This window comes from Malania oleifera, chromosome 1, assembly GCF_029873635.1.
Source record: "Malania oleifera isolate guangnan ecotype guangnan chromosome 1, ASM2987363v1, whole genome shotgun sequence".
Classification (NCBI taxonomy): Eukaryota; Viridiplantae; Streptophyta; class Magnoliopsida; order Santalales; family Ximeniaceae; genus Malania; species Malania oleifera.
In genome coordinates this window covers 146,173,394-146,245,482 of record NC_080417.1, presented here as the reverse complement: position 1 = coordinate 146,245,482, position 72,089 = coordinate 146,173,394, and the positions used below count along the sequence as shown (strand labels likewise).

Genomic DNA, 72,089 nt, shown 5'->3' with positions numbered 1-72,089 from the left:
GCTTCTGATGAATCATTCAGTACAACCATTGGACCGGTAAGAATGCATGCATGTGCAGTGTGCACCCTGGGTACCCACCGGAGTCATTGCCTTTGTTTTATAAGGAACCTTTTATATATGCTACATATATTTAGGGTTCATATAGCCCTGCTTCAGTACATGCATCTTGAATGCACATGTAATCAGGCCGATAGACATTGGTACAGTTATCTGCCCCGTTGCTAGTTACCTACGTTATATCTACTGTAGTAATTGCCTTTCCACAAACTGACAAACATGCTTGTTGGTTTTGTAACACGTTGTTTGGGTTGGGATTTCTCTTTGAGGTTTGTTGCACAGAAAGGGACCAATCTTAACCTGCACTTTAGGCATATATATGTATGTGGCGCTTGCTTTTGATAATTAGTTTTCAAAAGCCTGTACTTGTTATTTTGTAAATTTTAATTGGGAAGGAGAAATGGCTTATGTTTTTCATTCAATCTATTAGGAGTGTATATATTAATATCATTAAGGCCATGGTCTGGTGGTAAGATCAGTTTGGAGTATTGGTTTAGGTCAAAACTTCCATGTATCAAAAAATAAAAAAAGACGTGTTCATTGGAACTAAAAAAATCTCTAATATTTTTCCCAGTAAGGGATATTATTAGACACTTAAATAGCCAAATTGAGATATATTATGGGTATGGGATAGATGGGGTTACTCCCTATTGTACAGCCTACAAATATTTTGGACCCAATCTTGACTGTTCCCAGAGTAATTGATTTCCCAACTCCAATATTGTCACCTAATGTGTGGGGAGTCATCTGTCCGCATGTGCAACTTCACATGTGCATGCATGTGCGCAGCCATTGGTCCACCCAGCACACGTGCATGAAAGCCCATGTGCCTGTTCATTCATATGTTTCCAACTCCAGATAATGACCATAATCCCAATTGGATTGCCTTCTTTGAAGAGGAAAATACAGAGCATTTGACCTAAACTTAGGAACAGTGCCTTTCCAACTCCTGATAATGACCATAACCCTAATTGGATTGCCTTCTTTGAAGAGGAAAATACAAAGCATTTGACCTAAACTTAGGAACAGTACCTCGTGAGGTCATGTCATCTTAGAACACCCCCCCCCCCCCCACCAAGTGGTGCTTTCAATTCACTTGTCATTGAAAATTAGCCCCATCTCTCAAATTCCTTCAATTCAAGTCCATGGAGAAAACTTGGAAATTAAATTATTGTCACCCATAAGGCTTATATAGATCACCCATATGCAAGCTGCAATACATGGCTCCCACGCACGCACACAGCTCTCCTGAGTCCTCTATTCTCCCCTTTAAACAGTAAATAAAAAAAGTTAGGCACTTGAAAAAATGGTTTTTCATGCCAGCATTCCACCATGGGTAACTTCATCAAGCCCAATAAATAATGTGTGCAGGGCTGGGTGGCTAGGTTTATGAGAAAAAGAGATATGGGGATCAGGAGAGGCATCAGAGCCCATGCTTAGCAAATAAAAATTATTTATTGAAAAAGGGGAAAGCATACAGATTCTCCATCCGAGAGAGAATGTCATTGAGGAACTGCTGAGTCAATATTCACAGGTCATTGAATGAAAGATGGCATAGCGTGGCAACCATCCTGGAAAGGAGAATAGGTGGGGCGAGTTTTGGATTGTAATTTTAAAAAGGGTTCTGGAGATGGTGTCTGAGTTTGTGAAAGGTTAAATGAATACAGCTAAGAGACATTGAAGGCTAGATAGGAAATTGCAACAAGAAGGCAATAAAATGGGGTTGTGGAGGGACACTGGCTGGACATGACCTCTCACCAATTGTCCTACATATGCAAGGTACTCCCACAATGGAGACAACATGGGATTCCAAGCTGCTCTTATGGGAAAGTTCATCCTCTTGATATTTCTTCAGCTTAACCATCCTACATTAGGAAATTTTTTGATATTTTTTCCCTGGTTGACATGGTTCATAACTTAATAGTTTGGTTTGAGTGCTCTTTATTCACATGTGAAGAGATAAGGTTGCCCCTCCTTAGGTTTTGTTTTGTTCCAATGCCCTTGTGAGGAGATGCTTAGTATTAGGGTGGGTACTGTCTTGTTAATTGCCCTTTTATATGTCGTGTGGCCTTGGATTTGTGCATCTTAAAGTTTGTTCCCTTTAACAAGGAGCAAAATTAGAAAGTAGTGTCTGTGCAGGTGAATTAGGCTGCCTAACGTTATTGCTTCCTGTCAACTAAATTTGTCAGCACCCAAAAGCATAAGATATTTCAATATTTTTTCCTCTTGAACGGTTTCAAGAGAAGCTGAGTAGTGTGGGAGAGAGGTATGAAAAAATTCTCAAATGTGAATGGTACAATGATGTATATGCACTACTTCTTGTGAATGAAGTTATAGGTTCTATCATGCACAATAAGTAAAACGATACTACAGATACGTCATTTTACTAAGCACATTCAACTTCTAAGATTCTTTGGTAACTTTTCACAAGTTAGTGGGTCATTTAAATCTTTTAGCAGATTCAATTTGAGAAAGCTTTTACTATGCATGATAATGGATAAGTACTAGATTTTTTTTAAGGAAAAATGAAAAAAAAATCCTTACATATAGAAGGGATTTTTCGAGTTTGGTCTTCACTTTTTTTTTTTTTATCTCCTAAAATATCCTTATATAAATATTGTTTGAATTATAAATCTAATGATAATATAGGAAAAATTAGGTATTTCATAGCTGGAATGGATTTTTCGCCCTCACGTTTGTTTCCTTAAATATCTTTGTATAAATATTGTTTGAATTATAAAGCTAATGATAATATAGGGAAAATTAGGTATTTCATAACTAGCTCATTACTTATAAACTAATGCATGTATGTTCAAACACTAATTCAAAATTATCCCACAACTACCTATAATTGTTTCTTTAGTGTTTAGTTTTAATCATCTTAAAAAATCCTCGCTCAAATTATAAATTTGAAAAATAAAATTAGTGACTACTATTGTATGAATCCCTCCGTTTATTCTTGTTGTAGAAGCTTGCTATCTTGTGTTAAAACGTATAGTTGAAGGCGATTAGCCCATAACCTCATATAACTCTTTCTTCCATATATGTTTTAACATCTTAAAATATCCATATATAAGCATCCTTATCTATTTATTATTGTTAGAGAGGCCCTCACTCTATGTTGGAAAGGATACGCATGCATCCCTATCTATTTAATATTGTAGAGAGGCCCTCTCTCTACTCTCTATGTTGAAAAGGATACACCTGCATCCCTATATATTTATTATTAGTAGAGAGGCCTTCTCTATTGTGTTGACAAAGACAATTTGTCATAACTCTGTTTCTTTGCGTTTTGAAACTGCAGTTGTCCTCTGAGTGAATGTTTTAAAAAATAATAATAAAAAAAAATTGAAATCATACTCGTGGGAGGTGTGGGACATGTAAAATTGATAGCAGCTACTCATGGATGCAGCAGAGTAGGGTGGCTTCCAGTACAGTACTTGGGAATGCCACAAGTTGCAAACTTCAAATCTACAACAGGCTGGGATTGTTTCTTGAGAACTTAACAAAATGTGCTAGCTGTGTGGAACCGTGGAAGAAGCACTACTTGTCAAATGGTGGAAGGTTTCACTGTTGAAAAGCCCTGTGGCTAGCATCCCTATAATTTTTTTGAAATAAAATCGAAAGATTACTAAGAAAATCCTTGTGGGGCAGCAGTGAAGAGGGTAGAAAACTCCATCTACTTTAAAAATGGGATGGCTAAGATCAGGCACTTTAAAGGATTTCATCTCCTTGGCAAGTGGATATAGGTATTTGTTGAGAGGTCAATGGAAAAAAGTTAGTAGGTATAACCTAGAGTAATAGAGGGTGGGGAGCTAAGAAATTCCATGTACTTTATGAAAGGGGTCATTTACATCATGTTTGGCTTGTGGAATTAAATATGGTGAGATTAGAATACATGAAAATATGTCAAATTTAAGTGATAGATTTGGGTTCCTTTTATTCTTATATGTTAAATTTATAATAAATTCAATGATGTTTTGGTGTGTAATGAAAACTAGGCTTAGAGTCTAGCTTGGCTTGTGATCTTATACAAAATCACTACAACGAATAAATTAGCTTACAATAACTTGTGCTTCTTATTAGAGGGGGCAATTTTAAGAAATGATTTTTGAAAGGTAGATGCATAATTGTTTTATGTATCATTATTAATCTTTGTACTCCCTTTTGATTTTTATTTTTTTAACAAAACCCCAATTTTATTGATACATCTCGCTTATGGCAGAGGAATACTATGGTCACAAGTAGGATACATGAGATTACAAATAAACTATAAAAACCATCACAAGCATCAAAATCAATAATAAAAAAAACCAATACCATAATCCAACTAAACCAATATAAACATGTCTATATGGAATCAAAACCAAACATAAACAAATTACCTGCAAGATGATATCAATTACCTGCAAACATAAACTAGAGGAAAATCAAATTATATCAATTAAAAATGAAGGCTTGGAATACTCATTTTATCCATATGAATTGAGACATTTTATTTTACTTGGCAGCACATCACTTACAAAATATCTCCTCATGTTGCCTCCCTTACCTTGACGAGTCAAGAAATTTGTCATCTGATTACCTTTTTTAAATTGGTGTTTTATAGAGAAATAAAGACCTTGTAACTCCTTTAATAATTTCCAAAAGTCTCACAAGTATTAAAAGGAACAAATTCCATATATGAGCCATCCCACCACTAATTTTGAGACGCTTTCAATATAAATATTCTAATATCCCAACTCTTTACAGAACTGAACATCACTAGAAAAAGCTTGCACTCCACTTCATTGTTTGTACTTGACTCAAATTTTTCAGAAAAAGTGGCCTTAATATTATCCGATGAGTCGAGGATGATACCACCACCACCACCACAAGAACACGGATTTACTTTATAAGAGCCATCAATATTTAGTTTCAACCAACCTACTAGAGGCTTTTACCAGACTACTTTTTGAAGAGTTCTAAGTTTCGGTGTTTTCGTTTTCGTTTTCACCTGAAACTCTTCCAATAAATTCTAATCTATAGAGGGTAGAGAACCTTTCACGCTTTCTGCAATTTTTGCGAGTCAAAACCTCGCAAATAACCAAACTACATTCCCCAACTCATACTTAACTTTCATACGAGCTTTACAATGCTTGAGTCATAGTTTCCAAGAAATTATAGTAGGTAACAAACCAATAATCGTACCTTTTTGGGTTGATTTTTTGACACATTTGAACCATCTACTAATTTTCACTCTTCATGGTTCAACATCAAAATTTAGAAATTCCAAGACAGATGCTGCTCTCTTCCATACCATACTTGCGATGGATCTTGTACTCAGAACATGATTGAGAGACTCTATTTTTTTATTCACACAACAGTTGCAACATGAGACCATATCAACTCCTAGTTTCTGCACTCTCTCATCTACAAGAATACATTGGAACATGACTTTCCACATACACATGGATACTTTCTTAGGAAGTAGTTTATGTCAGATCCACTTCATCCACGGGCACAATTAGCCCTAGAGTCGAGTCTAGAGGGGGGTGAATAGATTCTTTTGCGTATTTTCGCTTTTCTCTTCAATATATGAAATCTTGGCAAAACACAAACGGTTATATCACAATATATACAAAGTAAATCATGCACAAGATATAAATTAAAAAGCATAGGGAAGAAAAACTTGACAAACGATTTTAACGTGATTCAACCCGTTCCCTACGTCCATGCCTTGAGACACACTCAAGGATTCTCAATCCACTATCACAATCTTCTTCACCGGCGAAGAAGCCTTTACACTACAAGGGAATCAATCCCTTTACGCTCACCTAGAGCCTTTCAGCAAGGTTTACTAAGAATCCTTGCAATTCAATTAACTAAGAACCTTCACACGAGAACAAATCCTTTTTGCTCACACAGAGCCCAAATAAGGGAACCAATCCTTTTAACACTTGGTTCACAAAGAACCCTTACAAAATGAATATGAATTACAATAACAATGCTCCTTGAATGAGCTGATATTGATACAATGCAAACCTCACACAACTCTCTCAAAGTAATGAATCACAATGAGATTAAAGAGTAAGAGAGATGTTGAGCACAAAGATGATAAACTAAAATATAGTGTGCTTGGAAATGATATGTAATTACTAAATCAATGTTTAAACAAGCTTTTGGACTTGTATTTATAGGCAAATTGAGCTACTAGCCGTTTTATGGTCGTTGGGCTTATAAAATAATTAATTACTTTGAAAACTAGTCATTCATAGTCGTTGGGTTTAGAATCCCGATGCAAACCGTTGACGGTTTCCCCTCAAACCGTCGACGATTTCTCCCAAACCGTGGACGGTTTCATTTAGGCCAAAATTCATTAAACTCTCTTTCGGAAATTGTCGATGCACCTGGGCCAAACTGTCGACGGTTTGCCCTGTTTCTTCATTAACTTGATTTTTAGGTGCTTGAATGAGGCTTTGACCTAACCGGGACCAAGTCTATAAAAGTTTATAATACTAAGATGATTTAAAACTTGTCCCATATTAAAATACATTTGACTAAAGGATATTTTTATAAAACTATTTGTTTTGTCTTTGATTACTCGTAAGTATTGAACTTTTGACTTGGTGATATCCTATGTCCTCTTACTAACTATTATGCACATGCAATTTGCTCAACTCTTTTTTTTTTTTTTTTATCAGTAAATGTAAATGTATTGATCAAATGAATATTTGCTCACAACTCTTGCTCAATAAACATGCGTAAAACAATACTGCAAGAGTTACAATATTTCCTACCTTAAACGCTCCCTCATTACATTATGACTTAACATTTGCTTTATTGGATGTACTTGAGTTCTTTCGAGTGATTGTCCACTTTGATCTTTCCTTCTTGAATGTTCACTCAATCTTTGCCTATGAGAATGTTCGCTTGATCTTTGCACTAAAAGCTGTATTTGTGTGATTTTGCCACTTATGTTTGTCACAGCTTAGTATGCAAAGATCAGTTTAACTTAGAACCACTAATGGGTTGTTATCATCAAAATACGACAATTAGGATCATGTAGCCACTCAAGCTAACAGGAACTACTCCCCTTTAATTTTTATCACCTCTTAAGCCGAAGCGGTTGAAAATTTTCCATTTATTGAAGACTTCCAAATAAACACATTAGGCTTCGCTTTGTGCTTTATAGATGACAACAAAATCTCATCCGTTTTAGAGACCCTTACCAATTCTTTCAAAATATTGGTATCCCAATTCTCATACTCTAGTAGTCTTGAATCTTTAACTCGGGATGTTGGACCGTGTAAGAACACTCAGCAAGGGGACCACTACTCGACCACTTATTAGATCAAAAAGAAGTTTTTCCTTCTCTAACCTTCACATAAACATTCTCATATACCTCTGGAAAAACTTTTAAGATTGTCTTCCAAAATCAAGAGCTCGCATGAGTGGAATTAGTTGAAGTCATGTGACTTGATTTACATATTTAGCCTTAAAGAAATGGGTCCAAAGATTATCTAACATAATAAGTCTTCAAGCAAATTTCATGTGAAAAGATCTTTGAATGCCATTAAGGTCCCTTACGCCAACACTTCCTTCATCTAAGGGTTTACAAGCCTTTGACCAAGCACACCATTTCATTTTCGCCCTACCATTACTCTTCCCCTAGAGAAAAGAAGAGAGAATGAAATTAATATTTCTGAACACCACCAAAGGAATTGAAAGAATTGCTAGCATATGTATCACCATGCATGATAAAACATATCGAATAAGGATAAAACGACCTCCCTAAGACAGCAACCTCATCTTCCAATTCACAACCTTATTTCAAAATTTTGAGACCAACAGTGCAAGCATTCTAGTAGTAAGGCATCCAGAAATCAAAGGTGCCCCAAGGTACATCGCTGGAAATTTTCCTTCCGCAAAACCCGTCAATCAAAATAGCCCCCTTCTTTTAAAAATGTTGATCTTGTTGGACAAAAAAAGAGCTGATTTTTCCTTGTTTATTATTTGGTCAGACCAACTTTCATACAAATGCAATGTCTTCAAAAGTATCTTCAAAGATCTCATTTCTCCTTTAACAAAAACAAGCAAGTCATCTGCATATAATAAATGAGAGATTAAAGGAGCTCCCCTCGGAAGATAAAAATTTTCAATCCTGCCTTCCTTAATATTTTTTATAAATAGTCTAGAAAGAATCTCGTCTATCAAAGTAAATAAATATGGAGATAGTGGATCACCTCACCGAAGGCCCTGTTGGTACTTGAAAAAACCCCTATATGTACTATTCATCATGATCAAAAACCATGGGGTCTCAACATATTCTGATATTAAGTTACAAACTTGACTAGAAAAGTCAAAACCTTCCTAGACCCAAATTAAAACTCCAACCCACCCTATCATAAGTCTTTGTCATATCCACTTTTAATACTACATTTTCCCATTTGCTCTTTCTGTTGATTGAGTGAACCATTTCTTGCGCTAGAGTAATATTTTCAAAGATACGTCTACTAGGGAAAAAAGTCCTTTGCTTCGGAAAGATAATTCTATTCAGGCATCGCGTCAATCGACCTAAAATAATTCTATTTTTTGTACTCGGTGTACAACCGTTGAATTAACAAAGAAATTATTCATAAATAAATTAATAACAAGAAGTAAATAAAAAGATAGATAAAACAATCTAGATTAGAATGCACTTGATTCCAACTTTAATTAAATCAATTTATAGTATTGAGAATAACAAGTCACATTTATTTTTTAACTTATCATCCCTATACAACTATATGCATTTTACAAATTATTACAAATTGAAGATATTTAACTTGTAAAAGTAGGATTAATAATTATTGAATAATTGATAAAAATTGATTTTTTTTCAAAAAAATACCAGTCTATCCTACAATTCTAATCCAAAAGGGGTTTTCTTTTTAGAACTCAATGGGAATGAATAAAAAGAAAATACCAAATCATCTTGTCGGTTCCAAAAAGTTGTAATGCTTGATGTATATAAGATTAAAACTAAGGTTGCATTCAAATTGCTTCATTTATTTTTTGATAAAAATAAGATACTAAGAAAGATAAAAACATCAATAGAAAAATCAGAAACAAAAATATTGACTTTTTTTTTAAAAGATTTCAAAAATCGCACAAATCCTTTTCTTTCAAGTTTAACAAAAAGACACGGATCTCATAAAAAGAGACGAACATCTTTTTATTAAAACTCAAAATCGGTTGGTATTGACAATTGAAATCAAGAATTATCATGCAAAGCAATGCCGTCATTAGCAAAACAATAGAAAACAAAATATTAAAAGGGGGGAGGGGAGGGAAAGGGAGGTATGTAGCATATACAAAGACAAAATGCCAAAGTCATTTGTTCTATAAAATGTGTTTTTAACTTCTATTAAATGGTTGTTTTTGGTAGAAGTCAAATATATTATTCCACCCAAATGATGGGTACATGCCCTGTGACCCTGTCTCTGTCTCTGTTTTCAACCCACTAATGTTAACAAAAGGCCACCACCTCATCATTTAATTATTTCTTTAACTAGACTCCCTAATATATATTCTATTTCTTCTCGCATGATATACAATGATATAACCATAGATTAATTTTTAATTAAGCTGTGTACCTAATGCATGTACATGCTTGCAATTTTGGTGTTAAAATTTTCAGCAAGCTAGCTTTGTAGCACCCATGCCTACTCCCCCCACCCGTGGCCTTTTATTCACATATTAGTGGAGCATCACGTTTGCCTATATCATAATTAGGGAATCACAATCAATTATTTATTTTTTTATTTTTATTTTTTTTAAAAAAAAACATATTAATGTACAAAAGAGATTTATCCTACACTAGGAAGCGTGCATAGTATTCAAATATTGCATTTGAATTTATGTAAATTTGGGCAAAAAATCGTGTAAAGTTGTATCGTGTTCTTGAAAAAAAAAAAAATCAGAAAAGTCCAAATCCACCTTTGAAATTCAAGTTCCCAAACACTACCTTAGGACCCATATACTTAAAAGAAAAATTTACAATTCATCGATCACAAGGTGTCATGTTAAGCTCTCTAAAGTGGTGTGAGACATACCATTGAGGCTCAGAGATGAAAGCATGTCTCTTACCTATACCATTTGAAACTAGACTAGAGCATACCTCTTACTTTCAAGTGCTAGTTTAAAATCTAATGAGGACAAATTTTCCCTATCAATGGTAACACATAATTGCATATTCATTAAACTCAATGGATGCATAATTGCATATTTATTTTTCATAAAATAACTTATTTTCTTTCTTTTTTCACCTTGACGGTAAACTCTCTTTTGAACAAGAATTTTATGTCGCTTTGTATCTACATTCACCTTGAACATATGCATTGAAAGTCTTTACTGTTATATAAATAGTGACAAAGGCGTTTTTTAAAAACGGAAGATGTATAGGGTAATAAGGGTATTTTTAAGAAACAAAGATATAGAATATTTAAGGACATTTTTGGGAGAAAAGAAAAAAGAAAAAAGCCATTTTTCATTTACCTAGCATGGGTTGCCTTGTAAAATTCACAAAAATATCTTTGCCCAAGTCTTCTCAAATATATTGAATGAGACAGCAATACTACGGAATTTTAAAAAGAAATTTGAGGTGAAGGGTGTTTTGAACATAAAATTCATGCCTATTATTTGGCCTTCATTTAATGATAATATATATAGATACATTTACCTTGTAACACCCCGAACCCGAAACTAGGGTCTAGAGTGCCACATAGGAATGAATATACTCTCTAATACCACAATTATAATGACCCGAACCCATTGGGATCCAGGATGAGACTTTCCATACATTAATTCAATTCAAGCAGCAGAAATAATATAAACCTCAAATACTATACCAGAATACTAAATCATCACAAACATATAGGTATCTCCAAATAACAATATTACAACCCCAAGAGATATAGAAACATACTTAATTCAGTATTTTACTCTAAACTATATTATATCACCCCCTTCCCAAAGCTCGCTAAGCTTGATTTTCTATAGGTCCTAAATAGTTGGAATATTTGTTGGGATGAGACACCTTTCAGTAAGAAGGAATAGATTATTACCAATGTATGGCTAACATGAGTTTTAGTGTGCACAAAATATCTCCATTAATTTAACTTTAAATAAAACCGCATTTATAAACTGTAACTCACACCTATATAATTAAAAATACACATTTTCCTTCAAAACATAATTTCGGCTCAATAATAGTCTCATTTACATAAATCTACAATTATGTATAAAAGAACCTCTCATTTGAACTAACGACATATGTAACCCTCATGACGGGTTGTGCGGTCCGAAAACTAGACTTAGCTTGGTTGATCAAACCACATCTAAGTCAAAGTAATTTATCTGTAAGTTCAATTTGCCTACCACATCCTGATCCAGACTCCAGGAGGATACACAACTCTTTTCTAGCCAAATCGACTTTTCATGTTTACACTTCCACAATAGTGTGGCTGCACTAATATTTCTCTTTAGCTACGGTACCGAGCTTTCATCATACTTGGTCTATCAGGATTCTTAAACCATATATTGCAATTTACACAATAAAACAAATAAAATGATCTCATTTTCTCAACACAAGATTCGCAATATTTTTTCCAAATTTTTCCAACAATCCCCATGATCGGTATAAAACCGTCAAATTCACAATATGTACGTTATTCTCAACCATTCAAGAAATCAGTATATTATCATATCGTTCACAGTATATTACCACAAAAAATCCCAATAGGCTTTAATTATATAATAAATGAAATATTCTCATACCACACGATTTGAGTGTTAAATCATAATTTAATAAACTAACGGATAAAGTATGTCATAATATACCTGGTATATGTTTTACTGAAAATACGGGTATGATCATCTCTACAACATTAACTTAACTCAAAATATTTATTTTAAATGAAAACGGAGATGATCAACCCTACTCACTTTATTTCTTCCCAGACACATGTTTAATATACCAAAATCACTAATTTCATATGTCTTATTCATTTCAAAAATCTGATATAATATACACATATTGGTATACTCAAATTTAATCAGTTAAAACTTCAAAATAAACTGAGATAACCTATTTTCCTTACCTATGCTCAACTTTAACCAGTTGGATTTTGAAATAACAACTAACATAATATCACTAGGATTATAAACTCCAGTTTAATCGGTTGAAATTTGAAAGCAAACTGACATAATTTATTCCCCTTACCTACTTTAACTGGTTGAATTTTGAAATAACAACTAACATAATATTTCTAAGATTATAAACTCGAGTTTAATCGGTTGAAATTTGAAAACAATTTGACATAATTTATTCCTCTTCCTTATGTCCTAGAGTGGTGTCTACAACGTCCAAACAACAAAACTCTCCAGTTAAAACATTGAGGAGCGGAGCTAAGACCTGAGAATGATGTTCGATTTTCAATTTGACTAAGATACGCAAGCAAAATTAAGAAAGAGAAAGAGAGAGTGGAGAGAGACAGAGCAAAATGTGAGGGGGGGGGGGGTTTGGAAAACTTTCTAAAGAAAGTTTGTTACTTCCTTTATATATAAAATATAGGATTATAATATTATATCTTTATATTAAAGGATATTATATTAATATACATCATTACATTATAATATTATATCTTTATATTAAAGGATATTATATTAATATATGTCATTACATTATATTCTATTACTTAATAATTTTTTTTTTCCCGGATTACTACATACCCTACATTTGGGAGTATGAAATTTAAATCTTATATCTAAATTTATGTAAATTTGAATAAAACATAATATAAAATTGTATTACGCTTTTTTTTCAAATTCATACAAATTCAAATCCAAATCTCAATATCCATATTTCCAAATACTACCTTAAAATTTAAAAATTTTATGATAGTTTGACATTTTAGATGGGATAATAAAGAGAAAATGATGGTGAATCCATATCATGGGAAACACATAAGATGATTTTTTATATTTTTACCTTCTATTTATATATATATATATATATATATATATATATATATATATATTGTTATCTAAAAATAGATGCTCAACTGCAATTACTCATTTATTATATATATATATATATACATCATTCTCGGTGGTTAAGTTCAACCATTGGAACTAGATGAAAGGTGAAAAATGCCTAAATTATTAACCTAGTCAGAAGAGTAGGACAAAAAAAAGTGGATTAAGAGAGAAACTTAAGTTAGGTGGGCTTCAGAAACCATTTGCATTCCAAAACAATACATAAAGTTGACAATGACAAAAGCCCTTCTATTCCTTTTTTGACATCCTTGCTTTAAACTTGCTTCCTCTGCTTATTATATATTGATCAGGATTCACCAACACCAAGCAAGACCTCCAACACCAACTGTATTGACAAAAAAAAAAACCTGCCTCAACCCAGTTACCCTCCATACCTTCACACAATCAATCATTGACCATACTTTCCCATACAGTACACAATCAATAACAGCATATAGACATAGCTGAGTAGCTCCAGAAAGTTTTTTTATTTTTTTATTTTGATTTTATGCAAATTGTTTGCTTTTTTTTTTATTTTATTTCATTTTCTCCTCGATCGTAATGTAAAAATCTAAAAGTAAAATTCTTTAAATTGAATGCTAAGGTGAGGATTGACAAACAAGACAATGATTAGCGTAGAGTCCTATCGTACAGGGGCTGACCCATAACCTAACTTGCCGTGGGGCACAAAAGGCATAGCCCTGACTTATCTTAATTGTGTGAATGAATAAATATATAGATACACGTGTGTGTGTGTGTGTGTGTGTGTGTGTGTGTGGGTTTTTTGTAATATGAGGAGAAGATGGTGCATACATAAAACAGATATTGCAAATTCTCTTGAGATGAGAGAATGGGCAGAGATGAACAGGCCCATTTTGTGACTGACTCATTCAACGTATTTATAGTGGAAAGGTAAGTACTGCACTCCAACAAAACTTGCCAAATCTCTGTTCCCAATAATTTAATCTAATCTAATCTAATCTACAACCCCCTCCCCCCAAATGTCAAACCTCTCTCTCTCTCTCTCTCTCTCTCTCTCTGCAGTTGCTGAATTTAACTTCCCCCAACTCCCTTGGCCCCCACCTGCAACACCCTGATTCCTAAGTCATGAGATCATGATCAGATGTTTTTCTTTTTCTTCTTCTTTTTCTTTTTCTTCTTCTTCTTCTCTCTCTCTGCTATATATATCTATTCACAAAGGTCTCACCAAGAACTGGCCAACTAACTTTATTCACCTGATCACTCCATCATTCATCATCTCAACCTTCTTCTTCCTCTTCTTCCTTAATTCAAATATCATTACTTTGATCACATAGATATGGAGCGCTCCTTGGATTCTATGAGCAGAGCTGATCTCTCTTCCGAAGCAAGAACAAGTGCAGCTCCCTCTGATGAGGAGAGTGGCTGGACCATCTACTTTGAAGATTTTCTAAACAACAACAACAAAAAAGGACAGATGACTAGTTCTGTCCATGCTGATGACGATCATCATCATTATCATCAATATGAGAGCTCTTCTCTGGTTTCAGATGCCACTTCTTATGCTGCAAAAACAAAGTATGCCCATAAAGATGTGAAGGTGCCAGCAGGACGTGGGTTATCTTTGGACAGTAAACTGAGCTTTAAGAAGAGAAAAACTAAAAGGCCTCTGGCAGATGATGATGCTTTGGAGGATACTGCTAGCTCTCCTGTTAATAGTCCCAAGGTCAGAAACAATCACAGCATCCTTCTACCTACTTATATGCTTCATCTGGGTTTTTTCTTCGTTTTTTTTTTTTCTTTTCAATTCAGACACAAAATTGTTTATTACTTTATACTAAATTTTTAAAATTGTTATTTTTGTTTCAATAGGTCTACAATTTGAAAAAGTTGGACATGGACTTGAAGGAGAAAGATAATATGGAAGACATTTCAATGGTAATTGAGCAAGCATGAGTTATTTGATCCTAATGAATTACCATGGAATTGAGCTTACTCAATTTTTTTTGTTTAATCATTTTGGTGCGAATTCTAAATGGCTTGTAACAAAAGGTGTTTTTGGATTCTGTGCTTTGTAGGAGAGAGGAAGTGCTTCTAGGCAGATGGATGAGAAAAGTGAAGAATTTGGTTTTGTAGGGAGGGATGGTGACTGCAGAGACCTGAAGAAAAGGGGGCTTTGCGTAGTCCCTTTGTCATTGTTAGCAAGCTACCTTGATTGAATATATTTATCCATCATTAGTTATCAAAATCTCTCTCTCTCTCTCTCTCTCTCTCTGAATTTGAGCAGGATGAATTATATAATGATAATTAAATTATATATGCTGCAGTTAGAGTAAGATCCATTTTTCTGCACCCCCATATATGCAACAATTGATTAAGAATATATACAAACAATGGAAAAGTAAATCGTCATGAGAAGAGAATGGCGTGTTCCATTATGATGTATCAGACCCATTATTTCATGTGGCGGCCTAGCAAGCTACGCGGTAATTACGATCATCATTTCCTCTCTGACAAGTCTTACTTCTTCTTGACTTTCTAAAGCAAATTGAGTACTGCATGGGTTTAGTAATTAAAGAGGAAATGAATTGAAGATCCGACTTTTGTCAAGCAAAGACTTTTGTGTAATGGAACGGAGAGGAAAAGAGAGCAAAAGCATATAACGTTGCAATAATAGAATCGCAATATTATTAATGCTGCAAGCAATGCTTTTGTCAACACATCACATAATTCAGTTGTGAAGTCTGACTATCAAGTGATGTAACAAAGCATTTTTCGGTTATAATAATGGAAAAGAGAACAAAATACTCACACACACACACACACACACACACACACAGCATTTGAAGACCAATGAACTGATGATTACCGCAAGCAACTCCAACTTGTGGAATTGAGTGGGCATAGTGTTGTGCTTAGAGTACCGGTTTAGTTTGAATTTATGTGAATTTTCTAAAATTTAATATATTTTGTATTTCATGTTCTTTTTATTCACGCAAATTCAAATAAATTATTCAAGCTTTGAACTAAACGACTTTCAAAGAAAAAAAAAAAAACTTTAAATCAGCTCTTAGTAAACAATGGCATAACACATATTTAAATCTTTTTTCAAACTAAAGACATTTTAAATTGTAGAAAATAGGTTATAAAACCTAATGTTTGGTGCACCCACATGGAATGGATTCAAAATGGAAATGGACGAGAAATCATAAGGGTGAAAATGTAAAATTATAAAGATTAATTTCATTTCATTCTTGCATATCAATAAGGCTCATAATCCGAACACTCCTAGTGTCCCAGGTAAACCTTTTTAAAGTTTGAGTCCTTCCCCTTAATTGTCATTATGGCCCTCTAAATTTCTATAATAACAGCTATTTTATAGTGCATGATCATTCATATTATGCACAAATTTGTCAACAAAAAAAGCTAAGTAATTAATTTAATAAATATATAAACAATTAAGTGTTATGAAAATTATAAAAATTAATGGTTTTCACCCCTTCATTTTCCACCACCATAAATTATGTGCTATCCTTATTGCCCTAGAAAAGGGCCCTCTCTCCCTCTCATTTGGATATACACACATAAGGCTTGGAGTAAGCATGCGAGTAGAAAGGATGAGAGATGAGGAGAGATAGAAAGAAGAGAGATATTTTGTAAAAGGCTGGTTTCAAATCATCTTGTAATTCCTCTCAAGATAGTAAAGTTTTTTATCTCATCCGCTCGTGGAGTAGGCATAGTCGAACCATGTAAAATTTTTGTCTCGTCTCTACTTATTTTTCTACATCTTTTACAACACATTATCAACACGAGACTCCAACTATTTGAGATATTTCTTTAAATCCTATTTAATTTATTTCTTATAAGTTTTACCCCACAAGAGTATAATATTCTCCAGAAGAGAATTTGTATTTTAAAGTTTAAAGAATACCAATCTCCATATCGAAGAGATGTTAAAATAGACCTCCTGAATATATATATCTAGTCTCTAGAAGAGATGGTAAATATTTACCTCATAAAAAAGGTATATTTTTAACCTCCCGAAGAGATGTAAAAATCGACCTCCTAAAGAGGTGAGACGTTTATCCTTCAGATGAGGTAGTACATTTAACCATCGAAAGATGTGATAAATTATTACCCATTTTCATATTATAATTGAAATCATACTCTTGAAGAGTATAAATTGAAAAAAATAATAATAATGTTCTTGAAGAAATATATTTAAGTATCCTCGGAATAGTGGAAATAATATTATATCTATTATTATCTCAATTTTATTTCAGTTTTTACATTTTATTTTCCTAAATTGCCTTATTATTGTTAATTTATTCACATGTTGAACTTAAACAAAGTTGAATTTGTTCTCCTTGATATCAAAGGTAACAATTATTTATCATAGATTCTTGATGTTGATATCCATCTAAATGCAATGAACTTGAGAAACACTATTTTAGATGAAAATACTGCATCCTTACAAGATCGCGTAAAAGTTATGATTTTCCTCCGTCATCATTTAGAAGAGCAATTAAAGAGTGAGTACCTCACTATCAAAAACTCACTTACCTTATGGAAAATTTTGAAGGATAGATTGTCCATCAAAAGACTATGATTTTACCAAATGTTTGACATAAATGGTTGCACTTGAGGTTACAAGATTTTAAAATAGTCAATGAATATAATTTAGTTCCGCATAAGATTAGCTCGAAGCTAAAATTATGTGGTGAAAATATTACTGATGAAGACATGTTTGAAAAGACATTTACTACTTTCCATCTCACTAATGTGATCCTGTAGCAACAATATAGGGAGAGGAAATTTACTAAATTTTCTGAACTTATATCATGTCTTCGTGTTATTGAGCAAAATAATGAGCTTTTGATGAAAAATCACCAAACTTGTCTAACTGGTCCAACCCTATTCCCTGAAGTGAATATGAATACATTTCGTGGTCGAGAACGAGGCCGCAAGCATAGTCGTGGCCGTGATCGAAATAATCACTGACATCGACGTGAGGCTACAATCCCCCAGAAGAAGGATGGCCCCCAGAAGAAAGATAATGATCGGGATCAACGACTCTGACATCATGAAAATAAATGTTACATATGCGGAGGAAAAAGTCATTGGTCACCTACCTGTCATATGCCCAGATATTTGGTAGATCTATACCAAGCCTCTATAAAAGAAAAGGAAAAGAGTAAAGAAGTTTAAACAAATTTTGCTAATAATATTGTTCCAATAGACCTTGATACTGGACCATCCAACTTTGTTTATCTTAATGTTGTTGATTTCCTTGTAAATCAAGACAAAAATAATGATCTCGAAGATGGCCTTTAGGACCAGGTGCGGGCATTACAAGTTTCTTGTTATGCCGTTTGCTTTGACGAATGCTCCTGTGGTATTTATGGACTTGATGAACAGAGTCTTTCACCGATACCTAGACCAGTTTGTTGTTTTTTTTATTGATGATGTACTGGTCTATTCGAGGAGCTATGAGGAGCATGAGACGCACCTGAGGCAGGTTTTACAGACACTTCAGGAAAATAAGTTGTACGCCAAGTTCAGTAAATGTGAATTTTGGCTTGAGAAGGTCGTGTTCTTGGGGCATGTTATATATGGAAACGGTACTTCTGTAGATCCTAGTAAGATTGAGGTGGTGGTGAACTGGGCTAGACCGAGGAATATCCAGGAGATTCAGAGTTTCTTGGGGCTAGTTGGATATTACCGTCATTTTGTTGAGGGGTTCTCAGCTTTGTTAGGACCTTTGACACGACTAACGAGAAAGAATGTCAGGTTTGAGTGGGACGACAGCTGTGAGCAGAGTTTTCAGGAGCTGAAACAGAAGTTAGTCACAGCACCGGTATTAGTCATCCCATCTGGGGGTGAGGGCTATACTATTTACAGTGATGCATCCTTGAACGGACTTGGCTGTGTGTTGGGCAGCATGGTAGGGTAGTGGGGTATGTGTCTAGGCAGCTAAAAGAATATGAGAAGAACTACCCTACCCACGATCTTGAATTAGCTGCAATGATACATGTATTGAAAATTTGGAGGCATTACCTGTATGGCGAGCAATGTGAGATTTTCTCTGACCACAAAAGCTTAAAGTATTTCTTTACGCAGAAGGAACTGAATATGAGGCAGAGAAGGTGGTTGGAGCTTATAAAGGATTTTGATTGTACCATCAGTTATCACCTAGGAAAAGCAAACGTGGTAGCTGATGCGTTGAGTAAGAAATCTAGGGAACCGATGTTAGCAACTATGGAGATCCAGCATTCGATTATGAAGGATCTGGAGAGACTCGGCATAGAGTTAGTAGAGAGTGATCTCCCAGTGTGTATTGCCAGTCTAGTGGTACAGCCTACTTTGCAGGAAAGAATTAAAGCTGCCCAGAAGAAGGATCCAGAATTGGTAGAGGTAATGGACAGAGTGCAGAGTGGTCAAGGGAAAGAGTTCAGTATTGCAGATGACGGAGCTTTGCGGTTCCATACCAGATTATGTGTTCTTGCCGATACTGAGATCAGGAAGACCATTCTAAAGGAGGCTCATAGATCTTTGTATACGGTTCATCCCGGTAGCACGAAAATGTTCAGAGATCCGCGAAAGTCATACTAGTGGAGTGGCATAAAGAGGGAGATTGCCGAGTATGTAGCCCAGTGTTTGATGTGCTAGCAGGTAAAGGCTGAGCACCAGAGGCCGGAAGGGCAGTTGCAGCCGTTATTTATTCCGGAGTGGAAGTGGGATCATATATCCATGGACTTCGTGTCAGGACTGCCGACGGCATTATATGGCCAGAATGCCATCTGGGTGATTGTTGACCGTTTGACAAAGACCACCCACTTTATTCCTATCAAGATCAACTATCCCCTCAACCGTTTAGCGAAAATTTACATTCAGGAGATAGTTCGTTCTCATGGGGTGCCTATATCTATTGTGTCAGATCGAGACCCGCAATTTACATCACAATTTTGGAGGAGCTTGCAGGAGGCTCTGGGGTCTCAGTTATCGTTTAGCACGGCATTCCATCCGCAATCAGATGGGCAGACTGAGAGAACGATACAGATACTAGAGGATATGCTCCGTGCATGCATACTAGACTTTGGGGGTAGTTGGACTCAGTTCATGCCACTAGTAGAATTTGCGTATAATAACAGTTATCAGTCCAGCATTGGCATGGCACCATTTGAGGCTCTATACGGTAGGAGATGTTGTTCTCCTTTGTTTTAGGATGAAGCGGGTGAGCGGTAAGTAGTGGGGCTAGAGCTTATGCAGCAAGCACGTGATAAGGTTTAGCTTATCAGGGATAGGATCAGTGCAGCTCAGAGCCAACAGAAGAGTTATGTCGACCATCACTGTAGGAATTTAGAGTTTGACGTGAGTGATCATGTGTTTCCGAAGATAGCTCCGATGAAAGGGGTTATGCGATTTGGGAGGAAGGGTAAACTTAGTCCTAAGTTTATCGGTCCATTTGAGATTCTAGATAAAGTGGGACCAGTAGCCTACAGGCTAGCTTTGCCACCTATGTTGTCCAGAATCCATGACGTATTTCATGTTGCTATGTTGAGAAAATACGTCCCAGACCCTTCTCATGACATCAGTTATGACGAGTTGGAGGTTAGTGATTCACTGGGATATAAGGAGGTACCAGTTTAGATTCCGGATAGGAAAGTGCAAGAGCTACGTAACAGGGCGATTCCTTAGGTAAAAGTTTTATGGAGGAATCATGTAGTGGAAGAGGCTTCTTGGGAGTCCGAGGAGCAGATAAAGCAGAGGTATCCGCATTTATTTCAAGAGGTCTGAGTGGATAAAATGTAAGTGATTAGGTAGTCTTCATTGCAGGTACATGTAAAGGTATAATGAGTGTAGTATTTTAGTTTTGGGAGAATGGTTTTCTTTTGTATATGTAATCTCCCAAGACTCGGAATGTAACCACGATATTCCTCCGCCATAAGTGAGGATAAGTAATAAAATGAGTAAACCCTTTTCCCTTATTAAGGGATGACGAGTTATGTGAACGGCAAATTTCAAGGACGAAATTTTTATAAGGAGGGGAGGATGTAACGACCCGGATTTTAAATGAAATTTAAATAATAAATAAAGAGGAATGGGAAAAAGAAACAGAAGGAAGCTTCCAAGCTTCGTCGACGAACACAGGGTTTCGTCGATGAGAAAATACCGAGAGGGGTTTTTAAGCCGACTGAATTTCGTCGACGAGGAGTGGATTTCGTCGACGAAATTTGTGAAGGACTCATCGACGAAGGTCGAGCTTGTCAACGAAATCCGTTGTTTTATAAATATGGGAAAATCCGGATTTAACTTCTTAATTAAGCTAACTTCTCTCTCTCTCACCTCTCTTCGATTTTCTTTCTCTCTCTCTCTTCAATTTTGGCCCCACCAGTCGCCGGATCGAAGATTTGAGGCTACTACGACGCTCCCGGCGAAGTTCTCTACAAGTTTGCTAGAGCGAATCATCTGGAAAACAAAGTTGGAAACCATCCCAAATCTAGGGTAAGACTTAATACTCAATTTTTGGATTTGTGACAGTTGAGAAAAGTGTTTTATGCGTTAAAATATTAAAGTTTAATATTGGGAGTTTTCGTTTCCAGATGTGTTGATTGGAAACGTTGGGAAACATCCCTAAGTTGAGGTGAGACTTTTAAGCCGAATTTGACTTAATGATAGTTAAAAGAAATGTTATATACGTTGAAATACTAAAGTTTAATTCTGTGAGTTTCCATTTTCAGAGTGTTGAATTAGGAACCCTGCGGGGGCGAGGAAGACTTTCTTAGGGGCTGTTCAGGAACCAGGTAAGGGGATAAACTAAGCTAGTTTCTATTTTTGAGAAAATGCTTATATATATACTTATCATTTGATTTATGGAAAATCTATATGTTTATATATATATGTTTTATATTTGCAAAATACTGTGAAAATGATCGTATATTGAATATGTGGAAAATTTGTTGTGTGACATGAGTAAAAATGTTGTGAGATACTGTTTTCTGGGAATGTGGATGATACGGATTTTTATGATGGAAAACCGGCGTACGAGCTGAGATTTTTTTGTGATTTTCCGGCGTACGGGCCGTGTTATGTGATGTGATTTGCCGGCGTACGAGCCGTGCTATGAGATGTGATTTGCCAGCATATGGGCCGTGCTATGTGATTACGGTTTGCCAGGGTACAGGCTGTGCTATGTGTAGCTGGCGTACGGGCCGAACTATGATAAAATGTGTAATACCGGCGTACGAGCCGATGATTTTCATGGTACACGTATATGTGTGAAATGATATAATTGATGTGAAAATAAATGATATGAGATATTTATGTATCACGGTTTCAGTATATGTATATGATATCAGAACCTGGTTGGCTTGGTCTAGGCTAGCACTTGCACGGTACCGTTGCTATGTGTCTATGGTCCTCGTGATCATGATATCTGTGTTAACGCCGCTGTACGGAGTAGTGTGAGATTGGATGGTCGATGTGGTTATTTTCAAGAAGTGTGTTGTTATCGCCCCTGGTGTACGGACCAGCCTGGGTAGACCCATCGGACCTACAGACTAAACTATTGATTTGACAGTGGTCGGGCAACCATTGTCAGGTCGCACCTTCGGGCCACACAACCCAGTCATGTGGGGGTAATACATGACAACAACCAGCTAACCTACCAAGAATGTTTTATGTTATTATTATTATGATATGAGATGAGATGTGTCATGAAAATACAATATGTCTAGCCATGTTGATTTATATATATGTTTTCCCAGATTTGATAAAACAGTACTGAATGTGTTATATATGATATATGTTGAACACGAAATACTCATGTTGCCACACACTAGTATTAGTTTATTTCCCTTACTGAGAGATTTCTCACCCCTAAATTTCATTAACTTTTCAGGAGCCCCAGATAGGAGAGCGGGAAAGGCCCCGCTGATATAGAGCAGTTATCTGCCCTTGTTGGAAGGGTGAGTCTTGGTAGGGACAGTTAGATTTTTATGGGAATTGTCCCTAGATTTATTTTTGGGATGTATATACTGAGAAATAGTGTTTGTAGTGCTCTGGTATGTGTTATGCACATTATGATGAGATGTATATGATTTTATACTTTCTGCTGCGTAGGCTTCTGCTGTATGTTCTTTTATATCCCTGGTACCCACGGGTCCAGGTGGATGATGACTTGCTGCGTTGGATTGTGGGATATGTAGTATTGATTTTATGATTTGATGTTATATAAAATAAATAAATTAATAAATAAATAAGTGAAAAAATGAGCAGGTCTTGACATACCTTGTGGAAGAAGGATTCATAAATGATTCAATTTGTCCATGTGTTTCTATTAAAAGATCATAATCCAGATTTGCTATAATTGTTATTTATGGTAATGATTTGAATTTAGTTGGGGCTCCTGAAGAGCTCACTAAATCTGCTAATTATTAATTTAGTGGTTGAATTTGAGATGAAAGATTTAGGAAAGACGAAATATTGTCTTGGTCGGCCTACAGATTGAACATGTAAATGGAGAAATTCTTGTTCATCAATTTAAATATACTGAAAAGATATTAAGAAAATTTTATATGGACAAAGTTCATCCTTTGGGATCTCCAATGATGGTGCGATCACTTGATGTTAAGAATGATCCATTTTCAATCTCATGATGAGGGGGAGAAATTAGTTGGTCCTGAAATACCATATTTAAGTGTTGTCAGCTCTTTGATGTATCTAGCCAATTGTACAAGATCCGACATTACATTTGTTGTAAATCTACTAGTAAGATATAGCTCCACTCCTACTTGGTGACACTGAAATGAAATTAAGCACATTCGATGTTATACAAGAGGTACATCTAATGTGGGTCTATTCTATTCATTTGATTCCATATTTCAACTAGTAGGATATGCAGATACTGGATATCTATCTGATCCTCACAATGCTAAATCTCAAAGTGAATATGTATTTCTTTACGGAAAAACCGTTATATCGTGGAAATCAATAAAGCAAACGCTTATAACAACATCCTCCAATCATTCTGAAATAGTAACTATCCACAAAACTAGTAAAGAATGTGTATGGCTTAGATCAATGATTTCTCATATCCAAGCAAATTGTAGTCTTCAATCAATCAAGTGTATTTCAACAGTTTTATTGAAGACAACGCTGCATGTATAATTCAACTAAGAGGAGGATACATAAAAGGTGACAGAACGAAGCATATCTCTCCAAAATTCTTCTATAAACATGAACTCCAGAATAATAGTGATATAGATGTTCAGCAGATCCGATCAAGTGATAATCTAACAGATTTGTTCACCGAAACTTTACCTACTATAACATTCAAGAAATTGGTTCATCTCGTCAGAATAAGATATCTTAAAGATCTTAACATAATGAGTTAATATATGAATGACATCGAAGGAGGAGTGTTATGAAAATTATAAAATTTAATGGTTGTCACCCCTTCATTTTCGACCACCATAAATTATTTGCTATCCTTATTGCCCTATAAAAGGGCTCTCTCTCCCTCTCATTTTGATTTACACACATAAGGTTTGAATGAGAGAAGAGGAGATAAAAAGAACAATGATATTTTTTATTTTATTTATATTTATTTTTCTACATCTTTTATAATAAACATGAGATGGGAATAGTGGAACTGATTGATCTAACTTTGATGGAAGCAAAAAGAGAAGCTTGAGTATCATCTTATGACTTTATGTTCCCCCAACATAATTAAAAGAAGGAAAAGAAAACATTTGCCAGCAAAAAAGAGGAGGAATAATGACACATGCTAATGACTAAAATGTAAAAAGAAAGAGAGACCCGATAACCAACGACTAACGGTAAACCTCTTCCACTTTTATTTTATAATATCAATATCCTCCATTCACGTAAATAAAGTTCATCTTTTCACATCAAAACTTGGGATTAATTTATTTTATTTTGTTCTTCCATTCACATTTAGGGAATGGCTTGTGCTTTTTAAGGGTGAAAGTAGAATATTTTGAGTATTTTTTGCTAGTTGTTGAACATGCTTATGTTAACACTTTATATTTAAAATAGGATAAAATCTAATGACAAACTAACCTTTACTTTTCAGAAAATGATACTTTACCTCCTAAGATTTTGAAAACTATCACAAAACCCTATCTGTATTAATTTTAATAACAAAATGAACCATGTGTTAGTTGGCCGTTAGTCAATTGTTACGTTTAGTGAAAAAAAAATTATATTTTGTTCTTAATAAAATGATAATTTTACCCTTCCCCTCAATTTTGATAAGATAAACTAAGAGAATGATATTAATTTAATAAATTAAATTGGAGAAGTTGATTAGTTAATTACAAGATGTTTTGAAAATTAAACTTATAAGTGAATTGAACACGTAACGGCTAAGTTGAATCAATAAGCTACATAAGTATTAAATTATTACTTTTAAAAAATTATAAATTATAAAAAAGATAAATAAAAAATACCCACAATGCGAAAAATAAAATTTAAAAAAAAATAAATGAACTAAGGCTCTTCCCCTTGGCCAATATTATCCTATGAAGGGTGCTTAATTGAACTTACCAACATAGTCAAGTTATTTAATTTCATACAATATATCACACTTTAAAATATACTCGTGCTAAAAAGCACATATTTTTAGGTGAGAAGTTTTATTTACCCTAATGAATTTTTTTTGGTTTACTTAAATATAAAGTATAATGACATATAAAATATAAATATTATATATTGTTATGTCATAAGGCCCATAACGGGTAAAATAATCAAGCGGATCAAACAACTATATAGACCAATTATCTAACTCACTAATCTAAGTTAAAAAATATTAAGACCTATAATGAGAAAAATTTATGAAACTATTAAGGGTGTGATAAAAGAAATTAAAGTGATCTTTTGCTTGGAACATGTATATAGAGTACGCTAACAATTGGGTTAAAAAAAAAAAAAAAAAAACCACACATTAGATCCAAACAAGAAATAATTTATTAAGAAAAAAAAAAAAAAAAGGAGTGTTGTTATGACCTAGATGTCATATAAATATATATATATATATATATATATATATATATATATATATATCCTGGTAATTCACATGCATGATAAAAATAAATAGATTAGTACATCAAGTCCTTTTCAGATATTTTCCTGTTTGATGAGATGATACAACCAAATGAGTTCTTACATATAAATATATGTTCTTGCTCGCACGTTCTACTTAATTAGGCTATGGTCATTTTCCCTTATAAATCAAAATTTGTATTTCAATATATATTTCTAATATAATCCATCAATGACCCATTTAGGCTAAATTTTACACTAATTTTTAACATGAAGAATAAGAAAGAATATAATGATGATGATCAGGGTGATTGTATTAATGTAAGCACCAAATATAAAAGAGAAAAAAAAAAGATAATGATAATAATGAAGGGTCAAATTTCTATCATTCTTTGATTTGATTTGCTTAAGTGCCCAGTCCCCCTTATGTAATGCCTCCACATTTGATTTCATACGTCAATAACTTTCCCACTGCTTTGAACCTACTCATACGTCAATAATTTTCCCACTGTTTTAGGTGTAAAGACACAAAATAATAAGCTAATATATTTGCATTGGAGGGTTATTAAAGGAAGTAAAAATAATCGTATGCATGCGCATCCGGGGAATCGAACCCCGGTCAGTACCGTGGGAGGGTACTATGATACCACTACACCAGATGCGCTTGTTGTTGAACCCTCTGTTTCATAATTTATTCATTAATTTTTAACCTTGAAAGAGGACAAAATTTGGATAAGAAATTCTGTGTTGTGCTTGAAGATGAAATTTTGTAGGAGAGCGTATGAGCTTGTTGTCTCATTGATTACCTTAGGCCTCAAACATTTGCTCTGAGATTAGCACCTCTTATTAAGCAGCTAAGCTAGACCTGACCTTGTTTGGTGACCTGCGGAGGCCGTGAGTTTTGAATGTTTTGAATTCACGCAGCCACTTCCAAAGTATTGTGTACTGGAAAAATATTTTTGTTCTTCCAAATGAGCCCTCGTGACTTTGAGGACTTCATATCATTTCCTAATTTCCCGAAAAAAGAGTGTCTTAAATTTAGCATAAATTGCCCTGTGTTTCTAACAGTGAAATATCAAAACTACTTTTTATGTTTTATAAATTAGATAAAATATCTTTTCATTATTTTTCTCATTTTCCATATACATGTAAAAATATTGAAAAAAATATATCCACATTTTCATAATTTAAAAAAAAAAAAAAAAAACTAAAAATTAAAAATTATTTTCTACAGCTAAACTTGCCCTGACCATTTCGAATATTTTAGGGAAAATCTATGTTGCTTGCTGCAGTCTTCACCATCTTCATACATTTTAGCAGATGACCTTATATGAAAATCAGGAGACCCACTACAGCAAAATGCAAGCACTCCATCTCAGCAGCAACGAATATAAAAATAAAGAGATGGGTTTGTGCCTACTGCTTGCAGGACACGAGCTTTCTACTTGCTGCTCGCATGCGCTCTGGAAGCAACACCATCTGCAGACACCATCTTCATACACCAAAGCAACATTATATTGGGCTTAGATAAAATACAATACAATTTTGTATTATACGATTTCTAAATCTACATAAATTTAAATTAAACTCCTGTTTCAAAAGTTGTGTTTGGATTTCCGAAGCAAGGATTGAAATTATGAATGAAAATATATTTTGCATTGAATGTCGTCAAATCCACAAATTCAAGGATGGGATCCGATGCGCCAAACATAGAGAAAGGATGTTTCATTTGGAATTGAAAGAATGCAATCGCATTATCAGAGCTGGGATTTGAACTCATTACAAAAGAAATTGGGATTGGAGATGAATACAACACCAAAAATAATTGGAAATAGAGACATCAACAAATGAAAAACCCCATTCTCAGCACAACTGTAAATCCTTGCGGAGGGCGGGGACAGATTTCAATGCACATACAAATGCCCCATTGGCTTTTTTCTTATTAATATGATTTTCTTTTAGTTTTGAAAGAAGACAGCTCCAGGTACATTTACACAGGCAAATTCAAAGGCGTTAGAAACTTGTTATTAACAATGAATTCGATGATGTTTTGGCACCTGGAGACTGGAAAGCAAGTCTATTTTTTATCAGGAAGCTTCTCGAACAATTCTGGTATCACCTCAAATAGATCGCCAACAAGCCCATAATCAGCTACCTGAAATAAAATCCATTTAAGGGTGAGAAGCAAACGAAGGAAATATCATTCAACAAATAATATGTCCACAATTGCTCATGTATAAGGATAGTAAAAGCAAGGCAAATGTTGCACAGTAGAAGCAAAATTCCAGAGGCCAAACTCTGCAACATGATGCTTCCCTCCATTCTATGGTGCATGCAGGAACTGCCCCCACCTCTTCCATGGGAACTATGAAGTCTGATACATGTGTTTGTGTAAACGTTCAATCAAAAAGTAATTTTAGTGGTTCATTTATCATCTTCAATTCTGCAGGAATGCATGCAGACGGGATGCAGGAAAGGGAGTGGAACATGAAATTGCGCTTTCAAAGAGGAATGTTGTAATTGGGCTACGCCCAGTTAGAACAATTGGTTAGCTTTGATTAGCTACTTCCAAGTGCAAGACAATCGCTCATCCCCTTTCCCCCTCTTCCAACTAACAAATAGAATTCACAAAATTTAAGTACTTATTTATTTTTGAAAGACAATTTTCAGTTTTCATTTTTAGTTTTCCAAAGAATTAAATAATGCCAAAGTAGAAAATAAAGGATTGGTTTAGTTGTAAAAAATAGCTCTGACTTTTCATTTCTAGAATTCCAAAAAATTACAGAAACAACACTTTTATCTTTCAATTTTCTAAAAATTATATAAAAAATCAGAAATCTAGAAAATTATGTTTTGCAGGTTTCCCATACAAATATAGAAAAGAAAAAATTGGATAAAAAAAGAGCAACATTTTTTTTTTTTTTCGTAACTATTTGAAGAAGACGAAATAGAAAATAAAAAATATTTTTCACAAGTAAATAGTGCTAAAATTTTTTACAATTTCCAGTTTTTGTAAAGAATGTTGCAAAACTAAAAAATAAGCTGACTTTTTGAAATTTTTTGGAAAACTAAGAGGGAAAAATGAGAACTGTTTCCACAGAAAAACAGACATCCTATGGGACTGGTAGGCTTGTACTATGTTCCTACATGACCCTGTCAATTCAATTAAACACTCCCATCTATTTTACTCTTTGACAAGAGTCTCAATTTTTTAAGCTGTGATATCTAGGCTAATTGTAAACTGTCTTAAGCTGTCAGATTGGATTAAGAAACAGCCTCAAGAGTTTTGTGGCTTAATTTATTATTCTTTTTATTTTTTCCCAGTCACACTACAAAACAGGCCCATGGGCTTCCTTCCTAACACCGGAGACAGTCAAGGTCATATGTGACAGTTCAAAGGAGTGCTCTCCATTTAACCCAACCCTTTCAATCCGTTGGCCAAGCTGATGTGTTTACCTCCCTGTAGATAGCATTCATATTAGCCCATACAGCCCCTTCAAAAATCACAGAACGTCATCCAGCAAAATATGCCATTGATACAGCGAAGATGTCAACTAGAGGTTTTAATGACTCAAGCCAACTCACAAGTTGCTCAGGCTCGGTTTCCTCTATAGCTCAATTCAATTCGACTCTATTCAAGTTTAGGCCACTTGAGAGTTTTGAGTTTCGCAGCACTACTCGCAAGCATGATCGAACGAATCAAGCATTTTCTATTTTATATTTATAAGTGGCATACTATATATTTTATACATGTATTGTATAGATCTTATATATTGCATAGATTATATATATTATACTTACACATATATTTAGTATTATTTTATAACGAAACCAAGCTTAATCAAGCCAAGCACTCAAGCTTAAGTTTTAAGGATGTGCAGTAGAGTCAAGTTCAAGTTCAAGTTCAAGTTCAACGATAAGAATCATAAGATTGATCAAATTTTTGAAAAACCCCTACTGGCAGCAGCTTCCCCTTCAAAGACGGAAAGACCCAGAGAAAAAATCTACCAAAAGCCCAACATTTGCCTTTTGTTTCAGACTACAGAAGCACCTTGAACACAAGATGAGCTCCAAGCCAGATAAAAAACAATATTATTGAACCCAAGTGTATGCACGTGATGAACACACATGCATGCGCACACATGCAAACAGAGACACAGATCAAATGGCTCAATTCTCACCTGGAATATGGGAGCATCTGCATCTTTGTTAACAGCAACAATGAACTTAGAATCTCTCATGCCTGCTAGGTGTTGAATGGCTCCTGAAACTCCAAAAGCTATATACAACTCTGGAGCAACAATCTTTCCAGTTTGACCAACCTGAAAGCAAACAACCATGTTCTAGAACTGGGATTAAACAAACTACAACATCTGAATTACCACAATAAATATATAGAAATGTCAAATCATCTTACTGTCTTTTCAACACAAAACAAAACTTGGAGTCTCACTCCAGCGTTAAGAACTTAAACTGCCCTTTCTAGACTACAACACCAGGTTATTTGTTCAAGCACAAAAAGATACACTGAAAAATATCCGTGTTGCACATGCAACTGTGGGAAGGGCTATTTGAATTGAAACATAAGTGTCACATGTGCGAGTAGTGAAAGCGGCAGAGATTTAAACACATACTCTCCCATTGCTGAAGCTTAATAACACACTCAAACTCATAGTCATATATTTAAATCAGTAAATGTCTCTCTGAACGGAAAGAATATTCAAGCATTTTTTTTTATTGAAGAGCAAGAAATGAGCAAGTTAAAGGACTCACTTGGTTGCACTGCAATCATGTTTTTAAACCGAAAAGAAAGGTCAATGTTACCTGGAGGTCATTAGGAACAAATCCGGCATCAACAGCAGCACGAGTTGCCCCAACTACATAGAAGAATTATGTTAAAAAAATGCTCCATAATTGTGATAAGAAAGTAGTAATAATTACAAAAACACATGTTGGCTACTTCAAAATGTAAGTTTAGAGCTCCTAAAACCTTTAATTTATACATAGATAAGCAAAGATAACTCCGCCAAGACTAGCACATATGCCCCAAAAGGCACAATTGTTGGAGGCATATGCAGATGCTTTTAAGGGCCCAAAATGGCTCAAACACACTTGGTGCGGATTGCCTCTGATAAGATAATCCCATTAAGATTTAGACATGTACACTCCAAAAGAAACAACTTCTTACCAAGGCCTACAAAAAGTCCAAAACCTTCGAGAGTGCCCTGTTTCTCTGATGAAGGTTTTGTAAAATTGGGCTAGCTAAATAGACTGGACTGGACTGAATACGATAACTATCCTATCCTGTGTTTGATCTGCCATCTATGAAGGATAGGATAGGACAGAGGTGGAATTTCTTTTTTATACTATTTGGTAGAGGTGTAATCAGTTTATATCAGTTTGCCTTGAACAAAACCAAACACCGAACTGAATAGCTCAGTTTTTTAAAATTATAGACCAAAACCGACAAGTTTATTACCAAATAAGTTAGCGGTTTAACACTTTGGTTCGGTTTCTGAACCAATTACCTGAACTATGTCTCTCACAGAGAACTTGCGTCCTCTTCATGATAGAGAGGAATTCAATAGTTGGCCTCGTCAACAACATACAGCCAGAAAGGGTGAGGCCTGGCGAGAGGGATGGTTATTTATAACATGCTGAGAGCCAGAAGTTCTTTTGCTTTATCAATGTGAGACTGAAATGGAGAGGTGGGCAGCCAATTCCAAGCCAGCGGCAATTGAACTTCTTGTAATACATCAAAACATTGCAAGTTGGGAGAACTCCCCACTCTAAAAAGCCCACTCTCTCCCTTTTATTCTTTCATTAGCCAACTGAGATTTGTTGTTTTATAAACCAGATTTTCAAAGAATAAGGCAGATTTTAATGAATAAGGATTAAAATTATATAATAATTCAATAAAAAGCAGATCTGCAAATAAATTATTATTAATGAAATATATTAATAAAAAATACAATCAGATTTTAAAATGAATATCATATATTAAAAAACATATTTATTTATATATTATTAATTAATTTGGTTTTCAGTTTTTCAGTTCAGTTTTGGGTAAAAAAAAAAAAACCAAAACCAAAACCAAAACCAAAAACCAAAAAAACCGAACCATGACTTGTTTCAGTGCGGTTTCAGGCTGGTTTTGGTTTTTAAATAATTTTTGTACGCGCCTACTATTTGGTGTTTACGCCTTTTAACTTCCTTAAGCAAAGATAATTCTGTCGGGACACACTGATACATTCCAAAAGGAACAACTTTTGGAGGCAGATGCAGATGCTTTAAGAACCCAAATAGCTCTCACACACTAGCTGTGGGATTTACCTCTTATCAAAGCTCAGCACCTTTTTAGATAAGTAAAGATAATCCCATCAAGACTAACACACTCCAAAAGACACAACTTTCGGAGGTATATGCAGATGCTTCAAAGGCCCAAAAGAAACTCACACACTCCATGTGGGACTTACCTCATACCAAAGCCCACCAAAACTTTAAGGGTGCTTAATTCACAGGCTAGGGTTTTCTAGGACTGGACCGGACAGAATGGGGTAATCATCTTATCCCGTGTTTGTCTTGTCATCTATAAAAGGTGGACAAGACATATGTGGAATTTCCCTTCTCATTTTTTCCCTATTTGGTGTTTATACCGTTTGATTCCCTTAGCCTTAACTGGCCAGTTTGGCCAAGAAGCCTCCTCCCAAGCTGTCCTATCCTACAGTTGTTCTGCACCAAACATAGGCTGACTGCTTGAAATAAATGCACCCAATGAGAAAAGGGAGGGAGCGAGCCAGAGGGAGGGGCTTTAAGTACATGATAATTACCACAGAATCAATACCTGCTGCACCAAGTTTCTCTGCAAGCTTCTCAATCATTTTGAAGTTCTCCGCACTTTTCAAACCTCGTCCCCCGGTGACTACTGTACGTGCATTGCCCAGATCTGGCCGCTCTGTATCCTGAGATGTACGCTTCAAGTATCTAGATTTACTCACAGTATCTGCCAATAAAATACAAAATCATTATGGTATGAGACAAGTGAAACAACATTTAGAATGAAGGGAGCCATAGCCCCCTCTTTTAAAAACTTTGAGAATCTTTTTACAATGCCCATGTTGATGTGGCTCCTCCCTTCTTTCTCCAAGTATAAATGATAAATTTTCCAAATACGTGCTTAAGTGACATGGGTGAATGTTTCCACATTGATTTAGTTACAGCATTTGGAATAGTAGGACTCACATGAAATGGTTCCTTGAGCACAAGAAATTCAAAAATAATCACCAGATAAAAGAACTTTCTGATCCTTTAATGGATGTCCATATGTATTTTCAATGATAAGTCGCATCATAGTTGAACCAGGATGGCCAAGACGATCATGCCAAAGTATTAAACTTCTAGGCTCAGAGCACTTTTGGTGCATAAAATTTGATTCAACCATCCTTATTTTTGTGAAATATAGGCATATGGCAAACCTTAATTGGTGAATAGAACAAAAAAGGTAAGAAGGCTTTGTCCAAGGCCTGCCCCATATAAGGACTGCAAACTTAATTTGGGTTACCTATTCAACAAACCAATCATTTTGTCATTAAGATGCTAATTATAATAACTTATTTATAGTCTCATTCACTTAACTCTGCTAAGAACATTGACATCTTAAAATTTCACACACTAAAAGTACCAATACATAAAGAAGTTCCAATTTACCCGGCTTTCTGTAAGGATGGTGGTCTACTAGATGCCACGTTTTCTACATTATCTCACTTTTATGGAATTTTTTATACATTTTATTCTTATCTAAATTTTATTTTGATGCCTCTGTGATTTAATTTTAAAGTACTAATGTTAGATAATTTTATTTTGATAAAATTGTACAATTTAGATGCATATTTTTTAATTTGATAGACATACCACTCATCATTAAATTTTTTTTATAATGAAATAATTGGTGATCTTTGGTTGTGTTTATTTTTGTTTATGTATTTAATTACCTGTGATAACATTGCACAATATGATTTTGATAGTAAAAGAAGGATTTCATTAATAGATTAAGAATATACAGCCAGAAGAATAGGACATCTCCTTAACCAAGTCTAAAAAAATCCAGAAAAAAAAAAAAGAAGAAAAAATCCGAAAAACTAATAAATAAATAAAACCAGCATGAACTAACAATCCAACACATAACACCAATATCAAAAAAGCTCACTTCCATTAAAATTCCCCTGCCCCACACCAAAGAGAAGCAAAATAATATATCTTTTCCCAAACCAGCAAATGCGGCGACTTCTTCCCTAGAAAAATGTGCATATTACACTCCATCCACAACCCCCGAAATACTGCAAAGAAAGCACATTTCCAGAGCGCCGCACTTTCCATTTTTCCTGCCAAAACCAACAAAAGAAACTGCCAATAAGTCCTCCACTGCCTCTGAACTCACTCAACATTTGCCTAAAATACCAAATAGCTTATTCCATGCCCTCCAAGCATAATCACAACGAGTAAACAAATGCGATGCGATTTCTGAATAGTTAAAAAATAGAACATAAATGTCTGGACATAGAGCGTTCAATGGTCTCCTAACCTGCTTCTAGTCTGAAAATCACAAAAAATATGTGCAAGAATAAACTCCGGAAGGATCCAAAAACCAAGACTGACTATCCTCCTCTAAAGAAAAATGACAATTATTCAACAAGACAAGCAAAGAAGATAGCTCTACCATCTCCCCATCGTTCAACAACTTAAGAAAATGAAAATCCCAAGAAGGCAAAGGACCACCTGGATCAACAATAAAAGAAGAAATGGAACCATCCTAACCAAAGCTCGAGCAAAAGAAGCATGGAAAAGAGATAGACAAATCTACAATCCCCAACCAAAGATCTTTCCAAAAATGGATATACTACCCCTTCCCACAAAGAATTTAATATGGGAAATGAAGAGGGCGTAACTCTAAGAGATAGCTCTCGATAGACTCTATGAAGAATATCTAAATCTTAGATAAGTATCCGACCCATTCTCATCTAATCCATACTTACTTTAACAACTATATGCCACAAGGAAGAATTCTCTAGTGGAAACCGCCATTCTAGACAGTAGTTTCCAATACCCAAACCAACCTCCCATTTAGACCTGCCCACCACTTCCTAGCTTACCAAATGATCCCTAAAACCCCCTACCCTTTACTACAAGAAGTCCCTCACTGTCTTCTCAATCTTGCTAGCAACCCTCACCGGAATTTTAAAAATTGAAAGAAAGTATAAAGGGATACTAGAAAGACAAGCCTGGATGGGCATAATTCTAAAGAAAAAAGAGCACCTTTCCACCCATCCAATCTCTTAGAAACCCTTTCCACAACAAGATCCCAAAAACTAACAGATCTAGGGTTACCTTCCAAAGGAATCTCTAGATAGGACAGCGGTCAATCCAAAACACTACAACCACCTCACAGACAACTCCCTAAGACTCTCGTCAAGCATATTGATAGTTGTGATACTGCTATTCCCGATATTAATCTTAAACCCAAAAACCTTCTCAAAAACATGGAGACCCAAAATATTCAAAAAGGAGGGTCCACGATCCTCTAAAAAGAAGATTGTATCAGCAAACTGAAGGTGCAAAACCCTGACCCCCCTCTAATAAACTAAAATGCTACTTTCTTAAAACTGAGATTCCAAAAATCCACTCAATAAAAATATTGATATAAAATATCAATAAAATAAATTAATAATAAAATAATTTACAAGAAGATCGTAAAGTTAAGTAATTGACACCAAATGACTTAATCTTGCTAATACATGATCGCGTGATGTTCCTGAGAAGATAGGTTGCCAATTTCAGATTGTAGCTAATTATAACAGACAACAAAATATTATTCAGAGTGTTGTTCGACCAAAAGCACCCTTGATATCCAGGAGAAATTATTAATCAGATAAAAAAGACCAGACAGTGCTTAACATTCTTTTGCTTTATCTCAAACATGGCAAAGTGTAAAAGAAAAAAGAACAGACCTTCACCAAAGCTTGAGAGATCAACCTGGGAAATGGGAGCTGCATTAGGATTTGAATCAGCTGATATGGGCACTTGAAAAGATGTAGACCTGATGGTCAACATACAAGGTTCTGCACCAGAATATCGAACAGTACAAAGAGCATTTCCAGCGTAAATTGGCCTGCCATATGGAAAGATCTCATTTCCAACCAACCAATACTCAAGAAATCACCATCTTAAATATGAAATTATCTTCTTTTCTTAACAAAAAAATGCAGTCATGAATGAGAATGGCTCATGCATCCGCACAAGCAGAAGATATCCTCATATCCCCGGCAGCTTTATCTAAACCCTAACAAGTAACAAGACGCTATGAGTGAAGTTCAAGTCTTGCTTTTTTTGCCACCAATGTTAATTATTACATAGGAAAATTCAATAATTTTAAACTTCAATGTAAAATAATAAATTGGTCAAATTCTACCTTTTTTTTGTGTAAAACTATCTCTTTCACTCATTTCTTACAAACCACATGCTTAAAATGCAGTCTAATCATGGAGCATAAAAAGGTACCATACAAGTAGTTAGAACAGTTTGAGATGAAGATGTATCAAGCCTAGTAATATAAGGTATCCCAAAAAACTCTTTGGAAGAAACACGGTAGGCAAGGCCAAGAAGCTCAAGATATTTGAACCAAAAGCAACTAGATGTTATTTCACATAGTGATATTGAAGAAGTTTAGGATGTAACCATAAGGCCCAAAACTGAATTAAGCCCACTATATATAACTGAATAAGAAGCATATCCAACTTTGACCAACTCATGAAATGGTGTTGATGTAGGACACTAAAGAAATTTAAATAGATATGGAATTGAGGAAGAGGAGGAGGAAAGAAAAAGAGAGAAAAGGGAGAAGAAAGAAGGCTACTGTGCAGGACAGAACAGAGACAGAGCAGTGAACAGTACAGAACAGAACAGAGAACAGAGACAGAGCAGTGAACAGTACAGAACAGAGAATATAAGCAAAACATAGAAAAAGAAAGAACAAGAAGGAAGGATGAAGAAGGAATAAGGAAAGAGGAGAGCGGGGGCCTGAACTGGAGTTCTGAATTCAAATATGATAAACTGTCTCAAACAACTTACAAGCCAAGTATTTATACCTACAACTAACTAAAACACATAGTTACATAGAAACCCCACCATAGGAGGAAATTACAAAACATAAAGAAAAGTTCAATACAAACACAATTTCCTAAATCAATGCCTAAAAAAGTATGCAGAATAGGTTTGCATGCGCTATCTCCAAATCAGATGAAAGTGTGGCAATTAGCGGTCTGCTTCCACTTCTCACCATCCATGGTAGTAGGCAAGATAATATTCACCACACTAGCATAGTTATCATCCTCCTCAAAATCACCTGCAAACCCGTCCTCATTTCCTGTGTACTCAACAACATCTACTGCCTGAATTGGGCATCATCAGTCTCATGCTCCAAAACCAAGGCTTGTTGGGGAAAACAAGCAGCTATGTGACCCCTAGCATGGCACTGACTACACAGATTAGCAACTAGCTTGAGGAATACTAGACCCACCAGAGCGAATAACATGATGGGCCTCTATTTGCTTTGCAGTACTCTCTTTAAGGATAGACTGAGGAATGATAGACCTAGATTGAGGGAAATATTTGGAATGATGACACTCACTTACCTAGGAATCTTAAGGTTCTTCTCCATGGCAATAGCTTTCTGATAAGCTTCCTCTAAGGACTTGTGCAAACCCTTCAACCTCTCCCCTAAATCCTCCTGACTATTCATGAACCTGGTCACTATGTGGTGAGTGACTTAAACAATACCACTCTAAGCAATAGATCCTCAAATCAATCAATATATCTTGCTATGGTGGTGGTTTGTTGATTGCTCAAGAGGTCACTAAAGAGTTGGTTCTTATGTGGAGGGAGGTACTCATCTTTCCATTGTCTCATCACTTCCCATTGTATAATAGGAGGCTCGTCTAACCACTAGAGCTTTTTTGAACTGTTTGCCAATACTTCTTTACTAGTCCTACAAGTTTCATCTTGGGAAACAGAACATTGTCCTCACCTCATATATGGTACCACTTTCCGCCATCTCTTCTGACCAATCTAAGAAGGATTTTGGATCTAATTTCCCATCATATGTACGCACATCTACCTTGACCCTCTTAGCAACACATCTCCATAGTCCTCTAGATCATGCCTAGGTGAATGTAGAGCATGCCTAAAGTTAGGTTGGTCCCTACACAGACAAACTCATCAAACTTACCCTCCTCAAACCTAGACTCTACGTTAACTTGAGACTAAAGGGGTTGCACTGGTCTGCTCGGTTGTCTTGGGGCTTGACTGATCTTGTTAGGTGCTATAGGAACTCCTAGAGTGGGAAGAATGCCCTAGGCTGACCCTACTGAATATGTAGACTCATTAGGGTCCATAACTGATTGTCCTAGGCCATCTACTATGTAGTGTTTACCCAACAACTTCATGACTTGTGCAAAATGTAAGGTGAAATGCTCAATTTTTGGTTCACAAAGTCTTGAAGAGTGTCTAACTGGACAGACTAAGATTGGGTACCAATAGGTGCAAGTTCATTGGGGATGGTTTCAATGTTTTTGTTGGTGACCATGGTAATGCAATAGGGTAGAGATGTTGATGAAGCCTAAATTTAACTACAAACAATATGAATCCTATAATTACTACAATGTACACACAACAAGCTATTGAACATAATCCACATGATTTGACATGTTCCTACATGTGACAACAAGAGAGTATGGGTATGAACAAGAATCTAAGCAATGAATGAACTAGAGGATGGTAAAGGACAGATTTTTTTTTTTTAAACAAGAAACTTGGAATCATTAATTTTTTTCCTAATCATGTAAACATTAATCAAGATAAAAAGGAGAATTTCGGTTACCCCACCAAAGACTAAGCACTAACTGCAATCAGTCTCCAGGTTGCAGCAAAATCATGCAATTTCCTCAAACTCCCAGTTTATCAAATCCTCCGAAAACAACCCACAAAATGCAGCAAATAGGTCTGAATCTAGTGCTGGTGCCGAATTTATCCTCCAACAATCAAGGCTGCAAACAAACCAAGCCGCTCGTGAGCGACTCCAGATCTCAGCTCGGTAAGAGCTCATTCGGGCTAATTCATTATATAAATGAGTGATTCTCAAACTCAATTTGAAGCCCACGATTGGTAGCCCATGAGAATGGGGCTGGGAAATTCATGGACAGAATGGCAGTATCAGATTTCGATGTGTTGTGCTCCAAGATCAAAAGCTAAAAGCAAGGGAAGTGCAAAGATTGGATCAAGAAGAGAAAGATGATGGCTGATGGGGGAGAGGATTAGGTGGAGGTGCTGAGGATATGGGAAGGTGAAATGAGCAGAGCCTGAGCTCGTAGTTTTATTCCCAAACCGAGCTTGAGCATAGACAGCTCGGCTAGGCTCATTTGTAGCCATATCCAAGACACGCAAAATGCACTAACACTTGAATTTCCTCAACTCAGCCCCAGAATCTAGGAAGAAACCAAAATATCATGGCTGGAAGCAATTCCTTGTGAATCTAGAGGCTGCAGAAGATTGTGGTTTAGTCTCACATGCACGCCACCAGCACATAGGGCACTGGTGAGGCTCCTCCGGCAATGGTCTTCCGGTTGGTGTAGATCAAGTGATAGCGAGTCGATTGGTGGTGGTGATGTGTCACAAAAACATGGCAAATGAGGGATTTCAAGGGGGCGGTCAAGCAGGAAATGTTTGGCTAGTGTGCGGGGCCTCTCTGATGACCAGACAGTGATGCAATTTCTGGGATGGTGTTTCAGGGGGCTCAGTTTTTAACGGTGAGGGAAATGCGATGAAATAATGCTAGAAATTTGGGTTTGACTTCGAGGGCATGACTGTACTTTTGAAAAAATTGCAGGTGATGAACAGACTCTGGTGTGTGGTCATTGGGTCTTGCTCTGAAACCAAATTGATGTAGGACATTAAAGAAATAGAAATATAGAGAGAATTAAGGGAGATAAAAAGTGAGCAGGGAAGATGAAGAAAGAAAAGGGATAAGGAAAGAGACTGCTGTGCAGGACAGAACAAAGAACAGAGACAGAGCAGTAAACGGAACAGAACAGAGAATAAAAGAAGAACACAGAGAAAGGGGGAGGAAGAAGGAAGGAGAGAGGAGGGCTGCATGAGAGAGAGAGAGAGAGAGAGAGAGAGAGAGAGGGAAGCTGAACTGAGGCTCTGCATTCAAATTTGATAGTGTCTCAAACAACTTACAAGCCAATTGCTTGAACCCCCAACAAACCAAACCACATATTTACATAAAAACCCTAACAGGAAATTACACCACATAAATAAAAGTTATATGCAAACATAACTTCCTAAATCTGCAACTAAAAAAAAGTATGCCGAATGGGCAGCCTAAATGATGTATGGCCCTCCGTCAGGTGTCAAACGATCAGGGACTTTAGGTATATTTGATTGGAACTAGAATCAGAAATGAAACTTTACCGAATATCACAAGCAGATGCTAAAGCTAAATATGAGAAATCATAATTGTACAATTAAAGGACCAGAAATTACCTGACAAATTGATTAGGTCCAGAAATTTCAATGACATCACTAATCGGAGAAACATCTAAAAGGGCAGCCGCACGTGGTAATATGTTTTTTCCAAATGAATCTGAGGCAGCAATTATATGTGAAAAGCCGCTATTTTGATGAACCAATTGAACGAGTCTGGCCCAAGGTTCTGCCAGAGGATGCGCAAATTTGTCCGAATCAGCAACAAGCACCTACTAAAGAACAAACATATAACAAATGTCTCACTTTGTGATTTCATAGTTCAAGTTTTAAAACAATGCTTTTTTTTTTCTTTACATAATCTGGTAAGAAAACAAATAATTGCAAATAATCCACACTAGATCTGTTTTAACAGAAACAAAACTCATTCTCCAAATGACTGCTTTTTTCAAATGAATGAAAATTTTAATAAACAAAAAAAATGTATTAGAGAGAGAGTATACAACAAAAATATGAACATAAAAACAGGGAGAATAAGATATCCACCCAGTACACAAGAAAAACATGAAGATAACAACAACAAAACCAAGCCTTAGGTCCCACTAGGTAGGGTCGGCTATATGAATCATTTTCCGCCAATTTATGCGATCTGGACCATTTCTTTTGATAGATTCATGGATATTAAATCCTTACTCACTATCTCCTCCCAAGTTATTTTAGGTCTACCCCTACCCCTTCTACTGCCCCCCCACAATAACTGACTCACTCTTCTTCACTAGCTCACTATGTGGTCTACGTTTCAAGTATCCATACCATCTAAGTCGTCCCTCCCTTAACTTATCTTCTATAGAAGCTACACCTAACTTACCGCGAATATGTTCATTCCTTAATTTATCTTTCAATGTTATACCACTCATCCATCTAAGCATTCTCATCTCGGCAACTTTTACTTTTTGGATATTTTGTTTCTTCGTCACCCAACATTCTGATCTGGCTGGTTTGAGAATCGTTCAAGGACACCCTTCCTCTTGGTTAGGTAGTGCAGCATCCTTGGTAGGAAGCTGTGTATTTTCATGGTCATTTGCTGATGTGAAGTCAGTTATACTCTGTTCTAGTATGCTGCTGTTGTCGTTCCTCTGTTCAGGGGCTGTTATCAGTTGTACTCTGTTTCAGTTTTCTGATGATGCTGGCTTGATGCCCATGTATTCATGATTGATTGCTTGCAATCTTGCACAGATAGCTAGTTAGATTCAATTGGTGGTTGAAGATTTATTTTCCAGGTCTTACCAGCATTTATTTCCAGTTGCTGCCAGCCATAATGCCTGTAGCTGCTGCCTGGTTGTTTGGTAAATGCCTGCAGCATCTTGCTGTGGCCTGCCCTGTTCTTTGTGGTTAAGTAATTCCTCCCAGGATATTTTAATTTCTGTAGTCATAGCTTCCTTTTGAAGTTCTGGATTCTGGAAGGTCTGAAGTGTTGTAAGTTCTGGTTTCTTGAGGTCCTGTAATTGCTGTTTTGTGCTAGTGTATGTTGTCTGATTTCTTCCTAAAGCTCCTTCCACAATAATTCAGCAAGGGATACAGTCTAACCATTGTAGGGAAGTTTGGAAGGAAAGGAAGATGTTTGGATTGTAGTTGTGGCAGCGGTTGTGCGTCAAAACAAGGAGTTCATCATGGCAATTCTCGCATTTGCACACATTTTGGAAAGGAAAATCATACCATTAATTATTGTTGGGATCTCCTTGGGAAACCAACTTGCACCAATAAGTCTCTTGGAAAGACAATTCTACTATCGACACTTCAAATGCGCCTAGCCCCACTCCACTGGGGAGTTGAGTATATCATCTACCGTGTACCGGAGAGGAGTTGAACAATCCTTTTGCATGGTTCAACAACTCCAAACTCAGTCTGTTGGCTTTTTGAGTCCGATCTCTGTTTTGATACTGACAAACCACAAGTATCTTATGTGTGCATTTAGTGTGTGAACAAGTTATCATTTCAGCACGAACATAAGATACCGCAAAATGGAAGCCAGCAGGGACATAAAGCTCAGACACTCCTGGAAAATTCCATAGAAAATGAAGAGCAAAAGAAGAAGACATTTTGATTTTAATTTGTATTGCATTTATTTTTATTATTTGGCCTACAATAATACATGCAACTGCATGATATGAATTGAATGCTCAGACAAGACCATAGATTGACCGTAGGGAAGACAAATGACCATACACAAACTTCGGTCAACTGACGCCAGGTTTTTTAGCTTAATTGAAAAGCCTTGGCCGTAGACTGACCATAGGTCCCCATGCATCACACTTATAATTATAGGAAAAAATCTTATGAGGCAAATTTGAACTTATCTTGAATTTTGAAAGGGATTCGGGCAACCGAATGGTTGACTAGTCAACAAGTTTGACTTGGTTCGGGCGACCGAACCTTAGAGCGGTCACTTTTCACCTTCCCCGGGCGCCCGAACTCCACATTCAAAATACCCTCAGGCGACCGAACTGAGAAGTTCGATAGACCGAACTTGAGACCAGGCGACCAAATCTCAAACATTTTAATAATCGCCTAGTTCAGTCAACCGACCCTGTCCACAGGCACCCAAACTTCAAAAAACGCATTTTCTCTTTGTGAGTGTTTGAGCGACCGAACCTATGGCTCAGGTGACAGAAACTCTCGGGTTGCCAATTTTTTACCAGGGTAATTAAGGTTAAAACTTAATTAAAATATTTCCAAAATTTTCAATAGGGCCCCAACGGTCATATTTTCTTGAAAATCTATAAATACCCCCTTCATAACTCAGATTAGCAACTTTGATTAATTCAAATTTTCTCTCTACTCCATTGTTAATTAAAGTTCCCCCAAAATGTTTTTTATTGTTTAAATCATTCTTTTGGGGCAAAATGTTTTAATCAAAACTCTCCAACTCTCATTCCAATCACTTATTTCAAAATCATTGTGGAAGAGAGTATATTCATTTTGGACATTTATTTTTATATATACATGCTTACACTCTCACATATTATTCATCTTTGAAAGTCATTTTCTTGAGAGTATAGCTTTGGTTTCTCCCGGTTATTTCTTTTGAGAAACATTTTTTTTTTGGGAGAAATTATTTATTGCACGAATCCTTCTGAACTTAAACTCCAGATTCTCCAAATACTTTTATTTGCAAATATCTTTGTTGGAGAACATATTAATCATCTTATATATTCATATGTTTTATTTGTGCATTAATTATTTAGATAAGCACCCTTTACTCTACTGAGCTCAAATCATATCAAAAGAGAGTGCATACATCTTAGAGCTTTAATGCGTACATTTCTGCTTGTATTTAGAAGCATTGTATTATGTACAAAAATTGTTTTTCATGTACCGGTTGAGTTCATCCCATTAATTGAACTGGGGAGTCTCAGCCCCGTAAATGAGACCGGTTTGGTTCAGCCCAAAAATTGAATTGGGAAGTCTTAACCCCGAAAGTGAGACCGGTTCGTTTCAGCCCTGAAATTGAACTAGGGTTATCCTTACCCCGTAAGGAGAGGATGTAAACGGTTACTGCTCCGCCCGTTTAAGTGAGTAGGGTTAGTGTAATCCTTAGGTGGTATGCCCAAGGTGAGGACGTAGGCTGGTTTGGCCGACCCTCGATAACAAATATCATGTCTCTCTTTCTCTCTATCTCATTTAATTACTGCACTTTAATTTCCATGTGCATACTTGCTTGTTCATTGCTATAATTATTCGCATGCACACATTTAATTTAAATGAGATATGTTGCACACGTGTATGTCTGCACTGATAGCTTAATCATTTTACATACACGTTTACATTATGAACGGGATATGAACTATGGTGAATTAGTGTAAATGTTTAAATTAGCTGAAATGTTTTAAAACCCAATTCACCCCCCCTCTTGAGATCACACCAAAGCTAACACAGTCTTTTACATCTAGTGCTTCTGTGGCCCATTCAGGTACAAGTGAGTTTCTCGCCTCTTCATCTCACATTAGATTATAGATTCTGGTGCAACCTCCCATGACAGGCAGTCCTAATTTGTTTTCAGTCCTTGAACCCCACTACTTTACACTCTTAGGTTACTCTTGCTAATGACTCGACTACACCAGTTAATGATTGAGACAATATTCTTTCAATTCCTACTATTCCTCTTTCATCTGTGTTATATGCACCTAAATTTCCCTTTAAGTTGCTATCAATTAATCAATTAACAAAATCTCATAATCGTTCTATCACCTTCTTTTCTTCTCATTGCGTTATTCAGGATCTCAAGACAAAGAAGACAATTGGTGGACTTGAGAAGGATGGTCTATACTATTTCAATGGTGGTCATGGTGGATCTAGTTCTTGTCATATGGCTTCCTCAATTTCTATTCATGGTGTTTCTCTTGATCAGTGGCACGCTCATTTGGGTCATCCATCCCTTCAAAAATTACAAGAAGTTTTCCTATGTTCAAGCCCGTTTAGCATATTAGGACATCTTTTTTGTCTCAAGTTGAGTTACATACTAAAAAATTGTTTTTTCTCATTCATTAAAGTATTTGGGAGCATGTAGAGTCAAGAATTTGTCTTGTTATCAATATTTTGTGTCCTTCGCGGATGATTTTTCACATATGACTTCGATCTATTCATGGTCTAAATTTTTTAATGTATTTACTCAATTCTACAACGAAATAACAGTTTGGGATTGATGTTCAATTTTTTTGATCTAATAATGCACTCAATTTGTTCAAATAAACTTCCGTATTTTTTCTTGGCCAAAGGGATTATTCATCAAACATCATGTAGACATACCACTCGGCACAATGGACTGGCTAAACCAAAAATAGGCATCTACTTGACAAAGCACAATCTCTACTCCTTATGCATGTTCCCAAAAACTTTTGGACCAATCAGTTTTCTGCTAAACAAAATGCCCTCAAATGTTCTAAGGAATCTCCATCGTGTACCCACCAACATCCATGTTCTCTATCGTGCCTCATGTCTTTGGGCAATGGGCACACATGTTTTTTTCATATTCCACATACCGGTCAAGACAAGTCCCCCCTCATGCTATTAAATGTGTCTTTGTTAGGTTCTTAAGAACTCAAAAAGGGTATAAATGTTACGGTCCCCACGCATGTAGGAAATACTCACCTTTGACGCTTATTTTTGTAGTGTTGGGTTCTCTTTGGATGAACCTATTTTGACTCATCAACAATTTATAGTCCTCCCTCTTGTGTTGATGCTCTTGGTCCTACACTTATCCCTCTCCAAAAATCTTCTACTTTTCTTCCAAATCCTTCAGTAATTGATCCTAAGAAACAATTGGGGGTTTATGAAATGAAAGAAAGCAACCATGCAAGTGTCTACTTAGCCCATCACTGTTCGACTTTTGGTTCTAAAGATCTATCCTAGTGTGACTTGGATTTGCCCATTGCTCAACGGAAAGGTACTCAAACATGTGCTCAGCCCGTAGTTGTTTATCCTATTAGCTCATTATGTTTAGTTCTTCACCTTCCTAATCTTAGATTTACTCTTGCCTTGTCTATTTCCGCGGCTTCCATCCCTTCCTCTCATATTGAGGCACTTTGTAACCCTAGGTGAAAGCATGCAATGGATGTAGAAGTGGATGCCTTGACCACTTGAAAGGCATGGGACTTCATGGATCTTCCTCCTAGTAAGGAGTTGGTTAGGTGTCATTTAGTTTACACCATTAAATATCTTCTTGAAGAATCTCTCTCTCTCTCTCTCTCATGGCATCGGTGCAATCGCGTCTTTGCTCGTGGTCGAGAACAATGTTTCTTGTAACAGGTAGGTCCGATTTTCCAAGGAGGTTGTGCCTTGGTTCGCTAATGGCATGCCTACGTTCAATCGATAGCAAAAGGGGTTTTTATCTATTTGGTTGGGTATTATGAAGATTTGGATGTTGATTAAATGGACGCAAATAGGAAAGTTTTTGAAGTTAGAGTTGGGATGGAAAAGGAAGAGGTTTTTAGTCTTTATTCCTCAAAGTGAAAAAGGCAATGATTGGTGAAATTTCACAAGGGTCTTCTACGAGTTAGCGAAGGATTTTCGTGAGGAACTTGGGAGTGTACATGCCAATAATTCTTCACATCATAGATTGTGGAGTCGGGTGGTGTCGGAAGGCAAAAATCATGTAGGGGAAGGTTGAGGCAGCCATGTCCATTCTGCGAAGCAAGATATAACAATTGGGAGGCAAGAGTTGTCTCGCCGGTGTGGAGGCAAGTTGCATCTGAATGAATTGAGGGCCATCACCGATCAGCTGGTTTTGATCAACAAGTGCAAGAAGGAAGATAGGGTTTCCAATGGAGAAGAGATCAGAGAGACAGCTAGGGTTTCCAATGGAGCTGAGATGATTAGAGAGGCTGCTAGGGTTGTGTTTGGGGAGGAGGCAATGAAGAGATTTCGGTCGAGTTGCATACTACCCATTCTGGACTTGGCAAGGTAATTGAAAAAAGTAGCATCTCATTTTTAACTAAACTAGGCCAAATATTTGAAAGTGCCCGTTGTTCAGGAAAGGAAGATATGGGCTGCAAATTGGATCCTAAAGAAGGCTCACCTATCATGAACTTCCCACAAAAAGGTTTCAGTATAAACAGACATATAATTCAGAAATAGAGGGCCCAAGTTCTGTATTTTTGGGTCTGGATATGGACAGGCCCAAATGAGTGCTTCGACTTCCTACAAGAGAAGTATTGGGAAGGAGAACAATTTATCTTCTGGTAATAAAAATGTGGTTCCGCCTCTAACTAATAAAAATTCTATTCAGCCTCCAGTTACTAAGGATGGGAATTGATTTGTCCAAGAGTCGAGGAAATTAAGGATGTTAGAAGACCAGATTCGTTTCAAGAATGTGGCGATAAAAACAGCATTTAGGCCCATAGTTGTTTTAGACGGTGTTATGAAAAGAGTTAAAAAGAAAAGGGGTTGAGGGAGAAATATGATCATTGTCATTCTTATACTGATAAATTTGAAGGTAAAAAGGTTTATGCTCGTCGAGAGACAGCTTATTGGTGTGATGAAAGCAAGACGATATTCAAAGATCAGAGAGAAAATTCTGGTGAATCAACTACAAAGGTACTAAGGAGAAACTCTAAGGGTGAGTTCAGTATAGTGGAAGCTCCTCAAGTTGAGAAGAATGTTGGAGGTTCTCATGAGATTAGAAAAGTTAAGGAGGTAAAGAATTGGAGGGATTTTTCAAATTCAGAACCTGATGATAATAGAGATTTTGACTGTGCTAAGGGGTTGTTGTTGGATGAGATTTAGGAACAATATGGGAACGTTTTTGTTAGATTACCACTTTACCTAAAAGCTTAAGCTGTTAGGTTGTGGGCCAATAATGTATATCAAGTCTTTAACACTCCCCTGCACGTGCAGCCCGACAGCACGTGGAGAGATAAACAAACGATAAATAACAGCCATTACAGGGAACACAATAAGTTTTAAACATCACACAATAAACGCGGGCAACAAGACTAGAACCCAGGACCTCGTGGTAAGTGGTAGCCAGCTCTAATACCATGTTAAATTACCAGTTTACCTAAAAGCTTAAGCTGTTAGGTTGTGGGCCAACAATGTATGTCAAGCCTTTAACAGTTTCTGACACCTACAATGAGTTAGGGGGTTTATCTTATGTTCACCCGCCCCCATTGGAAGGTCTGGAGGGTGTTTCTATTTTTGATAATGGTGGGTTGGTGAATCAGTTTCAGCATAGGGATGGAATTTTCCCACGCCAGTGGAGCAAGTTGCGAAGGAGGAGATAGAAGCTCAAATTCTTTTGATAAAATAGAATTAAAGCTGAGCGATATAAATGAAGTGCATTTGGATGGTGGCAAAAGTCAAAAGGTGGGGTCAAAGGGAATTAGAAAATTTGAAAAGTTCAGTAAATTATGATGTAAAGGGTTTGAAAAGGGGTTTCTTGGTTAATTTTGTTTAGTTTTTTTGGGACCTAGTGTTTTTTAATTTCTTCTTTTTTTGGTGAACTCCTTGTCCCAACTTTGTACCTTCTATTCTTTCTACCTAATATACTGTTATCAAAAAATATATATATCTTCTTGACAGCCTATATAATGGCTTAAGGCTTAGTTGGTTGCCAAGGGATACACCAAAAAATAAGATATTAATCATTTTGAGACATTCTCTCCTTATTGATTGACTAAATTATGTTCGTGTATTGATATCTTTGGCAGTTAATTTTGATTGGCTTTTAAACCAATTGGATGTGAAGAATGCCTTCTAGAACAGCGATTTGCAGGAAAAGGTACATGGAGCAATCTCTTCGGTATGTTGCTCTGGGGAAGGATGGTAAAGTATATGAGTTGCATAAGGCAATTTATGGTCTTAAGCAATCTCCTCAAGTCTGGTTTGAGATCTCAACCACCATCTTGACTTAAAGAGTGCAGTATTTTCATTTAAAAATTTGTACATTAGTTACATTAAAAGAAATAAACTGAATTAGTAATTGAGTGTTGTTGTTCATTCACAATTTATACAATTTAATTAAATGAGGATAGCAGAGATGTAATTATGCTGCTGTTTCTCTTATTGAAAAATTATAAAAACAAAAAAATTGTACAAATTATATTGTAATTGTAGCATAATAAGCAACCAAAACAAGTGGTTCAAATGTAGCATGGTCCAAAATGGCATGCCAACTAAGCCTACACAATCCCCCCAACACCAAAACACCATGTACCTCCTAAGTATCGTACCATATAAAACATTGGTCAACATCCCATTTGTTATCCACTCACTAAACATCTTAAATTCATTTTGACATGCAAAATGCCACAACAAGACAAAGAACACATACACACACACAAAAACTATTTAATTAATGTATAATTGTCTAATTGTCCAACTATGCAACAGCAACAACAAAGCATTTACCACAATTATTAAGAGTCTATGTAGATCCAGTTTCTCCAGCAAAATTGTCTACCCATAAATAGGATAAGCTAATAACAATTAAAATGGATGCAGAAGGGAACAAAAAGAGTTCTCCATGCAACTATTGACTTGATAAGAGAAACACCATGAAGTACCTGAGAAATTGCAGGATGGAAGGAGGCAGCATGTTCAGCAGCTTTTTGAAGGGAAGGTCCAGATCCAGAAAGTAGCACAGAAATGGAACTGTCCTCGCCCAAAGACTTTGCAGCTGCTACTGCACTCACCGATGGGGCCTTGATATAACCACCTTCATGTTCAGCTAAAACCAATGTGCTGACCTACCAAAGCATAGGTATAATGATGTGCTTTGTATTTTTGTATGATATCAAAAATTAATTAATTAATTAATAAATTTTACAACAAATAAGAGATGTGTTGGTGATTGCTATGATGGCAGTACAACAATGGATGGGATTGACTGGAACAGTGAAGGCCAAAGGAGTGATGGTAAGAGTGTCTGTAGTTGTGGCGTGGCTGTTATTGTGACCTTTTAAGTAACCAAAAATGGAGCGTGACCTTTTAAACTATGTGCATGCACATACCCACACACAATCCCATAATGGATGATGAAGTTGAAGACTGGAAGTGTAGGTACATGACATCGGTATGGTTAGGTCAATAAGCATGAGGATTATAATACATGTGGATACTGCTAAAGTTGAACTTGAGCATAGAGATCAAGCCTTGAATTTGGATTTGTGTAATGTTCGATGAAACTCAATATAATATTTCTTAGGGGTTCATTAACCTTCCCAATCTATAGCTTAATGCAGGCTAACAGAATTCATTAAGCACCCCAATCCTACTGCGATAGAGTGGTTTCCTTGCTTCCTTCTGGACTTTTTTTTTTTTTCTTTTGGGGATTGTCCTTGTTAGATCTTCAGAGGAACTGGAGGGGAGCATTATTGTAATTTTTTAATTTCTTTTTATTTGTTCTATTTGTTTTAGGAGGATCATTTATCCTCTGTCCCTTGTAAATTCTTCTCTTTCCCTGTTGATGAATTTCTCTTTCTATTCAAAAATAAATAAAAATCCAGGCTCCAAAATGCAGGGTAAGGGAATTCAAGGAAACCAATCCACTTTGCTTCTCAACATAACATATTTTAAGTCATAAGAAAAACTCACTAATAGTATGAATATATTTGGCATAATAACAGCATTCACCCACCAGGCCTTGAAGCCATCAGCAGGCAGCCACTAATCTCCAAAAGAACAAGCTCAACTCGTCATCAGCTCAAAACTTGTGCCCAAATTCACCTGAAACCAACTCCACCTCAGCCTAGGTGACATTACACTGGGTAAGTACGGCCAACAGCAGATCAGAAGATAATCAGCCCATTTAGAAACAACCTCAATCCCAATGCTGCCTAATCGTGTGCAGCAACAATAAGCACAAAGAGCCCCAACTGTAAAGGATCTTTCTGAATATCACAAAAGGAGGCCACAAGCTGCAAAAGGTGTGCACACTTGTTGCCCACAATCTACTCCACACTCTTGTTCCTCCAGTTTACAAATTTGAGCATTTGAGAGATCCACCGGAGGCAACTCTAGGCCTCCCAACATATTCCATTGTTTTGCAGGCAAAAAATAAATTTTTATTTTAATGAAAATTTCAAGACTCAATTTTCAGAAATTTCAATTTCAATTTAAAGACACAACAGAGACTTATGGTAATGGAAACTATGAATGAAACTTTACGAAATGTTTTAAATTTTTAATAGGAGTAGATATCATTAACTCCGCCAGTGATGCACTTAATGTCCTAATTTTTTCACTCACAGTCAGTCCCAAGCCCGGGTAAAGGAGGGTTGTGTTAAGTAGCTAACAGCCAACGTAAAATTTGTCAAATCATTATGATATGAATTCTTACCGAATATTTGCTGGGGCGTCCCCTACGAGCGACACATTGTACTTGTACCAACTGGGTGTAGCGAAAAGTGGGCGAGGGTGGGCTAGGTCGTCGCCCCAAAGCGACACGCTGTGTCAGCACCTGGGTACGGTGTCAAATATGCAAGGGTTCCTACATCATTCTGGACGTGGGTAGGTAAAGAAGTTAGTTCAGGAAACTAGGATTAGATTAGCAACTTGGAATATAGGAAGACATACGGGTAAAAACATGGAAATTGTAGACACAATGATTAGAAGAAGAATTAATATAATTTGACTTCAAGAAACTAGATGGGTGGGGGAGAAAGCTAGAGAAATTAATAAATCAGGATTTAAACTTTGGTACACTAGAAAATAAAAACATAAGAATGGAGTAATAATTATTATAGACAAAAATTTAAAAGATAGCGTTGTTGATGTAAATAGAGTATGGGATAAAATTATAAAAATCAAGATGGTATTAGGGCAAAAGATAATAAATATCATTAGTGCTTATGTTCCTCAAGTCGACTTAGCAGAAAATCTTAAGAGACAATTTTGGGAAGATATGGATAGTATTATACAAGGCATACCAGGGATTGAGAAAATATTTATAGGAGGACATCTGAATGGGCACGTTGAAAGGGATAATAAAAATTTTGAGAGGATACACATAGGATATCGATATGGAGACAAAAATGAGCCTGGGGAGATGATCTTAGACTTTGCTATGTCATATGATTTTAGCATAATGAATACTTGCTTTAAGAAGAGAGAAGAACACTTAATAACCTTTAAAAGTGGACAAAATAGAAGTCAAATAGATTTTTTTTAACTAAGAGAGTAGATTGTTTATCATGCAAGGATTGCTTTGAGCCCTTATCTTTTTGCTTAAGTGATGGACCAACTAACTAAGAGTATTCAAAAGGAGGTTCCATGGTGTATGTTGTTTGTAGATGATATTTTATTAATTGATGAAACTAGGGACGGAGTAGAGGCTGAGTTAGAATTATGGAGAGAACATTTGGAATGTAGAAGCTTTAGGATAACTAGAAATAAGACAAATTATATGAAATGTAATTTTAGTGATGGTAGGAGGAATATTGGAGACAAAGTTAAACTTGATGATGAAGAAATAAATAGCACTTCTAGATTTTGATACCTTGGATCTATTATGCAAGCGGAAGGAGAAATTGAAGATGATGTAATGCATAAAGTTAAAACAGATTGGGTAAAATGGAGAAGTGCTTCAAGTATGCTTTGTGATTGTAGAATACCCTTAAAATTAAAAAGAAAGTTTTATAGGACAGCTATAAGACCAGCTATGTTATATGGATCAGAATGTTGGGCGACGAAAAAACAGAATATTCAAGAAGTAAAAGTTATCAAGATGAGAATGCTTAGATGGATGAGTGGTATAACATTGAAAGATAAATTAAGGAATGAACATATTTGCGGTAAGTTAGGTGTAGCTCCTATAGAAGATAAGGTAAGGAAGGGACGACTAAGATGGTATGGACAATTGCAACGTAGGCCACATAGTGAGCCAGTGTGGAAGAGTGAATTACTGTGGGGGGCAGTAGAAGGGGTAGGGGTGGACCTAAAATAACTTGGAAGGAGATAGTGAGTAAGGATTCAATATCCTTGAATCTATCAAAAGAAATAGTCCATGATCGCATAAATTGGCAGAAAAGGATTCATATAGCCAACTCCACCAAATGGGACTTAAGGCTTGGTTTTTTTGTTGTTGTTGTAGTAGATATGATTAATGATGGAAGAATGTACAAAAGGAGCATAAGAAACCTTCAAAGAGAAAAAGAGAAAAAAGAAGAAAAAATTACAATTAGAATAACATAGCCATTGTATCCTTGATTTTTGACATCAACTCATCTGCATTCTCAACAACAAATATGTTTCTTAGGGTGGTGAACAATAAAAGGAGCAAAATTTTTATTAAGGAGTGGGACTTGAATCAGGAAATCTTGTAGGGATAACAAATTGGAGATGAGATAACATGCTCATATAAGTGTTTATACACAGAGGACTATCAGCATAGACTGATGATTGAGGTCTCGATTGGAGACCCATAGGGACATATAAACCTATTTGGTTAGAGCAGCTTTTGAAGTTGATGAGGTTAACATGGCAATGTTTGGAATGGGTAGAGATAAAACCCTAGGTACTAGTGGTTTTACAATGGATTTTTTTCTAGGATAGTTGGGAAGTTTTGTATGATGATATTTATCAGGCTTTCTAAGGAGTTTCATAGTAATGGGATTGAGGAAATTGTGTTACATTGCCCTTGTGCCTAAGAAAGAGCAGTCAAGAAATGTTAGGGATTTTAGGCCTATTAGTTAGTCTTTATAAGATTTTACCTAAGGCTTATCCATAGAGAGGCGTTCAAGGTTACAACAATGTTAGCGTAGTCTACTTTAATTAAAGGTAAACAAATTTTAGATGTTATTTCAGTGGCTAACGAGGTGGTTGAGGATAGAAAGAGGAAGGGAAAGAAAGGAGTGGCTGTAGAATTGGATTTTGGAAAGGCCTATGACGTGGTGAATTGGGGTTTCTCAAACCAAGTAATGGGAATAAGGGCTTTGGGTAGGTCTAGAGGGATCGGATAAGACGGTGTCTTAGCTTCACTAATGTGTCGATGATTGTTAATGGATATCCTAGGGAGTGGTTTAAAGCCTCTCGAGGGTTAAGGCAAGGGGATCCTCTGTCCCCTATCTAATTCACTGTCGTGATTGACGGCTTAAGCCTCTGTTTGGGAGCACTAATCACTTAAAATAAGCACTTTCATAAAATAAATAAATAAGAAAAAATGTGGCGTTTGGCTTGTATTGCAACAACCACTTTTCGCAAAAAGTGTTTTTTTCCAAAATCACACTTTTATGAACTATTTAATTGAATTTTTAGATGCAATTTATGATGACTTTTTGGCCACTTAAACGTGGCATAGTTCATAGGAGGGCTCAATTTTGTAAATAGAAGAAAATTTAGTGACTATTTTGTAAATTTAAAAAATATATTAGAAGATAACTATATATAATTTTACTATGTATAATAACATATTAATTATTGATGAAACATAATTTAATTCTAGAATGAACAAAAAAAACATCTATCAATTTAAATTAATATTATAAAATTAAAAATATTAATTTAATTAATAATATTATTTTAGCATAAATTGAGGTGATAATCAAATGTTATAAATATACATTAAAACAAGAATACTGTTAATAAAAAAATAATTTTATACTATTTTTACTTAATAAATTTTTTAAATATTATAAAAATAACAATTAACATAATTATTAATTAATTTTAATTGAAAATATTATATTTTTAATTTAAAATATATTAGAAAAGAATCATATATTATTTTGTTATGTATCATAACATACTAATTATTAGTAAAATATAATTAAATTTGGAATGAATAAAAAGAACCATCTATAAACTTAAATTAACATTAAAAAAATTAAAATTTTTAATTTAGTTACTAAGACTACTTTTAACATTAATTAATTTGCCTTCAAGAAACTAAGTGGGTGGGGGAGAAAGCTAGAGAAATCGATAAATCAAGATTTAAACTTTGGTACACTGGAAAAGAAAAACATAAGAATGGAGTAGGCATTATTATAGACAAAAACTTAAAAGATAGCGTTGTAAATGTAACTAGAGTAAATGATAGAATTATAAAAATCAAAATGGTATTAGGACAAGAGATAATAAATATCATTAGTGCTTATGCTCCTCAAGTTGGCTTAGCAGAAAATCTTAAGAGACAATTTTGGGAAGATATGGATAGTATTATACAAGGCATACCAGAGACTGAGAAAATATGTATATGAGGAGATCTGAATGGACACGTTGGAAGACATAATAAAAATTATGAAAGGATACATCGAGGATATGGATATGGAGACAAAAATGAGTCTGGGGAGATGATCTTAGACTTTGCTATGTCATATGATTTTAGTATAATGAATACTTGCTTTAAGAAGAGAGAAGAACACTTAATAACCTTTAAAAGTGGACAAAATAGAAGTCAAATAGATTTTTTCTTAACTAGGAGGGTAGATCGTTTATCATGCAAGGATTGTAAAGTTATTCCAGGTGAAAGTCTAACCACACAATATCGAGTCTTAGTGTTAGATATATGCATTAAAAAATGGAAGAAAAATGATAAAATAAACCAGTGTAGGAGAACTAGATGGTGGAACCTAAAAGGAGAAAATATAATAAAATTTAAAGATAAAATGATCAAAGATGGGGATTGGACCTTAGAGGATGGGATAGATTCAAATACTCTTTGGAATAGATTAGCTAGCTCTATTAAAAAGATAGCAAAAGAGATTTTAGGCGAATCAAGGAGAAGATTCTCAAATAGCAAAGAAAGTTGGTGGCGGGATAAAGATGTACAAAAAATCATAAAGACAAAAAGAATTTGGTATAAAACGTGGCAAAAATGTAGAAACAGAGATAACTTTGAAAAATATAAGGAGGCAAGAAAAGATGCAAAAAGGGCCGTTAGTGAAGCTAAATATAGATCATTTAATAGTTTGTATGATAGATTAGGTACAAAAGAAGGGGAAAGAGATATATTTAAACTTGCTAAAGCTAGAGAAAGGAAGAACAAGGACTTAGGAAATGTAAAATGTATAAAAAGTGAGGATGATATTGTCTTGGTTAAGGACGAAGATATTAAAGAAAGATGGCGAAATTACTTTAGTAAGTTGTTTAACGAAAACCAAATAGAAGGCTTAAATTTAGAATTGTCAAATGAGGAAAAGACTAAAAATATAAGATTTATTCACAAAATTAGAGTTAACGAAGTTAAGTTTGCATTAAAAAAGATGAAAAATGGGAAAGCTATGGGACCAGATAACATCCCAATTGAAGTTTGGAAATGCTTGGGTGATAACGGAATTATATGGTTAACTAATTTATTTAATACAATTGTAAAAACTAAGAAAATGCCAAATGAATGGAGGAAAAGCACTTTAATACCTATATACAAAAATAAAGGAGATGTTCAAAATTGCAATAATTATCGCGGAATTAAACTTATGAGTCATACGATGAAACTATGGGAAAGAGTAGTAGAACAAATATTAAGGTTAGAAACGAAGATTTCAGAAAATCAATTTGGTTTTATGCCTGAGAGATCTACCACAAAAGCTATTTATCTTTTAAGAAGATTAATGGAAAAGTTTAGGGAAAAGAAGAGGGACTTGCATATGATATTTATTGACCTTGAGAAAGCATATGATAGGATACCTAGGGAAGTTCTATGGTGGGTTTTAGAAAAAAAGGGTGTATGTTGTAGGTATACTGATGTCATTAAGGATATGTACGATGGAGTAATGACTAGTGTAAAGACTATAGATGGAGAAACTAGAGAATTTCCAATTACCATAGGCGTACATCAAGGATCTGCTTTGAGTCCTTATCTTTTTACTTTAGTGATGGACCAATTGACTAAGAGTATTCAAAAGGAGGTTCCATGGTGTATGGTGTTTGCAGATGATATTGTATTAATTGACGAAACTAGGGATGGAGTAGAGGCTGAGTTAGAATTATGGAGAGAAGTTTTGGAATCTAGAGGTTTTAAAATAAGTAGAAATAAAACAGAATATATGAAATGTAATTTTAGTAATGATAGGAGGAATATTGGAGACAAAATTAAACTTGATGATGAAGAAATAAATAGCACTTGTAGATTTCGATACCTTAGATCTATTATGCAAGCTGAAGGAGAAATTGAAGATGATGTAATGCATAGAGTTAAAGCAGGTTGGGTAAAATGGAGAAGTGCTTCAAGTGTTCTATGTGATTGTAGAATACCCTTAAAATTGAAAGGGAAGTTTTATAGGACAGTCATAAGACCAGCTATGCTATATGGATCAGAATGTTGGGCGACGAAGAAACATAATATCCAAAAAGTAAAAGTTGCCGAAATGAGGATGCTTAGATGGATGAGTGGTATAACATTGAAAGATAAATTAAGAAATGAACATATTCGTGGTAAGTTAGGTGTAGCTCCTATAGAAGATAAGATAAGGGAGGGACGACTCAGATGGTATGGACACTTGCAACGTAGGCCTTATAGTGCACCTGTGAGGAAGAGTGACTTAGTTACTGTGGGGGGCAGTAGAAGGGGTAGGGATAGACCTAAAATAACTTGGGAGGAGATAGTGAGTAAGGATTTAATATCTTTGAATCTATCAAAAGAAATGGTCCATGATCGCATAAATTGGTGGAAAAGGATTCATATAGCCGACCCCACTTAGTGAGACTAAGGCTTGGTTTTGTTGTTGTTGTATTAATGAAATTGTTACTTAAAAAATATTAATATTTTTAATTTATAACATATTTAAAAATAATCATATAACACCCTATAATAAAATTAAGTATTCAAATACCACTTATTTTAAACAAAACCAAACATCACTTATAACTTTTAGCATTTTTTCAATTCAATACTTATTATCAGCATTTATTAAATTCAGCACTTTTTTTTTTTTCTAAACAACACTTCTGCATAAGTGGTTCCAAACATTCCTTAGTAGGTTCATTTTCTCATGCTCAGGATTTAAGGGTGATTGGAGAGTGAGCAAGCTGAGGTGACTCATCTTTAGATGAAATATGTTGGGAAATTCCTAAAGGTTCCCATTTTTCTAAGAATTTTTTCTAAGGTTCTAGCAATTAAACAATAGCAGGCTGTGGTTCTTTAACTTGGCCTTTACTGTACATAGGTCTTCCTTTAGGGGGTAACCCTATGTGCATTTTGTAATCATGTGGTTAAGAGATTGGGAAAGAGGATGGAAGGCTGGAGTAGGGCTTACTTATCACTAGAGGCTTGTATCACTCTCATTAACATCACTTTCTAATATCCCCATTCATTTCTTATCACTCTTTAAAGTTCCTCCAAGTGTGGTGAAGGTTTTGGAGAAGCAGAAGAGAGATTTTTGCGGTCAAGTAGTGGGGAGAACAGGAGGGATTATCTTGTTGGTTGTGGTTAAGAGACCTAAGTTGGAGGGGGTTTGGATCTTGGAAATGTGGTATCTAAAAGTATCTAAAAACATCTCTTTAATAGGAAATTGCTATGAAGGTTCCCCAAAGAGGCTAATTCCTTATGGCATCAAGTTACTAAAAGTAAATAGGGAATTCATCAAAATGGGTGGGATACTAGAGGAAGTGGCAACATTTCTCACGCGAGTCTTTTGGAAGTTTGTTCCCAAATTGCTTGTTTATTCTTTCCTCTTACCCATTCAAAGTGAGTAATGGCAATAGAATTAGTTTTGGGAAGGTATTTGAGTGAGATAGACTTCATTGAAGCTGTTGGTGCCTCACCTATTCAAATTATCCACTATTTATAATGCACCAATAACAGTTTTTTTTTTGGCGTGGGTGGGTAAGAAGGGGGGGAGAGAATGGTCTTATTTCCGTGTTGAGTGTATTGGGTTCATTCATTCCTCAAAATAGACGATTCCTTGGGTTCCTTTTGAGACCTGCAATCCCTTGACGTTTTCATTTGTATCATGCCGTTTGAAAGGCTGATGTTCCTTTTAAGGTTTGTGCTTTCACTTGGACTCTATCTCTTAACAAGATTAATACGAATAACTTGTCGTAGACTCACAGCTAATGAGGCCCTATAAGGCTTTATGCCCAGATATATGTATGTTGTGCTGTGAGTTCAATGAGACTAATGTGCACCTTTTTCTTCATTATCATGTAGCAAGGAATCTCTAGAATGCTCTTTCCTCCTATTGGTTAAACGTGGGTGGCCCCACAAAATGTGTACAAGTTCTTGTCAAATATCTGGATTTTGGGAAGAGTGGAAAAGGGAGAGCTATTTTGTTTTATGCAGTACATGCAATGCAGGATGCTATGGCTTCAGATGATTGAAACTCACCTTCTTGTTCACAATTGTGGGATGGGATTAATTTTTGTGCTTCTTTTTGGGTGCAGTTTTTTTCCCTTTTTCTCTGTGTTTTTTTTTTTTTTTTTTTTGCTTTTTTTTGGGGGGGGGGGGGGGATGGGTGTGGGGTTAGCTATTTCAGGGAGGATGCCAAATCCTCCATTTTCTCTTTTTTTGGTTTGGTTATCAATGGGTTTTTGCTATCAAAAGTAAATAAATAAATAACACGGCCATCCAATCACGCTGTAAATCCAAAAAACAAACCCCTTAAAGCATGCTGCAGCAAGAGCCCATAATGAGGCCAAATACTAAATCCTATCCTAGAGAAAAGGCCAATGCATCTTCTTCCTCATAAAGACATGCATTGCATTCCAACTAAATAAATTACAAAAGAACAAATAACCACACCTCCACAAAATCGAACCATCTCTGCTCCTACCAAAACCCATAAAGGAAATAGCCAAAAATACTAGACAACTTATTGCAAACACTCCTTGAAAAAGAACAATGCATGGGAGACAAGAAACAGATTCTGCACTGTCAAAAGACTCAAAATAACAAGTGCACACGTCCAAAGGTAAAGGCTTAGAATGCCTCCTACTCTGCAACAATTCTTGGTTTTAACTGTATTAAAAACACCAACTGAATAAAATCCTTAACCTTCAAGGGGACGCTGGCCTTCAAAATACTACCATGAAGTGCATAGGGAATTTTTTCTTGAATCAAATGGTTAAAGATACATTTAGAAGAAAAATCCCCCAATATATGTAAAGTCCACAACTAAATGTCCTTCCTAGTGGAAGGATAGAACCTCTCAAGCAAACACAGCAAGGTTGAGAATTCCTCCACCTCCCTATCATTATATGACCTACAAAATGAAAATCCCAGAAAAAGGTATCCTCACTAGTAATCAAAAAAAAAAAGGGAGATAACATCATTGTGCAATAAGGATAGGAGGTAGAGACAAGGAAAAGAAATGAAAAGCGCAGAATCACCCATCCAAACATCTTCCCAAAAATGAATGAGACCCATTCCGAACAACAAATTTGGTAAAAGGAATAAAGAGAGAATAAAGCTGCAAAACACACCTCCAATGACTCTCAAAGGAACATCTTATCCCTATACTTGCATCCCACCCATTTTCCTACATGCCAAATTTACTTTTAATAACTTCGTGCCAACTAAAATTCTCCTCTAAGGGAAATTTCCATATCCATTTACCAATCAATGCAACAATTTTTTGACACCAACTTTCCAAAGACTCAAACAGCCCTCTTCCTTAAACCTAGAATCCACCCTTCAACTAACTAAATGATCCTTCTTCTCCTCAACCCCAAACCAAAGAAACTCTCTCATGACCGGACTCCAAAAATGGACAAAAATAAGGAGGGATGCAAGAAAGACAAGGGGGTAATACGAGGAGTATGCACAATCCTACTTCATGCCCTTATGCCTACAATTCGCTGACTCGAACATCTAAGAAATCCCAGGAAGAAGCTTCACAATCCTCTACTTTACAAGAACCTTCTCTTGATGGACTGATCAGAAATTAATGGAAACAGAATTTTTTCATGAGTGGGCCATTTTTTGAGAATTAATTTAAATTTAGGGGGTGCCAATCATAAACCTGCACGATGGAGCAAGTAATGAACTTCTATTGCCATACTAAATATTTTAGCGTTTCAAGCGTAAGGGCAAAAGTTCATAGACAGAAAGCGGCCAGTTCTTACAAAAATGCTCAATGCTACGACTATATCCAAACGTCCCCTTCCAGGACCTTGCTTACCAAAACAATAACTAAGTTATGGTCTTCTCTATTATTGATTTTTATTTTATTTTAAAGCTGTCTTGAGCATATGAGGCACCTCGAGCAGCAGAAGAAGTGAAGAAGTGGCATAAGTGCGGAACTCGCACAAAAGAAATCATAACTTTCAGATTAAAAATGTCAATTTCGCACAGAATTCAAATTTTAGTTCAATAAAAACATCTTCACAAATTAAGCATCCCAGGTGTTGAAGGGTGTCATCAATAGCACCAAAAATCAAAGCTGTAAAACTCTTAAAGATCTTCTGTACAAAGTTAAAATCAGGAAACAAATAGTTCATACAAAATGATACGTACATAAATAATCAGAGAATATGAAGGGCGGAAAAAGAAGGGTTGAAGGGTGTGCGCGTGCGGGTGTGTGTGTGTGTGTGTGTGTGTGTGTGTGTGTGAGTGGGAGAGAGAGAGAGGGAGAGAGCTTACGGATCGAGAAGGGGACGTAGGAGATACTGAAGATAGAGAGAATGTTGAAAATGAAGGAACAACACGTTTTTGGAGAGCTCTGAACATCATAGCTCGAACAGCGATTCTTCAAGTTCCCTGGATGCGGAGACGACGAGTAATCAGAGCATGTTGGTTGATATGAGGGGGAGGGCCAAAAAAAAGAAAACGGAAAGAAACGTTTTCAAATCCTGGTTTCGCATACGAAGGGAAAGGCCAAAAAAAGGAAAACGAAAAGAAACGTTTTCGAATCCTGGTTTCGCATAAAGGCAGAGTTGAACGAAATTTTTTGGTTAATTACACTTTTCATCCCATAAATATGGGTCGTTTTTATTATACCGTTAAAATTACAACCAAGGCATCAAAGCAATTGACCTTATGTGTAGTAACTCAGATTGGAAGATCTTATTGCACATGGAAGATAGTGAAGAGTCAAGACCCAATAATTTCATGTTATAATATATAGTTCATTTTTGTAAAGAGTCCGTAATAGTAAATTATGGTGTTTACTTGTAATAATCGCACACCTCACATGCATGTTTTAATACGTAAGTTTAAAATGCTCAAAATGAAAATAACCTTGGGGTTTAGGTCGACCGACACCGGATTTTTTCGGTGTCTTCAAAAGGACTCAAAAATGACCCTAGAACACTCACCGTTGCACCTATGAATGTTAGGGTGATCAGGATTTGAGTGAATCATAACAGGACTAAAATGCACACATTGTGTGTAACGTTCTCAAATTTTCATATTATTTCCTTTTTTTTTTGTATATATATATATATATATATTCACATCCATGCCTAAGCAACGAAAACACATATCATGCAGTCATTTACATATTTACTATACAATACCAAAATCTAGTATATATTCAAACCATACAAAAATACTCCTCCAGTATCATCTACTCAAAAAATATACAATCCTGACAAAAACTCACCCTATAACCAAGGTGATCTAACTACTTTCTATCCGCGAGCCTGATCTACTAGCCTAAATGGCTCACCTGAAAAATGGTAAAGTAATGGGGTGAGTTGACGCTCAATAAGTGGAAATATGTTATTACTAGTGTGTAGCAACTAAGTTAAGAATACTTAAAAAGAATACTGAACTGTAATGCAACAATCTATAAAATACATTTTTCAAGCATGTCTATTTTTCTCATTTTAAAATATACTGTATCGTCTGTATTTTCTACTTTTCATACTAATAATATCATACTATACTCATCATATACTGTAATATTGTATACATATACATAACTGTGCTGATTCCCTGGGACTCTGTACGTCATGATTTGACCCCTCATGACAGGGTTGTGTGGCCCGTAGGCGAGACTTTATCTGGTCGGCCCTCTAGATAAGTCAATATACTCTACACTACCTTAACCCGGCCAAACTGCATCCTCTCCTAGGCGCGGGACTGGCTGCTACCTCATCTAACCGGCCCCCTCTACCCGGCACACTAGGGAGCTGCATCCTCTCTAAGCATGGTTAGACGGTACCCACACACTATCTAAGATGTGTGGTTGCACTCTATCTGAATATAGCAACGGTACCGTACTCTATAATCTGTATCTGTCTATAATCTTTCCACAGAGATCTGATTTTATATACATATATACATATATACTCTTTTACTGTTTTCGCCATGTTTCCAAACTTACCATAATGCTATCTTTCTGTATTGTAAATACTATAACTCTGTATACTATATCCGTAGCATCTTGATGCTACCTCTGTATCTCTGTCTGTATGATCTGTCCATATACTCTGTCTATTATGGTAATAGGAAACATGGCATGCTATAATACTGTTCTGTATAAAGCTGTAATATAAAATACTGATCTGAATATCTGTATACATGTATATATATATATATATATATTTAATGAAACTATTCATATAAAAGATGTATATGCATTTACATTTCTCTGTGAATATAAATTCATATCTGTATATTCTGTGTAAACCCACATACTAGAAAAGCTATATAAACTGTATATATAGTCATCAACTGGGTACTCGGTATAGTTTGTTACATCACAAAACTATATAAATTATTTATCTCATGAAAATCTACTAAGGCCACACAAGCATTTAACTCATATTCTGTGTAAACTAAATAGTAAAATGATATGAATATATGTCTATAAAATCTCTGAAAACTTTATAAAAATTCCTAACATAGCATATTTCCCTTACCTTAACTCTAAAAAGCCCCTACAAAATTTCGGCTCTATACCCGCAGGGTTCCTAACTCAACATCCTGAAAACACAATCCCCCATAACAAAACATCAGTATTTCTTAGCCTACATCATTTCCTATAATTGTCAGAAAATCAAAAACTGAATAAAAGACCTTACCCTAAATTTGGGACGAAATTCAACTTTGTTTTCCCGATGATCCGCTCCGACAAACTTGTAGAGAACTCCGCCAGGAGCGTCGTGGTAGCTTCGGATCGTCGATCCGGTGACTGGTGGGGCCGGAATCGAAGAGAGAAGAGAGAGGATTTGTAGAGAGAGAGATGAGAGAAAGAGAGAGGTGCTGGTAAATGGATAAAAATCCTGGTTTTCAAATATTTATACTGCCAGATTCATCGATGAGACACGTCACCTCGTCGACGAGTCCTTCATTAAATTCGTCAACGAGTCCTTCATTATATTCGTCGACGAAGCCCTGTGTTTGTCGACGAAATTCAAACTACCTTTAGAACTCCTCTCGGTACTTTCTCGTTGACAAAGCCCTGTGTTCGTCGACGAAACCCTTTATGCCCTCGTCGACGAACTCCATGTGTTCGTCGACGAAACCCCGTGTGCAACTATGAGCTTTTTTTGTTTTTGCTTCCCTTTTCCTCTCTCTTAATGTTTAAATATCATTATTTTCTGGATTGTTACATTAGGACTCTATCATGATGTATGTATTGAGAACGATGGGGAGGGATACTTAATACTTTGGGCACCATGTGTTGAAAAGTAACTGGGTACCATACGTTGAGAAAGAATCTGGGCGCCATGTAAAATGAAGTGTTTGTGCATTATCACCTATATGTGTGTGTAGATACTAAGGTTTGCTTTATTGTAAATATGTGCATATCGTTTGCTTGTATTTGTTCAGTTGTTATTGTTTATCATACTATTATATTTTGGATATATACATTAAAACCCATATGACACGCACTGTTATACTTTTTCGTCCTTACTGAGAAATGTTTCACCCTTGCGATTTATTAACTTTTCAGGTCCGTCTGGTGATCGAGTTTAGCAAGCTCCATGGCAAAGTTTAGTTTTTGTGGTTGTAAGTTAATGTAAGATAATGGAATATATATGTAATGCCCTGACCCTTTATACGTTCCCGAAGTGCTACTACACCTGTATAATACACCTGTCTCTGATAAACATACATACACCACCCACCCTGAATAGGGACATACGGGTGTTTCATACTAATATATAATCTCATGCACAACGGAAAACATAAACATTCATATGGAATCTAAAAGACAAACCAGAGTTTCTAATTGTACCCTCACGTACATATGATCGTGCTTAAAACATAACCTGTTCTTACAATCCCCAAAAAGACATTATGAACTAAGTCTATTATATATACAAAACACTTACGTAATCTAAACACAATACAACACTCCAAGTCCCTATAGCAACTAGGACCAACGTCTTGTAGAACCTGAAACAAAGGTTGTATGTTGGGGTGAGACACTTCTCAGTAAGGTGAAAGATATTACATTAGTGTGTGACAACATGTGTTTATTTCAGTTGAAAACAGTTACATATAAAGCATATTCTTAATACTGTAATATAGGAGATATATATATATATTCCTGCAATAGATAGTTTAGCATCATAACAAGCGAGAGTTCCCGAGGTTAGGGTAGGGTATAGGCCCATACACTATACAATCCCTCCACTCGGTACTCAAACTTGTGACTTTACCCATTTTAGTTTTTAAATCATATATATGCATATTTAAAACACCATCCAGCTTAGAAACATCATAACAAATGTCAACACTACCCCTTAGCACAAGTTGTGCGATTTACTGTAGTCCAACTGAATCCACCCAGTCCATTAATCCACCAATGGTACACACCTACCTAGCCGACTATCTCGATACCCACACTGAAAATCATATGTGTGGTTGCACTGTATCCAGAATATAGCAACGGAACCACCCTTAAGCTTTTTTAAGGCTTCATATAACGTTGAGCTTTTTAAGGCTCTCATAGTAACAAGTTGCGGTCCCAATATCATATATACAATTTACGATAAAACAAATTAACTTGTTTCCAATTCATAAATTATCTATACAATTCTAGTATTTTCACAAACTCATTCATGTGTACTGTGGTATCAAGCGGCACGCACACACTTTTGGTTTAACCCTTTTTACATGCAAAGCTCGGTATATAACCGACACCTATTTTCCACATTTTCAAATAGCAAAATGGAACTTCAGTTCCCATAGTTCATATATGTATTTAAACAGGTTCACATATTCCATTTCATATCATATGCCACACTCATTTGGTCAAAAATCCACTATATGTAGTATATAACTCAAAAAGTAACATTTAAAAGGAAAATAAAAGGGATCCAAGCATCTCCTATGTAAGTTTAATGCAAATTAAGAAGTTTTGAAAGGTTTTGAGATCATATGCCAAAATCCTCATTTTTACCAAAATCGTAAAATCGTAAAACCATCATTTTTACCCGATGAAATTTTGTAAATAAGCAGTCAATACGTGCATATAAACATAAGCTAACTTTTTAGCGGTTTAGTTTTCTAAAAGGACTGATGTAAACAAATCCCCTTACCTTTTCCTGAACTCCAAAACACAAACTATACGATTCCAAAATAGCAAACCGAGTTCTCAGAACCTATAAACCACAGAACAGTACTTCAACACAATCCTATTTACTACAGATCTACTGAACCAAAAATGAACTTAGACCCTTACCTCAATTTCGGGATGAAATCCGAAAATCTTTAAAACGAATATCTGATCCGCTATAATCATAGAGGTTTTCCCCCTAATCCACGTAGTAACTTCGGATTGTGGATTCGAGCAACGAATATCAAAGAGAGAGAGAGAGAGAGAGAGAGAGAGAGAGAGTTTTGAGTTTCTTAACCATGAAGCAATGAAATAGATATTTATAATTTAGTTGACCTGTCCAGACTCGTCGACTAAATGGAGTGTTCATCGATGAGTAGAAGAAGGGCGTTCGTCGACGACAGAGTTGGCCTCGTCGACGAGCCTGAGATTCGAAAATTTCAAAAATTTCTCGGTATCCACTCATCGATGATCCTTTGGACCTCATCGACGAGCCACAGAAGAGACTTCGTCGACGAGAGAAAGAACCTCATCGACGAACTCTGCTATTTTCACCTTTTTAAATTCCTTCCTCTTTTTTTTATTTGTTTAATCCACATTTCTCGAGTCGGATCCTTACAATAGAGGTTTATTTTTTATATGCTGGTATGTAATATGGAGAGTGAAAGTATCTTTTTGGTTGTGTAATATGAATTATAGAGTACTTCTTTTTGGGATAATATATAGTACTCTAGTATTATTGTTGAGGATGTATTATTATTATTTCCGCTGTGTGAATGAATAATATGGTATCAAAGATAAATTTTTAGATACCTAACACCCCGAGCCCCACTTGGCGGATTTGGGGCATTACATAATATATTTATAATATATAATATATATTAATAATAATAATAATAATATTATTATTATTATTATTATTATATTATTTATAATATATCAAAATTTTAAGTATAATAAAATTCTTTTTTCACCACCAATTCTTTTACTAACTTTTTCTTCTCTGTTTTTTTCTTATTTCTCTTCTGCAACTATCTTTCTTCATTCCTCACAACTCCTCATATAATCGTGAGTAATGAGGAAATATTATTATATATAAATTATAAAAATGTACTATAATAATTAAATACTTTCATAATTATAAAAATTATTATTATTATATGTAAATAATAATTATAACTTACTTATAACTTATATTTATTGCATATAATATAATATATTAAATTAATATTATATATATTAATATTAAAAATAAATCATATTATGTAATACAATATTATTATATTAATAAATATATCCTTTTATAAATTATTATATTTATTAATTAATAAATTAATAATATTATTAAATTATATTTATTTAATCAAATTTTGACCACGACATTTTTTTTAAAACTAATTTTGACCAAGATGCATCTTTACGGTAATTAAAATTGCTACAACCTCTCTCCATTGTCAATTTTTAGCCGCCCCTCACCAAATTTTAATTAATAATTGACCTCTCCCCATCCTATAAATATGAATTTTTTTATAAAATAAGAGAATAAAAAGTGAGTGAAGGAATTAGTGGTAGAAAGAGAATTTTATACACATAAAATTCTCATTCATCCACTATTTTCAATCTCATGAAAAATTTAGTGTGATTGTTTCACATGATTAAGTCAATATAAATAAATTTAATTATGTCAAATTTTTATTAAATTTATACCGAAATTTATTTTTAAGTAAGTTTAATTATGTTAGTGTATTTTAAGAAATATTTTAGTTTGTTCAGATAACTTATAACATTATAATTAACACGCGGATCGTGTGACATGACCTTATTTTATTACATAAATGAACAAGTATGAGATTTTTATGATATTATATTTACTACATGTTTTATAATAAGAAATGATGAAATTTTTGTGACACTATTTTATTGTATAAATTATAATTGTATTTTTTAAGAAACCACATTACTCAGAAATTATGAATTACGTACAATCTAATCATAAAATTATAATATATCAATAAATTATAAATTATAAGTTATAAATTATAAATATAATTTGATAACATATAATTATTAATATATTAATAATAAATTATACATATAATTTATATAATATCTTAATAAACAATAAATATATATTAATTATTATAATACATTATAATATTATTATACAATATAATAATTGTTAATATATTATTCATATTATTATAATATATAATATTATTAATATTGTTATATAATATATTATAATAATTAAATAATATATTATTAATAGACATTCGGGCAGATGGACAACATTTATTTGCATTGAACTTCGCATGCAGGATGCTATGAAACGGTTGACAGAATTCCCATGAGATGATAGGGAGCGATTGCAGGTTTCACATAGGTGTACAAGACATGGGATGAGCAGCATGATGGTGTGGGCATAGGAAGCTTGCTCCACATTTATTGAATAAAATAAAAAGACTTTACATGCAGGAGATGGCATTGGTACGGACAGTTAATATATATATATATATATATATATATATATATATACATATATAATTATTTATTATTGATTATAATAATTGTAATAATATATAATATTATTAATTATATAATATTATCATAATAGTATTATAATTTATTATAATATAGTAATTATAATTTGATCGGAGCTGGTTATACACACACACACACACACACACATATATATATATATATATATATATATTATATTACTATGCTCGCATATATATTTTTTTGGATCATTATATTCTCTCCTCTTTATAAAAATTTCGTCATCAAAATTTGCTAAATATAACTCTATTTAATATATTATTATTATTATTATATAATATATATTATATTAATATATAATTAATATAAATAATATATTAATAATGTATAATGTATAATATTATATTATATTAATAATATATTATAATTTTATAATTAAACTTACATAAAAATAAATTCGGATATAAATTTAATAAAATTTTGACATAATTAAGCTTACTTACATTGACTTAACTATACAAAATGATCAAACTATATTTTTAACTCTTAAAATTAGATTGAAAAGAGTGAAGAAATAAGAATTTTAAGTATATAAATTTTTTTTTTCTACCACCAATTCCTTATTTCACTTTTCCTTTTTTTCTTTTATAAATTTTTTTTGTTAATTAAGGTTAGAAGTATTCCTATTTATAAGCATGGGGAGAGACCAATTTGAAATTCAATTTTTGTAAGGAAACAACTAAAAATTGATAAGGGAGGAGGGTAACGGCAATTTCAAGTGTCGCAGAGATATTGTTAGGGTGTGGCTCGTATTGGGGTCAGTAGCTCACCACTCAGCCGCAATCGTTGACGTTGGAGACGGACGACCACCAAACAGCTGCCTACCATGTTGAATTTGCAGCCACTGTGTTTGACTATCCCCCTCCTATATGTGTATATATATGTGTGTAATTGTGTGTGGTAATATGGTGAGTTACGTGGCCGTGTGTGTGTACAACAGAAAGCAATGCGTGTGTGAGCTGAAAGTTGTGTGTGTTGTAAGAGGCGTGACTATGTTGTGTGAGCCAAAGAATCTTTGTAGAGAGAGAGAGAGACTGGAGTTGAGGGCAATAGCCTCCTCCTTCTTGTAATTCTCCCGATTATAGTAGATTGTGTGTGCTCCGTGGATGTAGGTCATAGTGGACCGAACCGCATAAATCTGGTCTTGTATTGCGGTTGTTTATTTTGCTTGTGCGATTGTTGCTTGTAGATCACTTTCCAACAACATCTTAATCAAAATTGGTTTTAAAAAAAATGCCTTGGTTAAAATTGAATTAAATAAATATTAGAAATTCAATCAAACTGTAAGGGAGGGGGGGTCAAAAGTGGGTTTAGAAAGCCAAAATTGGATTAAAAAAAAAAAACAAGATCCAAATTATTATTATTATTATTATTATTATTATATGCATATATATAAGGTTAAGGATTACAACTACTTGTAGGAGAAAGAAGGAGGGAAGAAGAATTTGTATTTATAGGCAAGGCTATGGGTCAATTTATAATTAAGATTTGATGTGGGGATGGCTAAATATTGACAATGGAGGGGGGCTGTGGCAATTGAAAATGCCACAAGGAAGCATGTTTGTCAAAATTTATATTAAAAAAAAATGTCCTAATCAAAATTGGATTAAATAAATTACCAAATATCCAATCAAATTGTAAGGGTGGTCAAAATTGGGTTTAGAAAGTTAAAATTAAATTAAAAAAAGTAACAAGATCCAATCAATTATAGGTTTATTATATTAATTAGTTATTTTTTTTCTAAATCAATTATGTGTTGGGATTTGACCAATCGATGATTGGACATACATTAATTATTTGAAGAAGATTAGCTAGTTATTATATTGCTTTTAGTAATGAAATTTTACTATATCGCCTCGAAGCCGGTATGGATCTATGGTGAGACTTTCATAATTATTTTACAATGAAAGTAAATAAACTTTCAAATATTTATTATAGTCGAATACTTAAAATCCCGATCTACCCATTTCTTACCCTCATCAAGATCCATTCCTATACTCTAGTATTATTATCTGCTAAAGTTCCCAAAACCTAACAACCTAAGCTCTGATACCACAGCTGTAACGACCCATAAAATTTTCACTTTATAAATATACTCTAATATGTAACAAAAACCACATGTGCTCCAAGTGGGATACCAGGTGAATGAGTCTCTCTCCCTAATTCAGGCCTTAACCCAGTGCGGAACCTAGCAATTTGTTGGCTCTCTGTCTCATCAACTCTACACCTAATAGACAACTCATCGAATTGGGTCATATACTCAGAAACAGTCATATTACCCTGGCGCAAGCTATAGAATTGATCCATAAGGCGCTCTTGGTAGCTAATAGGTACATACTTTTCAGTGAGCTTATCTTTCATCAAATCCCATTGCTCAATGGGCTTATGACGTAGGCGAGCCTCTTGTCTCTCCACATTCATCCAATGGAGTTTCACTTGTCCAATCAATCTCATCTTAGCGAATTGGACCCGATGAGGGTCTATCATCCTGTACCACTCAAAGTAGGCATCCATCTCAGCTAACCAATCTTGAAAAAGTTTGTTATTCATCTGACCATCAAATGTAGGGGCTTCTATCTTCACCTTCCTAGTCACATCCTCATAAGGATCATGTCGATCCCTACGACGTGGTCTCCGACTTTGAAATTCATCCAAATCATATTCCTTATCATCCCAGTATGGGTCCTAAGGATCACGATGTTGGGGTCTTCCATAATTAGCTCGGGGAGGAGGTCGTCCTCTTGGAGAGTGAGGTCAAATCCTCGGGGACAAAGGTCGTTCCCTAGATGGAGACCTCCCTTGGCCTTCATTTTCTTGTTCTAAGGGCTGCTCTATGCTTCCTTGAGGTGGGTTTTGTGGGTTTTGAGTTTCCAACCTCTCAATTCTAGTTAAGGCCTCTTCTAGGTCCCTATTCAATCTAAGGACTTGTTCTTGGAGATCATCAAGGAGGTT

General features: G+C 35.3%; 2 protein-coding genes and 1 non-coding gene across 3 annotated transcripts; 1 reads left to right on the top strand and 2 right to left on the bottom strand.

The window, feature by feature from the left end:
• Positions 1-13,960: 13,960 nt before the first annotated feature.
• LOC131145632 (vascular-related unknown protein 4-like) lies at positions 13,961-15,431 on the top strand. Its single transcript, XM_058094821.1, has 3 exons — positions 13,961-14,821; positions 14,968-15,033; positions 15,174-15,431. Exons 1-3 carry the CDS (start codon positions 14,435-14,437, stop codon positions 15,312-15,314), a joined length of 594 nt encoding a protein of 197 aa, XP_057950804.1. The 5' UTR covers positions 13,961-14,434; the 3' UTR covers positions 15,315-15,431.
• Positions 15,432-26,753: 11,322 nt separating this feature from the next.
• On the bottom strand, positions 26,754-26,824 carry TRNAG-CCC (transfer RNA glycine (anticodon CCC)). The gene has a single exon. It is a non-coding gene; the product is annotated as a tRNA-Gly (tRNA).
• A 1,046-nt stretch (positions 26,825-27,870) lies between these two features.
• Positions 27,871-61,902, bottom strand: LOC131145627 (electron transfer flavoprotein subunit alpha, mitochondrial). The gene is made up of 8 exons (XM_058094809.1): positions 61,706-61,902; positions 49,755-49,937; positions 40,756-40,967; positions 36,165-36,325; positions 33,005-33,163; positions 30,985-31,037; positions 30,342-30,482; positions 27,871-28,315 (listed from the first exon to the last, which is right to left on the bottom strand). Exons 1-8 carry the CDS (start codon positions 61,793-61,795, stop codon positions 28,238-28,240), a joined length of 1,077 nt encoding a protein of 358 aa, XP_057950792.1. The 5' UTR covers positions 61,796-61,902; the 3' UTR covers positions 27,871-28,237.
• Positions 61,903-72,089: the final 10,187 nt, after the last annotated feature.

Coding starts and splice junctions, on each gene's coding strand:
- LOC131145632 (XM_058094821.1), top strand. CDS start 14,435: ATGGAGCGCTCCTTGGATTCTATGAGCAGAGCTGATCTCTCTTCCGAA. Junction 14,822..14,967: donor CTCCTGTTAATAGTCCCAAG/GTCAGAAACAAT, acceptor TTGTTTCAATAG/GTCTACAATTTGAAAAAGTT. Junction 15,034..15,173: donor ATATGGAAGACATTTCAATG/GTAATTGAGCAA, acceptor TGTGCTTTGTAG/GAGAGAGGAAGTGCTTCTAG.
- LOC131145627 (XM_058094809.1), bottom strand. CDS start 61,795: ATGATGTTCAGAGCTCTCCAAAAACGTGTTGTTCCTTCATTTTCAACA. Junction 40,968..49,754: donor TCCATCCTGCAATTTCTCAG/GTACTTCATGGT, acceptor GTTCTTTAGTAG/GTGCTTGTTGCTGATTCGGA. Junction 31,038..33,004: donor AGAGAAACTTGGTGCAGCAG/GTATTGATTCTG, acceptor TCTTCTATGTAG/TTGGGGCAACTCGTGCTGCT.